General features: G+C 38.0%; 1 protein-coding gene across 1 annotated transcript; it reads right to left on the bottom strand.

Annotated features, from left to right (window-relative positions):
* Positions 1-19,738: 19,738 nt before the first annotated feature.
* On the bottom strand, positions 19,739-41,900 carry PI15 (peptidase inhibitor 15; the record flags this gene model as incomplete). Its single annotated transcript, XM_082045278.1, has 5 exons — positions 19,739-19,874; positions 22,885-23,000; positions 23,144-23,276; positions 23,548-23,666; positions 41,628-41,900. The coding sequence occupies 5 exons, from the start codon at positions 41,898-41,900 to the stop codon at positions 19,739-19,741; spliced, it is 777 nt and encodes a 258-aa protein (XP_081901404.1).
* Positions 41,901-72,089: the final 30,189 nt, after the last annotated feature.

Consider the following 72,089-nt stretch of genomic DNA (forward strand, 5'->3'; position numbering starts at 1 on the left):
GGTGAAATTTGAAGATTGCACAACTAAAGTGACATAATTGGAAGAAACTCAGTCATTAACACTTCAGCAGCAGCATAAAATAAGATGCATTGCATAATCTCAACACTTTGTACTGTTAGTCCAACACAAATATCGCACAATTAAGCAGCAATAAAAATATATATATCTTGGCTAATACAGCTTCTGAAAGGATAATTCCTATATTGTCTGACTTGATGTGATGACAGCTGTAACACTGTATCCCACGGATTTACACATAGTTGTCTAGAACAGTTTGTTTTAAGGAAAAAGAGTGGGTGATGAAATTACCTTTGTTTAGTCATGTTGATTTTCACATGATCTTCAAGATACACCACACCACACTAAGTAGACAGGAAGGAGAAGGCTCATTATGTGGTGAAATCTTAGTTTAGACACCCCAGGATTTTTTCTTCAGATTTGCAACTCATCTGAATGTGATACGGTCTCTCCACTAAAGGTGCAGCATTAAAGCTCCCGCAGATGGACTCACATTAGTAATAGAGCATGAGACCACAGCCAAAACACATAAAATCACCTTGAATAACCTTTCAAATGTAAGCCATTAAATAAATAAGTCTTTTGTTTAGAAGCCGCATATATATGAAAAAATAAGATGTCACAAGCCACACAGGCTTTAATGACACTTGTTTCAAATGTCTCTGTATCCTCTTATCCAACATTATGACTCTCTTTCTTTCTATATTTCCCCACAATATGTGAATCTGTTTTTTTTACTAACTCATTGAATTTAGATTACAGTGGTCCGTAGAGACTAATTCTCCTCTTTCTAAATATAATTCCTTCTGTCTATACAAAATGCATCATATCACTTTCTTTATTCTATACACGAATGCAGACAGTAGAGGGAAGGTTATAAGTGGCAAACCATGGCTGGATGCCACTGTAATATTGATGACAAAGCTGTCATCCTCTTCCCTCTGCTTAAAACAAAGCAAAAGAACATCACATGGTGAAACCGAAGGATTATGACTGTTTTATTCCCTGAAAAGTCTTCCATGGTAGGCTAAATATCTGAAAGTTCAAGTTTGACCAATATTTTGTTTTCCAAAATAAGGATTGCGTGAATGAGTGGCTGAGTGAATGAATCATCTCTTCAATGAAACATCTTTAGCAGCTAATTGCTATAACTCCTGTACAGTATGGAATACAAGCTAGAACTTGTTCCTGTTTGTCATTCTCAGTTTTTGTGGGCTGGCTATAAGAGGTCTCTTTCTTCTACCAAGGCCAGTGACAAAGTCCCCTCCAATCTGGTTGCCAGCCCTTGAGGCTTGACTAAGATACCAAATATCCTCAGCTACCAGAAACAGATGCTGGCTCTGAATTCTGCAGCAGGACAGCAAGAAAATGAGTAAGCAGAGGAGCAGACAAAATATCTAGATCCTCTGGTTTTCCTCTTCTATAGGTATGAAAACCAGGGGCCTCTGTGCTGAAAGGAATTGCATGAAGCTCAGTGATATAAAACTGATATAATATGGTGAAAACCTGAAACGAGAATGCTAAAATTCTTCTACATTCCTTTTAACAGTAGCTGGTTTTAGGGGAAGGAAGCAAACCAACTGCCCAGGAAAGAGGTGAGATGTCTTAAAGATGAAATTAGACAGTAATGCATGTTGTCCAACATACATACTGGAGGAAGGAGGAGCCATGCCTTACCCTTTGCCACTCTGGGGGATGCATTTCAGTCTAATGTTGACTTCATTTTTACCCTTGGTCTTTTCCTTTACTTGCTTACAGACAGAAGAGCTGTCATACAGTAGAAGTTAGAACTGGAAAAGACTCATGAGATCATTAAACTGTCTCCCAGCCAAGACAGGACCGATCTGAACAATATATCACTTTTTTCTTTTGTTCAGTACTGTCTTGTGCTTCACGTGACTAACTTATCTTGTACCTTCACTGCATTTGGAAAAAGTGGTGTGTATTGGAACTACACTGCTGCACTTTTCTTCTGTAAACTTTGGCTTCTAAGACCATTTTCTTTTTATTAAAAAAAAAAAAGGGATAAAATTAATCTTCTGTCCCTGACTGGCTATTAGAGGGCTGAATGTTTTTCAAAATGAAAAGCTAAAATAACAGTCCTAATGATAGAGTGATATAGAATGTGGGAGAAAGTTTATTTTGGTATGTAAAAGAGGGCCATAGAATTACAAGTTACAGGGACTAAAAAATGATTTCACCAAAAAATGATTTATCTTTGCCAGCAGATAATCTAAGCTAAAGGTTTCTTTCTACTGTCACTTCAGTTAAATCTAATGGGTATGTTCCTAGCATCTTTATGTTTATTCCGCCTTCTACCTTCTATGCAATTCCTCTTTCTCTCACTTTCTCTGATTTCTGCCTTCTCTTTCCTTCCAGGCTAAATATCTGCTTCATTTCCATTCTCCTTTGTTGACCAAATCCTCCAGTTGTATCTTTACTTTTCACTCATCCTTACTTGTAGTGATCTACCAGATTCATTTTTATATAAAATCTATCAGCAAGATTATCTATGTGAAAATTGTTCCCAATCTATATTTTTTTATTTCTTTCTCAAGTTCTAACCCCTCTATCCAGCCAGATTTATCTTTTCCTTTGTCTTTAAAATCACTGGCTGGTTCAGGGAATGAGTGAGACAAATCACAGGAAAAATCAGTAGGATATTACTTTCCCGTTTTTAGAATATATAGATTCTAGGTGCACAGTTCACACATACGCAGATCTTAAACTTCTGAAAGGGGAATAAGGGAAAGCTGTTTGCTGAAGGAAGTGACAGGTGGCGTTTCTTTTAACACATCTGAGCCTGCACATGTGAAGTCTCAGAACCAATTAAAGAAAATATGGAAGATAAGCTTCCCTCTAACAACTGAACTTGTTTCTCTCCTCAAAAAAAAACCCTGTATGTCTCTAAAAAGACATTTCTGTCTTGCTGAAGGAGGAGGAAACTCTTCAGGGAAAAAGAGGACCCGGAGGCTATTTGGTATAGGTTTGTCTATTTGATCTTCAGTGGACCATGTCAAAAATGAGACTGGCCAGATGTAGTCCCCTTTATCTACGTAAGCTATTTATCCAGCTGTATTTAAGCAAGTTTTCTTCTGGTGCTTTCTTGTTGAATATGTATCTTTTCTAAGTATTTCAGCTGCTAATATTGCCATTATGTTGTTTTCTATACTCACATGACAGCGAAATCACTGCTACAGACTTGATTTTTAAGTGGAACAAATTTACCATCCTATGGCTCTGTCTATAAGGAGCAGTGAAAGCACAAGACAGAGAACTTAATTTGTATCACATCTCTTCTAGCATTTCTCTGTCTCCCAAGATTTGGAGAGCAACCGCTTTGGTCTTCTCTACCCCCTTAATACAATTGTTTCCTCAGGGTATAGATCTGACTTTTTGCAGCTACCACTTCCCTCATTGCAGCTGAATTATAGGTACAATAGAGCCAAGTATCAGGACCAAAAGAGTACTGGGATCTTGCTAGTGGACTTCAAACCTGAAGAAGTGCAAGTCTTGAGGTCTTGCCTTGTGAGGTCCTTATTCCACTACATTTTCTACAAAAGAGGAGGGGAAGAGAGTCAGGGGGAAAAGCTACTTTGTGATTACAAACGAGAAGCATCGCTGTAGTCTTGCACTGGACCTCCTCAGGCATCACAAGTGTTTTGCTAATGAAGTTGGGGCGTTCTCCAGCTCTGTGCCTCCTTCTGAACAGCTCTGACAGACCACAGCCAGTAGGACAGGACAGTGTCAGTTTTGTTCCCGCAATACACACACAGCTGCGCAGAGATGAACCAGCTTTCACTGGAGTCACTGGCAAACTTTTCTGTCTGGGCTAGTGCCAGATCAGATCAATGAAGTCGTGCCTAATTGAAAGCATTTTAATTTGAGGGATGGGGTAGAACAAGAATGAACACCTCTGGTTACTTAAGCATCTGCACAAACAGGAGAAAGCTTGGCTGGTATTATAAATCAAGTGGCAAATAATGAAAATTAGTCTTTTAACTAGTCTGTTGCAATAGTTGCTTTTACAACAACACTGACAGCACTTGCACTTAGATTTTCTGATGGCAAGTTCTTTTCACTCTAAATTCTCTTGATGGACCTGCAGCTTTCATAAACCTAGGTGCCAAGAGTAGCAGTGGAATAAGCATCAGTGCTTTCATTGCACAGCTTATGGGTACATTAGAGACAGACAGAAGTGTTTTCTTTGGTTTTATCAGGTCATGAATTCATTTGTCATCATTTATAGAAATGGTGCTCAAAGTGTAGCTTGTAGAGTACTTACTGGTGGTCCATGAAAAATTAGCTCTATCACATAGTGTATATTTTGTTGCCTTTCTCCTCTTTTCTAAAGACAGCTAAAACTGCACTGAGCACTGCTTTCCTAGTGCTTCTTTTCAAGGTAAGCAAATGCTGTACTACTTACAGGAATGTTATAGGTTTCTGAACACATTGGCTGAAAAAAATCTATCAGTACTTCCACTGGCATCTCCTGAAAGCTAACAGCTGGCCCTCCTTAACTATCTGGCAAGCACCTGGTGCACAGCAATAATAAATTATAATACTTGTATTCTTTTTTTAAAACATGACAAGGAGTCAATACAAAAACAAATCACAGTAATGCATGATTATTCCAACCTTGGTTTGTGCACAGTCAGCATGCTGAGATATTCCAAGCCAAGAGGATTTTTTTCCTTGCTTTTAAAGAAAGATTTATTCATAAGGGTGAAGAGGGCAAATTCCCAACATTTCAGCCCTCAGCTGGCTTTTGTCAAGGGTTTCTAAGGCACACACATGGTGAGGCTTGGCTAAGGTGTAGGGGAAAAAAGTTAAGAAGAAAATTCTATGGATTGATACATATTCTTTGTAGTAATATTAAGACTTGCCAAACTCCTCACAGATGAAGAATGTGATAGCTTAGTAGTATAAGCAGATCTGCATATAGTTTTACGCACACAGTCATTGTTTTGCCACCATGACTTTGCTATTGTATTCTCTTTGTCATTAATTCCATTAAATACAGTCAATAACTCTTTCAACTACATGGCTGTAGTAAAAGTAGCAAAATCTGGCCTTCAGTGACCAACACTAGAGACCTCCCTTCCTTCTTTCCCCCACCTTATATGTAGGGTGACAATCACACTTACCTGATGAGGCATTCCCTCACCTTAGAATTTAAAAATACCCAAAAAACATTATAATGTCATTATAATGCCTACAAGCATTTGGGTTTATTTCTACTTCCTTTTTAATTTTTTCTGTAGAAATGAATAAGGTGAACATATGTTTCAAGCTATCTTCTACCTGACTCTTTTGGGGGGCTCATCCAACCTATGTAATGTTAGAGAGAAAGTTATATCCCTCCTCTCAGGTGAGGCACGTATTGTTCTGTAGTGAGTGGTGGGTTATAATCTGTGTTCTGAGAATGTTGGATTTTACATTTTCACTGCTCAAAGCAGCCACAGTCCTAAGAGGAGGTGCGGGGATTTGTGACTCTTCTAGTTAGGTGTCCAAACCACCACATTCATTTTCCCTTGGGCCTCTTGCATGACTCATGCACACTTGGCTGCACAGCAGTGGCTTCTCACCATTTGCCTATCTGCCTTTTAACAAAACTCTTCTGCACATGTGAACTCTTTTATCTGGGAGTCTACTGAAAGTGTGAGAGAGGGGTTGAATCCCCTCAGGGTGAGGAAGAAACTAACTCCAAGACCGCTGTTTCCCATATATGCTATTTAACAAATAGACAGTATGGAAAAGAACTAAACATTTATAGAAGCAGCAATTGCTGCCACCATTTTAGCCTGTTTTCTTCTTCCTGGCCAGCAAACTCCATTGTCTATAGCTTTTCTGAGCTCTCTGTTTCTTGCTGGGAAGAAGGCTCCAGCTCTTCATGCTTGGGATGTCAAAATTCACTTTTGTTTTCAATACTGAAAAGAGGTGAACAGGATCTGCTTCTACACTAGCATATGCAGATACTGTTGGCAGGAAGAAAGAATTATTTATCACTTTCTTGGATTTAGGAACTTATATTCTGTCTAAGTAGCTCTTCAAATAAACAAGTGACTTTTTGCGATCTTGCCTTTTTTTTTCAGGAGCTCTACCACATGATGTCTGGACTATTATGTTCATAACTCTCACTTTTGGTGAGGAGTAAGATTTTTCATTAACATAATGGTGAGAAATTTTGAAAATACATATTGTATAAATAATATTTAGAACTACCAGTTAAAACTAATTTAATTTGTATTGGTTTGAATAGACATAATTTATTTGACAATAAATGGTAAAACTTGTGTTGTAGTTTTAAGAACCAGGATTTTCTGATTGGAAAAGACTCTAAAAGACTGTTTTAACATTGACAAGCATACCATGGACAAATATATACCATAACACTAATTGAAGTGGAATAAAAAAATTAAAAGTGATAAAAGTTTAAATGTGCTTGGAGAAAATATGGTGAAAAAATAAAATATGTTTGTAGAAATGTAGAGTATAAACCAATTTTTTTGTATGACCAGTCAGAAGGAAAAGAGTTTTAATACACGAACAGCATTGCTTATCTTTATTATAGAAAATAAAGACCCTTAATGCAGTTCATTTTTACCCAAATCAGATGTTTTACTTATTTTATCCTTTTCAATTTAAATACTTGTATTGGCTCTTTTTCTCTGGTAAATGCAGCTGTCAAAAATAGAAGTCTTTAGAGTTAATGTGAACTCCACATGATGATGTCTTTTTAGCACAAAAACTTGAATAAACAGCATGTGCTAAAGTAGGCATTTCCAAAGACTCAAAGTTAAAATTATATTTTCCATTTGCTTAGTATCATTCAGCTGGCACTTAGCTCCTTCTGATGTATTTTCTCCTGTTTGTAACCTCTCTCTCTCTCTATTACATTCTTATACACCTGTTGAAGAAGTGGATAGAGCTTGCAGATATCTCTTAAAGTTCCTTCTCTATTTAGCTGAGGTAAAGTAATACTACTTAAAACTGTCTGGGAAAGCAGAAGTCACAGCTTAGCAGAGGAGAAATTCTAGCTCTAATGGAATGAACAAAACTTCCATTTATTTCAAAGAGTTGCTGTTTAACTCCATAGCTGTATGTCTATACAGCAGTACGCACACCTAAATGTGAGTATTTCATGGGAGAGTTTCCTAGAAGGTACCACCATGCGGGGCTCTGTGATGCTGTTGCTAGCATCCACAGAAAAAAAGATCTCTTGCAAGCAGCAGGAACAAAGTTATCAAATATTAAGATGATCCAATAACATCAGCATCCACAAAGCATGACAGACAGGCTGTAAAGATGACACAAAAGAGAGAGAATGTCTGAGGCCAAGTAGATAATGTGGTTGGAAGAGAGGGGAATTATCTGCATCAAAACTGCATTGGACTGTAGTTCCCCCAATCCTTCTTCCAGCCCTTCTTGTAGATGGTTGTCACGTTTGCCAGCTTCCAGTCAACTGGGACCTACCTGGCTAGCCAGGACTGATGATACATGATGGAAAGTGGCTTAGTGAGCACCTCCACCAGCTCCCTCAGAACTCTTGGGTGGATCCCATCTGGCCCAATAGACCTACATCTAAGCAGTCACTAACCATTTCATTTTGGATTGTGGGGGTTTCATTCTGCTCCCCATCCCTGTCTTCCAGCTCAGTGGGCTGGGTACAAGGAGCACAACTGGTCTTACGATTAAAGACCGAGGTAAAGACGACATTAAGTACCTCAGCCTTTCCTCATCCTTTGTCACTATGTTCCACACCCCCGCATCCTAAGGAGATTCTCCTTAGCCCTCCTTTTGTTGTGAATGTATTTATAGAAACATTTTTTTATGATGTTTTATGACAGTAGCCAGATTCAGCTCTAGTTGGGCTTTGGCTTTTCTAATTTTTTCCCTGCATAACCTCACAGCATCCTTGTAGTCCTCCTGAGTTGACCAACCCTTCTTCCAAAGGTCAGAAACTCTCTTTTTCTTTTCCTGAGTTCCAGGCCAGTCATATTCCCTGTCAGCTTGTTTTTTGGCACACTGGGGCAGGCTGCTCCTGCACCTTTAAAATTTCCTTCTTGAAGAATGTCCAGCCTTCCTGGACTTTGCCCTTCAAAGCTGTCTCCCAAGGGACTCTGACAACCAATCTCCTAAACAGGCTGGAGTCTGTCCTCCAGAAGTCTGAGGTAGCAGTTCTGGTGACCCCCCTCCTGATTTCTGCAGGAATCAAAAAACTCCATAATTTCATGGCTGCTATGTCCAAGATGGCCTCCCACCATCACATCACCCACAAGTCATTCTCTGTTTGCAAACAACAGGTCCAGTGGGTGCCTACCCTACTTGGCTCACTGACCAGCTGTGTCAGGAAGTTGGCTTCCACATACTACAGGAACCTCCTAGACTGTTTTGTATCTGGTGTATTGTATTTCCAGCAGACATTTGGTAAGCTGAACTTCCCCATGAGAACAAGGACTTACGATCATGAGATTTCTTGCCGTTGCTTATAGAGTATTTAACCTGTCTCTTCATCCTGCTCTGTAACAGACTTCCACCATGATATCTGCCTTTTTGGCCTTCCCCTGATTCTTACCCATAGGGTTTACTCAACCCTATAATCACCATCATCAAGCTCTAGACAATCAAAACACTCCCTAACATACATGGCTAACCCACCTCCTCTTCTTCCTCACCTATCCCTTCTGAAGTGTTTATAGCCATCCAATGCAGCACTTCAGTTGTGTGAGTCATCCCACAATGTCTCCATGATGGCAGTGATATCATAGTTTTCCTGCTGCACAATGTCTTCCAGATTCCCTTGTTTGTTGCCCATGCTGCGTGCATTGGTGCAGATGTACTTCAGCTGGGCTATTGATCCCATCACCTTTTTGCAGGGGGAGAAGCCATAATTCCTACGTGACCATTCTCAAGTGTTTCCATGGTTTCCAACACATCAATAACCCTTGTGTTTTTCCTGCTGCATGGCTCTCCATCTCCTGCTTCCACTGAGACGGTAGACCAAAGGACCTTGCTAGCAAGCTGTCCCTCAAACTGTTCCTGCTGCCCCCAGGCTTATCTCCAGCTAGCCTGAGTTTATCCCTTTCCCCCTTCAAATCTAGTGTAAAGCTCTTTCAATGATCCCTGCTAACTCCTGCGCAAAGATCCTTTTCCTCCTTTGAGACAGGCATATCTCATCTGTCACCAGCAGGCCTGGTGTCGTGTAAACCAATCCATGATCAAAAAAACCCCAAATACTGCTGGTGACACCAGGCTTGGAGCCAGGCTTTCTTCCTGCAGGGCCCATGTAGCTTTGTTCATCGGGAAAATAAAAGTATTCTGGGACTGCCAAAGACATCTTCCGTCTTTGAGCCACTATTGAAGCATTCCTTGACCCCAGCTCACTGAGCTATACTGTTCCTAGACATTACATTTTGTTGTACAGCTTCAGGTGACTACACTGGGTTTAGAAGAATGGATAAAAGAGATGTGCTCACTGAAAAACAGTGTGCTTATTTTTACTTATGGACATACCCAAAGTAATCAAACATATGTAAAAGAGGAATATTTTCCACTACCTGCCGGGGGAAAAATCCTTCAGGAGATGGCTAATGCCAAATATTTTTCCATGTCTGCTATATCAGCAGGATTCTGGCATTGCCCATAGGAAAAAAGACCACATGTCTGTGCACATTCAACACACCCATAGGGAGACACTGTTTTTCTGCAAACTGCCATCTCAGTTAAGCTTGGCACATATGTTTTTCACTGGAAAATAGAAAATGTTGGTGGTATACAGTATAATAAACAGAAAGTACACTTTCCACTGGAGAGGAGTGAAAAAGATGACTAGAAGCTCATGCAACTATGTAAAGGGCTGGAGATTTTGAGAAAAGATAAAAAAGTAAAAACACCGATTCTGTGTAATGAAAATAGCAAAGATGAGGACAAGTTAATAGGGCAAGATCTGCAGGTAAGTACAAAGAATTTATCAACACATCTGTCCTAGCAAACAAGGAGGAAAAACAAAGACTCTTTGAAGAATGGTGCAGATAAATGGTGCCAAAATCAAATCCAACTTAAAGCAGCAAAACAAGGGTCCTACAGTCCCTAAACAGACAGAGTGATGCTAAAAGTTTAGAGGAGACAAAATGGTACTTAAATAACACAAATTATTTATTCAACTCCTACATGGATATTAGCACATCCCTCTCCATGCTCTGTTTTACATTCTAGTACAATAGTATGGTCAAGCATAGACTCCTTGGCCATGACTGCTAATAAAGGTGAATTTCAATACATTCAGTTACAGAGAAGACTTTGGATGTGATCTCCCATTGTATGCAAGATCCTTGTTGGTTGAAACTAACATCACCTTGCTGTTGCTAATGTCGGCAATAGACTACAAAACAGCACTCTACAGCTGTTGCTGTAGATGTATGGACTGCAAATTGAGTAAGACCTAAGAAAGTTTTAAGCTTACAGACATACTTTCAAACTTTTTCACAAAAAATGCAGTGGAGCAGGTCCAGTGTTAGATTTCTCAGACAAAATCAAATAAACCTGTCTTGTCTCAGATGAAAAGGAGATTCAAAACCATGGAGCTGGAGCTCAGGATGAAATCACACAGAAAGTGAAAAAAGCTATAAGCACTGTCAAGTTGAGAAAATATATTCTCAATCTGCATTATCTATTAAGGAGAACTCTTTAAGTTCTCTTCCATTACACATTTTTACGAGGTTGCTGTAAAGGCCTGTCATGTGTAAGGAATGCAACCTTTACAATGGTCTCCCAGTCAAACATAAGGGGCTATGTTAAAGACACAGGAAAAATTTGCCTGAATGATGGAGTAATATTCAGGTTATTGTGTTACTACCATGAAAGAAGAGAAACAGATTTATTTTTTTTTAAGTAAAAGAATATAAAATTAATATCTCTGATGTCAGATCAGAGATTTGATTATGAAGAATTAGAGATTAAGACAAACACAAAACTTGGTATAACTGGGCTTTCAGGTACTGTGTGATTTCATCAGAAGGTAGCTGTCTGCCTCCTACATTGCAAACAGCTGGAATGCCACATTGACTGTGGATATATGGGGTTGTCACTCTGTTGACATATACATTGGTGGTATGTTAGACATTTTCTTAACAAAAATAAAGAATACTGAATCTCCTAGTTTACATGAGAGGTTCTCGGACTGACAATAACCTCTGTGCAATAGCATAAAGGTACACCAAACCACGGTACTACTAAAAAACGTGGACTTGCTCTGTCCTGACAACAGTGATGCCATTCCTTCTATTGAAGTCACATTTAGAGCACCTTGTGCATAACAAGCCTGAACAGTGGGCTCTGATTTCAAATTCCCACACCTGAGATCACACACCCCAAGTACATCCACATCAGTGGGAATCTTCTGTGCTAAGTTCCACTTCAGTACCAGATCCAGATAAAAGGGCAACAGAGAGGAAATGAAAAAGAATGTAGTGGATTGATGTGCTTTAGCATTATCTTTCCAAAATCTACAGACCAATTCATCGGTCAAGAGAAAGACAGGAGAAAAACAAGATACAAGTGAGAAAAAGAAATTCGATCAAATTCATCCAGAACAAAGAAATTGGGCAAAACCACTGGTCTTTTTGTTGTAGTCCAAACAGTACTGGAGTGCCACAGGGGTCAGTACTGGGGCCTGTATTATTCAATATATTCATCAACAATTTGGACAAGGGAACAGAGTGTACTATCAGCAAGTTTGCTGATGACACCAAGCTGACAGGAGTGGCTGACACGCCAGAAGGCTGTGCTGCCATCCAGCGAGACCTGGACAGGCTGGAGAGTTGGGCGGGGAAAAATTTAATTAAATATAACAAGGGCAAGTGTAGAGTTTAGCATCTGGGTAGGAACAACCCCAGGTTCCAGTATAAGTTGGGGAATGACCTATTAGAGAGCAGCATAGGGGAAAGGGACCTGGGGGTCCTGGTGGACAGCAGGATGACCATGAGCCAGCACTGTGCCCTTGTGGCCAGGAAGGCCAATGGCATCCTGGGGTGTATTAGAAGGGGGGTGGTTAGTAGGTCCAGAGAGGTTCTCCTTCCCCTCTACTCTATCCTGGTGAGACCACATCTGGAATATTGTGTCCAGTTCTGGTCCCCTCAGTTGAAGAAGGACAGGGAACTGCTGGAGAGAGTCCAGCACAGGGCAACAAAGATGATTAAGGGAGTGGAGCACCTCCCTTATGAAGAAAGGCTGAGGGAGCTGGGTCTCTTTAGTTTGGAGAAGAGGAGACTGATGGGTGACCTTATTAATGCTTATAAATATATAAAGGGTGAAGGTCACGAGGATGGAGCCAGGCTCTTCTTGGTGACAACCAGTGGTAGGACAAGGGGTAATGGGTTCAAATTGGAACACAAGAGGTTCCACTTAAATTTGAGAAGAAAATTCTTCTCAGTAAGGGTAACAGAACACTGGAATAGGCTGCCCAAGGGAGTTGTGGAGTCTCTATTCTGGAGACATTCAAAACCTACCTTGACGCCTTCCTGTGTAACCCCATCTAGGTGTTCCTGCTCCGGCAGGGGGATTGGACTAGATGATCTTTTGAGGTCCCTTCCAATCCCTAACAATCTGTGATTCTGTGTTTCTGTGATTCTGTGAGCCAGGGAGAGATGAGCAACAACACTGAATATTGTTGGCCAGCTACTGGCATTTCACATAATCCTATTACAATTGCCCAGAGAGTGTCAACGGTTTGGGCTGTATTTATTCATAATTAAATATAATATTAATCCCAAATCTAATAAAATTTTCACATCACAAACAGGTGTGATGAATAGCATAAAAATGTCATTAAACAAGAAAGAGAAAATTCCTCATGACATTCTGAAAGAATATGCTCTTCCTTCTATTCTTTTCCACTTTCTGTGAGTTTGTGTCCTCCCAGATGAATCTCTAAATTAATGATGTATTAAATTATTTTGTGTCATGTTGAATTACAAAAAAAAAAGTGGTTTCTGTTGTGTCCAGTCTGTGAAGGAGGAACCAAAGAGAACCAAGGATTTTCACACTGAGTTTGAACAGTTTTTGTGACGCCAACTCCTTATATTTTAAAAATGCCTGCTCTTCCTACGTCTGCTCTCCTTCATTCTCATAATATAGCTTCTTTTATCTATGCTTCTGGGTTTTTGTTTTCAAATGTAGCTTTTACAGCTTTGGTACCTCCTTGGGAGGAAGAAGAATTACTCAGGTACTGAAGAATTACTTTTTTTTCTGACTGCAGCATGGTTCCTTCCATGGAAGAGAACTTGGCCAAACTGACATTGGTACCTCCCTGCTTTTCTGTGGATATATCCTTTGGTCACAGTTCAGATTTTTCTTCTTAACCAGAGGCACACAAGGAAACATTCCCTGATCACTAATTCTGATGAAGAGTTCAGGCTCTCAATACCAAAAATAGGCTACTATCCACATACGTGGATACATAAAGACAGATTTTAAGTACATAATGGAGCTCAGGTGTTAAGCATATGAATTTATATAAATATATTTAAACTGAATATCAATTCAGTTTAGATATGTCCTTTACCATATCCCTGAAAACTTGTCTTCTTCGGGGAACAAATCAACAAAACAAACAATAAAAGATGCCTCAAAAGCATATAATGTGTAAATACGGATAATTTTACTTATTTATTTAAATGCATAGATGTTACAAAATAGATCAAAATGATGTACATTTCTTTATAGTTTTGTAGCATTAGAAATTGGAATAGGGATACAAATTTATATCTCAGGTATAACATGTAAATAGCATCATATGACAGTATGAAAGAAATGTTATATTGATAAGTTCACTGCAAGACATGTTACATAACAAGCTTTCTTTTCTGAAAAACCAGATACAACCCCAAACACACAATTATAAAAAAAAAAAAATCTAAACAAGAAATGATGGACATATATAATGAGATGGGAGAAAGGACATTTCACTGTATAAACACTAAACATTTTTTTGGCTTGGGTTCAGACACAAAACGTAGAAATATCATCATTTTCCAATCCTCAACATCTTAAATCCTCAGAAAAATCTTTCCTTATTGCATATGGAAAAAAATCAACTGTAGATGGTTTGCTTCTTAAATGAACCCTGCCGTGAAGCACCGTTTTAATTATGTAAGAGCACCCTACATGAAACAAAGATATTTAACTCCTCAGAGCTATTACATTCCAATATTACCATTCACTCTCAAGGAACAAGTTTATTACCTTAAATATTGCCTCTAAGATACTTCCTGATTTACATCATGATCTACTGAAGCCGTAGCAACTTTGCAGCCCAGTGATTTGAATAACAATTGCTGTTGTGAGCTAAACACGTGACCTGAGGGATATTCGTTCTCTTCTACTACTGGCCAAAAAAAACACAAGCATAATTTATATGGATTGTCAGTACAAGGGATTTTTAAAAACCAAAAAACTTACAACTTAATTACCAAATGATAAGGTGCTAGAATCTTTTTTTCCACTCTGAATTTTGTCTTTTGTCAGAAGACAAGGAGAGAGAACTGAATAGCAACCATTTCAGTCTGGTTTTCTCACACTTCACACTCAGCAGAATGGGGGATAACTGTCAAAAGTTTGTTCCACTGACTTGTGTGAATTTAAAAGTGCATTTCCTTGTAATAGGAGCAAAAAATTCTTCTCTAAGAGAGAATAACTATATCCTGAGGGAAGCTCAATAAATGAAGGCTAAGGAGCAATAAAGACTTGAAATTACCAGCAGTAATGACTTTTTTTCTTTTCTTTTCTTTTCTTGAATTAACGAGGTGGGTTGTTGCTCATATGTTGAATTGACCAGATGGTTCACTGCTATTTTTTTCTTGAATTTCAATAGATTTTCTATTGAAAGAAAATGGGTTGAAAAGGCTGTGGTTATTTCACATCACTACTTACAGAAGTTTAATCTTCTCCTTATGAATCCAAACTGGAAGGTTTGTGCAATTTGAGACCATCAGACCAACTATGATCTGACAACCAGAGCATACTAATCTTCTATTTTGCACAGTTTCAAAATGCACCATAAAAATGCTGTATGATTGGATTCTATGAGATCTTTTCATTCTAGAAGAGGAAAGTAACAGTTTTGTCTTGAAAACTTAGCAATAATGGGCAAGTTCCAGTTGTAATTTGGGACTTTAAAACTTATTTTATTAGGGATCATTAGAATTAAATATCTGAGTAATGAGGCTTCCACATCCTGTTTTTTAAGAACTATGTCTGATTTAACACCTCTAAAAATTCTTCTGGCATCTGAATACCTTTGTTTAATCTGATATTTAGAAAATTTTATATGATAGGTAACCAACAGCAAATACAACTGTGGTTGTAAAACTAAGAAATGGTGGAGTTATACAATGGACCTCATTTCTCAAAGAAAACAAACAGAGTAATTCATGTGTCTTTAAAATCAAGGCCAAAATTTTTAAAGGAAACAAACTAAGTCTGCATTTGTTTGTTTTTAAAAAGTCTTAAAATCTTTTGGGTTCCTATAAAATCAAACCAATATCTTGGCATTCTCAACCACAAGAGGGCATCCATGCTTGCAACCTGATCCTTGAAGGTTGTATATAAACAGATATATCTACCTATCTATCCATTTGTCTATAGACATAGATATGGATAGAGATACAGATATATTTCTTTCCATTAGGTCCCAGCTGTGGTATAGAACACATTTGCTCTAAGAGGCTTCCTCTTTCAGAGTTCCATGGTATTTCGCAGTGTTGGTAGGGAATAGCATATGAAGTCTAATTTTGCTGTCCATGAAGCTCTCATAGTGCCCAACTTTCTCACTCCTGCAAAAGTTACGTTAAACCTCCCATGATTTTCACTAATCCAACTCATCTCGAATTCAGAAGCAAACAAACTGATCTCAGAGAAGAGGAACACACAGCTTGCCAAGGAGAAGTATGCAAGGTCAAGCCTGGGTTTTCTGAAGTCATTTATTACCCCAAAGAGAGAACTTGGGATCACTAAAACCTGCTCAGCATCAATCTGAAGTCATGACTGTCAGAGATCTTACTCTCTCCATAATTTGTTCCACAGGCACTTCACTGCTGTGATGAGGGGAGGGTGCTGCTTGTTTTGGTTTTGAACAGGAATACATTTTCCTTTCTGATGCACATAAAACTCTCATTAGATCCTGAAACAACCATAAAAAGGAACTTTGAAAGCAAATCTGGCCTAGTGATAGAAAATTATATGCTTAGCTAAAAAAGATCTCACAAACACTGGAGTGTATATGGTAATATTGGAAGTAAACTTCATCTTCCACAAAAATAATGTATAACTTCAGCACCAGAACATATAGGTTAGCACCAAAAGGTATCAATTGCTACTCATCACCTTAGATGTTTAAATGAGGCAAATATTATAAACAGCTGCACTCAGTTACTTCATTTTTACTCTTATGCCTCTCACAGTATTTTGATAAAATATATTTTTAGCCTTTAGTGTGTGTATACTTTCATAATTTTATATTTAGAACAGAAGTCTGAGCTAATTTCTCTGTCTTTAAAGGCACACCATGCTGCTCAGAAGGAATTGGTAGAAATCTTCAAGGCTTGCAGAACAGCAGCTGGGTATAGTTTCCCCCAGCATAACCTTGAACTCATCAAGAAATTACTTCAGCAAGTATCAGAGTGGATATACTGCTGAAGACATCTGAAGTCTTTTGCACACTTCAGTACTTTTGTTCTATCAGCACTTGGTGTCAGTTAATCAGTCAGGCAGTAACTGACACTGGCAATCAAAGCAGAGCTTTATTGACATTGTCATAACCCAACCCAAGAGAAAAAAAAGAATATAGAAATTGGGGTAATTCAAATAGGTAATACAGAGAGGCCTTCAATAAACCACTTATTAAATAAAGTGGAAGAGCAAATTTTGTGTGGCAATCAATTATCTGATTAGTTGTAATCCTCTCTGTTCAATGAAAAACATTCAGCTAATGCTTAAGTGCTTGTGGCTGGTTTTATCAGGAGCTGCTTGTATGAAATAGTTTATGCTCAGATAATTTTTTGCTGCTGTCAGTTACAGTGTGATTACAATAGTTAATCCCTAGCACCATTGTTGGAAATTGTGAAAAAACCTGCATATCTGGATGTTAAAAACAAAGTTTTCTATATCCACAGAAAACAAAATATTCCACAAAATCAAGATATTTGTAGCAACTTAAAAAGTAACAGATACGATAACAAATATACCCGTTCAAATATTTTCAGCTGAATTACAGAATTATAAATTAATTTACAATGTCTAGTCCTGTTTGGAGAGTGTACCATACAACATACAAGTTGCAAGTTCCAAAGTGCATAGTCATTTGTTGTTAGATTACTGTTGTAAGCTCCACAGCTTAACCTGAACTTTTGCTTATGCTCTGCTTCCTGTCTTGTAATTAAAACAAAAGAAAACAAAACAAAACAATAAAAAATCCACCAACACACTAGATGTACTGTTTTAACTGTGCTCTCTTCGCCTCTAGAGAAGATTTCTTAAGCAGAACAAAAAAGTATTTGTCCCATGCATCTTTGTGAAAAATTGGGCTGGCTGAGGGCTAGTGACCCACTGAGTAGTTTTGTCTCACTGAATTCTTTCAATGTGTGCACAGATGATACAAAGAGGTCGCGTTTCACTCCCAAAATGGGACTGGATTTTACTCAGCCAAAGTGCTTGACTGATTGAGCACCGTCCAAGTTCAAGCTCCTTTGAAACCAAACAGAAAACCATTTACATTATAACTGTTAGGATAAAAATTAGTAGAATATTACAAGTGTTGTTCTTTTAAAACATGGACACATTTTAAGACATTAGTCATTGTCCTGTCAGATACAGAAGTGTCGCTAAACCAGAAATGTCTGAAGAGCCATAGATCAGTTGCTGACATTCTCTGAGGCATCAGATTATGGTTAGATGGAGAGAGGCTGTTATGTTTCACATGCTGTAGAGCCCATTCCCCCACACAGCTATCTTGCTGGAGAAAAAGAAAAACTGATGTAAAGAATTCAAACTCTGATCTTTCTTTTTATATCATCAATATAATACTTGTTATTCTGGTGGCAGACTGTCTCAAACATCCTCATATGGACTGAATTTGTGAATAAAAGACATATACATATGTAACACTAGTGAAATTATCTGCTTGCTCTACTCAGTATTGCTTTTCAAAGTTCATAAATTTCTAAATGTAGTAGTGCAAGCAGGCTAAACACATATATTTAAAGTGGAGTACATTCTGCCCTGCAATATAAAGTCAAACTCAAGGCTATCTGAATGACATAGTAGTTATGGCAGACATTCAATTTCCTCCTTATTATAATCTGTTTTTCAAGAAAACTACCTGTATAATATTCAAGCTTAAAGTGTAGGTCCTCTTCATAAACATTCTAGTGAACACCCATGAGGTGTTCAGTTTTTGGTAGAAAAGGTATGAATAAACTAATTTAGTTTTTATTAATTCATACAGATATTTTAAGGAAACAGTGCAATATATTTTAAAGGACACTGCCAATTGCTTTAGAAATTTGGAATTTTTGTCACATATCTGTATGAGGTTTTAAAGTTGTCTGATGTCTTTAATTCAGAAATCTTATCTACTTTTAAGTCTGATCTCTCCTTGAAAGTTTTACCTGGCTGAGTTTCAGTTAGGTAAGCAAACTTATAGTGTAAACGACAGTACAAATGTCATGTATCAATATATCATGATTTGTAGCAATATAATTTTTTTAATTTCCTGTACAAGAATAAATATACTGTTGCAAAGTACCATTATACCACTATGACTGTGCTCAGAAACACAGGAAGGTAGAGTTAGGCTGTGTTATTATACCAGTATAATGATGTAGTTTTCTATCTAGTTAAGACTTTAGGTGTTTGAGTTAATAGCCACTGCATCTTGGCCAGTGTGGCTCCTCATTCGCTCTACTTTTCCTGTCTACACACAGGCATCGTTGATGATAGCAGCAGCCATGTGCTGAACTCCTGGAATGCCATAAAGCAGGGGTGTCAAACTCATTTTCACTGGGGCCACATCAGCCTCGCAGTTAGCTTCAAAGGGCTGAATGTCATTTTAGGACTGTAACTACTCCTACATTTATGCAGTCCTGTATAAATCAGCCCTTTGAAGGCAACTGCAAGGGCTGATGTGGCCTCCGGTGAAAATGAGTTTGACACCCATGTTGTGCATGAGGTAGGTAATATCCTGCAGTTGCTCTTGCACGTGTTTTCCTCTGCTGAGTCCCATTGACATTGCAGTTGAAAGCATGAGTGTAAATGGGAGAAACCACTGGGAGCATGAGTTGCTTTGCACGTCACACTCCATTTTTAAAGCACAGTATTAAACAATGACACTTCTCTTTCTGGAGCTACTGTTTTTAAAAGGAAGTAACATTCTATCTTTTAATGTGCTTTTAACAGAACCTAATCTTCAGGAATCTACACTTGCTAAGGTGAAAATTAGTTTGCTCTCCATTAATAAAATGTAAGAGGGTTAATGCTAGTCTTAAATCCCAAAGTGTTAAAACCAAATTATACTCTACTTTGAAAGCTAATTATACAAAAGCATACAAAAAGAAAACATCAGAGTATTATTACAATATCTCTCTATATATAATATGTGCAAAATTCAACATACAAGCTTCTTGTTACTCATTCATTTTCTTTCAAAAATAATGTAAAACTTAACTTATTTAAACCAGTATAAGTAGTTTGATGTTACTCCTGGGAAACAAAGATTGTTGGTACAAGAACCTCCATAGCTTGGAGGACAAGCAGAACATGGGACTCCTACTTTATATGGTGCTTCTCCAATCCAATTCCCCCTGAAAAGAAAAAAGGGAAAAGAATGCTCAGTGATTTCAGAGAGGAAGAAAAAAAAATAATTAAATCATACTTGTTTTGAGCTATTAAACTTAATATCTTCAGTGATAAATGCCCTGTTAGTGAAAACACACGTGGATAGATTTCTGCAGGTTACTGACAAACATTGATCTACCAGTTCCCCAAAACAGCAGAATCACCATATCACCCCAGGCCAGTGGTCCACTCCATATCCTTTAGCATTTGCAGTGATGTCCTAGTCCTCTTTCTTTTGCTACAGTCAAGTGAGTTTTGACTTTCCGAGCCTGAGACAGAGTATTTTTTACCCAAGGGCTATATTTATGAGAAATGAGCAACAGATGCATTGGTACAAGGTTTTCTTGAGCACTATTTTTGTCTGGCTGTTATCTTAAAAGCTTGGTTTTGGAAAGTGGAAAAATGAACTGAGCAAAATCTTATTCTCAGGTTGCACTACCCTGGGTCCACATTGTGAATCTCTGAGGCTGAATTCATGGTTAGAGAAAAGGGAAAATGAAAAATATTTGCACCAGTAATGTATTAAAAAGAACTGTATTGGGGCATTTGTAGTGGTCTCACAGGTGTTAACAGATGAGAAGGAGGGCTCCCATCTGGTGAATACAGCTGTGTAATAGAGCCTGGGGGGAAAGGTGTACAAGTCTGGAGAGCGACAGTGTGAAAAGAAGTAACTCTGAAAGATCTAGAAACATCTGAAAAATACATCCAGACTTTAAGGTGCTTATATAAACACCAGGCTTTTAGAGATTCATTTAACACTCGTGATGTAGGCAGGAAGTTAAAATTAGATTTTTATTTAAATGTTATGTCTCACTGAGTAGAGAACTTTCCTCTAGTTTGCATATGACGTGGTATAGCAGTGAGTAATGCAATTATTTATGAAACATTTTCTCATCCCCCACTTCTCAGCCAATATCATTGGATCAAAAGCCCTGGTCTGGGTTATGCCTTGGAAGAACATAGGAATCTCTCAAATAATTTGCTCATTCCTATTTCTCTTCCAAATGGGTACAGCAGACTAAGTGCTCATGGAATATATTTAGTTTGATAACAGATATGGAAGTCCAGAAAGAGTTTGCTAAAAGCTGCTTTCTGCTTCATTTGCTATGCAACACATGGCTGATTTGTGTGAGTCCATTAGATAACCAGATACAGGGCCTTTCTAAACTTTGCAACTATCCTACTTACTCTTTTTTTTCTTGATTTCAGAAACATAGATACTTTTTAGCATTACAGCATGGTATCAGTGAAAATTATTTGAGTTCTAAATCCTGAATCTTTGCCAAATTCCAATCTTAATAACTCAGGTTGGGTCTACAATATTCACCACCTTCATCTTTAGAGGAGTTTCTGATGTGCTGGCTACTCAGAAGGACACACCCCTTATATGGCAAAGAGTCTTCTGCATGTGTGCCCAAGGACTCTAAATCTAATGTCCTTAACTCAATTAATTATTAGGAATATAAACTTAAGCCAGGCAAGACCACTCAATATCCTTTTTGTGGCTGTGCAAGAAGTAGATGTGAAAATCCCAGTTCCACTACCTATGAAACAAAGATCTACTCAAAATCTCATCCAAAGAAGAAGCTTATAACTCCAGGCTTTGGCTTGCTGTTTGAGAAACAGTGGGATTTTTAGACTGAGAAAACATAAGTTTTCATTAAAACATTGTAAACTGATACACAAACTATGCATCAGTTTTCAATAATGCTTAATATATAAACCCATTATTTTCCTACATATGAGCATGAAAGATGTACACTAGGACGTCTGCAATTTTTAGTAATTTTTTTTTTAAATGGACATATGCAAAATATAGAATTTGGGTTTCTCTTATAAACTTTGATTTCACCTTGTCCATGTAAAAATAAAATACAGATTTTGCTGCCTGATACCCCTTAGATTCATTTTTTACCAACTTTTTCTAATAGATTTTTAAGACAAAAGGACAGAGAAATCTCTTTGATTTCCAAAGGGTTGGTTTGATTGTTTGTTTTTTTCCAAGTCACTTCTCTTACTAAATCCTATCTTCTTTTTTTAAGTTGAAAAATCTTTAAAAATTCTTTTACTCTTGTAACAGCTAGAATAATGATATATTCCTGCATATTCTTTGCCACAAATGGAGCTGTGCCACTGAGAGTTTATGGAAAATATGTTCAATTAATTATACTTAGATTCCTATACAGAACTATGGCTTTGTCTAATATTATACATTCAGAGAAACAAGCCATTTACACTGTCCATGCTGCTTTTGAAGTGCTCATCCAAACAAGACCTGAAATCAAAGCTCTCACAGAGCCACACTTTAATGATGCATTCTGAAACTGACTGTAAGTTTGGGATGATATCTAGGAAACACTGGGAGAAAATTCACTTCTTCATTTCAACCTAACATAGATCTCTGCACAGCTGCCTAATATAGGGCCACCTATACTTGGCCTGTACTTTGAAAGACCCTACTATGGGCAAGATGAGATTTGTAGACACTGAGCTTAGGTCGATGGACTTCGTAGGAAACCTGTGCTATGGATGCCATTATGCACCATGGTCATAAACAAAAGTATCTGGTGGGCAACAACATGTTTAGAGTAAATCAAGGGCCTGATCTATAGTGCAGTTGCTTACCTCAGGAAGTCTAGCTCATCAGGACTCTATATAAAACAGGCAGAAGAAAGAAGGAATTGAAAGTAAAGTGGAATCAGCATAAAGGAGGAAGACAAAAAGAATTATAATAACAACGACAATAGAAAACAAGCTTTTGGGTTTTTTTCCATACACATCAAATTGCTTCTTTTTCTTCCTTGTATACCAAAGTCATGCATTTTCTGTATATTCAGATGTAAAGTTAAAATTAATAAGCAGCTTGCAGAAAAAGCACAAATAGAGGTCAAGCTGTAGAAAAAGCAGTAAACAGTCCTATGAGAGGACCAAAACATGCATAAAGAATAAAATTAATATTAAAAGAAAATAACTCACTTTGGGGCATAGTTGCATACCAAGTAAACAGCTCGTCGCCAAACAGATCCCCAGACATTCATATTGTGGCATGTGTGGATTGCGCAGCCTATGCGATTGGAAGTGGCCCAAACCATCTGAATAAATATTTATTATTGGTGAAGTCCATATTGAAAAGAAATATATATATATACATTTATTTGAGAGAGCTATAAATACATCACAGAAAAGTCCAGCTTTGGACGGTAGATTTTGAATAGAAGAATGTAATTTATATAACCTGTGTGTAATGGGTGCACATGGGTCCATAACATCGCATGGGGCACCTGGGGTTGCAATCCTGAGGATAAGGGAAAGCATAATCCTTCACCTCATCATACCATGGCTTTACCAACTGGAGAATAGATCGATACCTGGGTTTGTTCGAAAAACAGGAGGAAAAACATGTCATTTTAGTTTTAGGTATCTTGGAACTTTCAGCTGCTAATCCCTCTTATGCAAGTCACCTAAATGCACATTTATCCATGCCTCACTAGGGGCATAATATTAAGCAATAACATTCTTAAGCCAAATGAACATAGATTAATATTAATTATTGCTAGAATACTGGATGACACTTGCATCTGTCTAAGACCTGGTTCTCAAAGGCTGACAAAATAATTGTTTTATACAGTATCTGCCTACCTTCCAGTTCGTACAGACAGGTTCTGACCCAAGAATCTCAGTAAGTAGGACGGTCCATGGTCCCAAATGCATGTAGCAGCCCAAGCCTCTGCAGATTTGGCAAGAGTTTCATCCCAAACCTGAAAAAATAAAATATTCATAACAATAGAACAGAAAAAACCAAATAGCAATCAGAGTGCAAGAACACAAGAAGTAGGTATCTTAAGTCACAAATACGCTATCGTAACACATCCGGTGTGTAATGTAGGCTCAGAGTTCTTGATTTCAGAAAACTGAAGGGCAGTATGTACAGGTTCTAGTAGGGTTTGCCCTAATGCTGGACAGAATACCTGCCCACATCATCAGGGGAAACCAAGTATTCAGATCGCTCCCTTTTTTTCTGAGAAAAAGAACCTTCCCTGAACAGGCATTCTACTACCATTTTCCCTTCTGTGTTGATGAGATCCATGTGTGGAGAGAAATGAAACACAGACAGTACTCAGATGGAAATTAAAGAGGTGAGGTACACAGGGAAGAACAAGTCAGCACAGGTATTACAAAGCCCACAAAACCCCAACACATTTGAAATAGGACCTCAGGGAGTATCTACAGTGAGAGAGAGGGTGTGTGGCAGCTTTTCATATTTGAGGCCACAAGGTCAAGAAAAGGGATTCCACAAATGTAAATACTATGGATAGTTTCCAGGTGTGGTACGAGTTTCATCATTTTGTTCTGCGTGGGAGCTGACATTGCTCCCTGCCTGGAATAAAAATATAAGACCTCTGTAAGAAGAGACAATTTGACCTCTTAAGTTCTCTTCCAATGGTAGGAATATGACAAGTGAACTTAAACACTGTCTCATTTAAATGCTTTTCCTGCTCACTTACATGTTTGATTTGTAACTCCACTGTTTTCCCCACAACAAATAGGCTGTCTCATTAATAATGGAGATATCAGCAACAGAAACTACTGTGTTGCTGGAGCTGTAGATAAAGAATATCTCACTGCTATATTACAGCTACACAGAAATCCTAGTACATATTAGTGATGAGGGATACTCAAGTAGGCTCTAGATCCTGGAATTAGATGTGCTATTCACATACCTCGAGTGGAGTGTTTTGGTGCAGGACAGTTTTAGTGAATTGCAAGTATTAATAGAAAGGCAGGAACAGAATGTGGTAAAATTGCCTACCCAGCCCATTACAACTTTTTAAAGAAAAATGCAAACTCATAAATCTTGAGTGGCTACAAAACAGAGAGTATACTCTTTGAGGTACGAAATAACAGACAAATTCAGAAAAAAACTTATCAAAGGACAAGGCAGCCCACATCACAAATATTTTCCGTTCTATCAGCTAATAATGATTTCTAACACTGAATTCAAAGGTTTAATTTCACAAACTTGCAGAGTGAAAGACAGACTGCAGATCATGGACTAGGACAGTAATTCATGGCCTGACTTCTGTCTGGTAGTTTGTGAAATTTCTCTAAGTGAAAATGACAAAATTTAGTAAATTGCATGAAATTGCTTTCTCATTGATCCAAGCTTTTGCTGATATGGAGTGGGTGAGGTGCCTCCTAGATTAAAGCTGAAGTTCAACAGAATTAATACAAACCCTTAACACAAATGATCTTCCATTCAAGAGGACCTACCTTATGGAAAGTAAGATGGATGGTGCTTAAAGCAAAGCAGATTTACTTTACACCTGTATGTAAATGTCACAGAACAAAGTCAAAGCAAATTGCCAGTAAAAGGACAAAAAGGAGAAGTGCTAGGAAGAAGCATGCTAAGAAGAAATGGTCTTCAAGCCAGGAAATACTTTGACTTCTGAAAATCTGAGTTTCTTGGAGGAGTTAGAGATAAGTCTATAGCTTGGGAAGAGGAAGACTAAGCAGGAGCACTAGGGTAAAGGTGAGGGAACGTGGAGCTGCTACAGAACCATCCAAAATCCAGGACATGCTCCAAGGCCCAAGGGGAAGAAAACTGTGTACAGACATTTGTTCAGCTTTGTACCTCTGATATTAAGTCAATTAGCTGCATGTGGCCAGTGTAAAAAAAGCTCTTTATAATCTCTGTGGTATATCAGTGATCCCATAAAAAGTGCTTAAAGGCAGGGACAACAATAGGTACGAGTATAAAAATGTGCCTAGGAAGAGTGCGTGAGAGCAGGGCCACAGTCAGTGTTTGGAGCCCACCCAGACCCCGGCAAACGGAGGAGCACAAGGATCCAGCGCATGGGTCCAAACACAGCTGCCTGGTGTGCATCCATACAGGGCAGCTCCGCCAGGACTGTGACACCCCATAAACACCCTCCTCTGCTGGGATTAATCATGCTTCTGGCACGAGTGCTCCCTGCCAGGAGGCTGAACATGAGGTTTGCGTGCTTGCTCCCAAGTGACCTGGCTGCAGTCCCACAATAATCTAAATGTGTACTGTATTTGCACAAATAGCACCGAGCTCCTGATTTCTACACAGCATATTTTCATGTACTAAATTGCCTTGCAAATTAGCATGTTAAGTGTTTGATAGAAATGTGAAGACTGGATTAGTTTCCTTATTAATGCCCCTTCTAAATGAGGCATGGCTCCCACCTTAGACAGTGAGCACTGATAGTCCACTTCAGTTTCTCCTTAGCTTCATTTGCTGGTTCTCAAGAATCATCTGCAGCATTTGATAGGTAAAGTTTCAGAGAGTTGCTTGAAATAGGTAAAAGTTGTGGGTTTGACTAGTAAACTTTACAGTGATATATTGTGTGCTCTGCTTTCCGTTATCTATTCACACTTGACCACTCTCTGGACATATGAAATTTTTGACAAACGTAGAAGAAAGATGAAGAAAGAAAATAACAACTGATCAAGAAATAAGTGGGAGGGGAGCATGTGCAGCAGTTTTTAATTTCCTCCATTCTTTTATTAGCAGGCTGGTGAACAGCCCTTGTAGAGTCCCCTCTGGTTGTGTAAATCATTTGTATTTCATGGGAGAAGATGAAGTGCTGGACCTTTCTTATTTTACTTTTATTTTCCCAGAAAAAATTGTGGTCTCAGTCCCTCTAAGACTAGACCTAGACCATCTCCAAAAGAAAAGGCAAATAATTAATATGGGCTGAAGCAGAAAAATTATTATCTCATAATGACTTAAAATCTTCTAAGTGTAACTACTCCTACATCTATACAGTCCTAAAATTACACTCGGCCCTTTAAAGGGAACCATGAGGCTGATGTGGCCCCTGGGGAAAATGAGTTTGACACCCCTGTTCTAAACTGTCAAAGACTGTACCATTAGTTCACCCATTTCAAAAGAAATCTGATCCTGAGTCTACATTTGTATTAATTTGTATCACTGTTCAGTCCCCTGTTATGGGTGTGTAAGATAAAAATGCAAGGACATATAGATTTTTTAATCCATGAGGCTTCATTGTAGTACACTGATAAATGGCACATAAAGAAACAGAAAAATATCTTAAAAAGAGAAGCCAAAGTAACCTGAAAGCCAGAGGGGCAATTTCTGTATGAGGATAAATAAAAGAGCTCAAGATAATTAGCAAAGAATTTTAAAAAACAGCATGATAAATAAAATCATAAACTCTGAAACAATGGTCAGTTCAATGTTACTATTGAACATGCTGCATGACATGAACATAAAACTGCAAATGGCAAAAAGGAAAAAGATTTGCATACACAGTGGATAAAGGACTGAGGAGATGACTCATCTTCAAATGTTAATCATGCGAACTGCCAGTGCCAAACTGCTCATTCTCGCCCTGGGGATAGCAAATCTTCATTTGCTAGATCATTAGCAGCTGGGGAAGCAGTCACCTTCTTTCCAGTATAAAAATCCTCTCAGACTCTCCAGACCACTGATTTGGTCCAGCCTGGAAACCCTCCCCACCCCTCAACTGGGTCAAACTGAGATGCGATAAGAGTTAAGTGTATCATCACATTTCTACTGGCAACTTCAAGTGAACATCCTTTGGCCAATTTATTTTTCTTTCCTCAGCCAAAGATTACTTTCCTAGAAAGCTGTCTGACTGTGCCCTCCCCTACACTGCTGCCTGCAAAACAACACTGCAAAACTACACTTCACTTGAAAATTGCCAAGCAGACTGAATACAGGGAACAGGCCAGTGCTTCTACACAGGGAGTCTCAACACCAGAGATCAGTTTATGAGGTTTTATGAGGCAGCTCTGGAGTGTTCTCTACATTCACGCAGCACATGCTGGTTGAGAGTCAGTAATAAATTCTTACCATTAATAAAACCAGCAGGAATTTTGCCAGTGAGTCCAGAATTTCACCCAAGATGGTTGGGTTTTTTGTTGTTGTTGTTTTTCAGGGGTTTGTTGTTTTGTTTTGTTTTGTTTTCCTTCATTCTGTAGACAAATACTAAAATAAATTCTGTTATTCCCCTAATGTATAATAAGCAATGGACTGTAAAATAAAATTTCTTTGATGTTGAACGACATTTTTTGAAGTCCAAAAAAGTGAACTTCCTTCCCCAAGAAAAGCATTTTAATGTTGTGGATCACAGTCCCCTTGCACCCCCCTCCACTTCCTGCAGCTCTTTCTGTAGCTGTCTCTCAGTTGTTCTGGTAATTTATATGTGCAAGGGATGGAGCTACTCTTTTGTTCTTTGTTGGAACAGCTTTGTTGGAACAGGAGGTCCTGGTCACAACTATCTTCTTAGGTATTAAAACAACGGTGAAGCTGAATAAACATTATGATGAAGAAAGAGAAGAGAATTAACTGCAATGTTACAAAGATCTATCTGCAACATTTGTTGAACAATATTTGGCTGTTCCCTTCCTACATGAATAGCTATTCTTTAATTTGAGGAATGGTGTGCATAACCATTTTTAACTATAATTTGAACTTAGAAGCAAAGTTCTGCTCATTCTCATTACAGTCAGAATTGTACCCCTAATACCAATCATTTAAATGGAGTAGCTTTCTCTTGATACCCTGCTCAACACATCTGAGGGGGCAAACCCTGTTGCAGAACAGGAGATAAAGCTGAAAGCAACAAGGTACTTCAGATCGCAACCTCACTACTTTAAGTAGAAAACATTGAACAAGTGTATGCAAGACAAATTAAATAGAGGTCTCCTAATCCAAATCACTTGTTCTTGCTGCAAACTTTCTAAAGGACTGCAGTATTAGTGAAAGCACATTGCTAGTGTGGAGACATTTACTTTGTGGTAATTTTACCTGAAAAGTAAAAAGTTTCATATTCCTAGCTTTAAATTCACTACTGCAACAGCTGTTAGCACAGCCTGAACATGCAAACTTTCCTGAGAACATCTGTGAATGATGGTTAAATTACTCTAAAAGAAAGCAGGGATTCAAAGCAACTTTCTCAGGGTCTGGAGTCCATCATTGGTGCTAACAAAATATCAGGCCTCAGGATTTTGATGGTATCAGGGAACCATGTCATTTGGGACATGTAGCTTTATTAAAGGGGGATGTATATTCACTATAGGCCTTCAGTATGACTAGATGAAATATTTCATGTCAGACCCTCCATAAGGACCTTCTCTTTTCATGAAGCACCTCTCAGTTTTGCTGCACACAGGCTGGAGTCCTAGTCTGGCTTCATAATATACGTACTGTGTAATTACATAAAGGTTAGGAAACCAAATGTTTTTCTTGTGTAAGGTCTGATTCGGGACCTCTGGATATCAATGAAGCTCATGACATAACTGTGTTTTTTCCTTAAACTAACCTGTCTCAGTAAGACAGTCCAAACACAGTCACCACAATATTACTGGCTGTAACCAGTACTAAAACACTGGGTTTCAAGCTAACTTTGTAAGATCTCAGTGTGCATTCCACAGCACGCCAGAAAGCAGTAAGCATGTCTCTGAGCTCAGCTTGGCCATCCAAAGTATGACACATCTGCACAAAGGGCTACGTCTGGTCATTTTCTGAGAGATTTTTCCATAGCTGGAAGATCTAGAAATATAACACATAGTACAGGTGCATTTAATGAATATTAATTTCATAATTTTTTGAAATAAGAGGAAAAGTTCAATCACGACAGTGGCCCTGTATGACTATTACTTTAGTGCCTTCTTAATATGTCACAAGGTTTCTCATTGTTTTAATGAGAACTTTAAAAACATTTCATAAAAAGAGAGGAGAGAGAAGGCTTCCTTACTCTGTTAAGGCTTTCTCTCATACTTTGCGTGATGCAAATGAGTTCTGAGATGTTATACATCATCCCAAGTATCACTAGCTAAGTCAAGAAAGGAAAGAATGAATGTCTCAGAACTTCACATAGACCCTTGATGGATGCTTTTCTTAAAAAACAGACAATCTCTACCCCTGCAAGTGTAAAAATGTTATATCCCTAAATGGCTTTTATGTAGACCAGAAAATGTTAATGACTTGTTTCCTATTCTGAAAGAGGATACCTCCTCACTATTTGAAAAATAAGCAGAATTTCAACGTTTCATAATTTTAAAATGGAAAAAAATCTGTCTGCTCTATAAATATCAAAATGGGCATGCATTTCTGTTACATCCCTTCAACACACTGTCAAAGAAAAAAAGAAAGACAATTCATAATTTTCTCTTTCCATTTTGATGATACCTGTCCTCAGATTTATAATCTGATTCATAAATTCTGCAAAACATGCTTTGATTTTTTTTCGCTTCCCACAGAAAGGAATTACTGGCTTCTTCCAAAGTCATACATAAAATGTCAGCACTTTGCTGCATTTACTTTCTTTAAGAGTGATGTTACATTGTCTTTTTCTCATGACTCACTACATCAAAAGTAAAAATTAAGTACATGCGGCTAAAATGTTTATTTCAGCTTTCTTACAGGTAGACAAAAAGTATTAATTCAAGCAGTAAAATACCTTCCAAGCAAAACAGATACTTAAACCAGTAATACTTTTAGAGCTGAAAAAGTAAATTGAAATCTAACATTTTATTTGCCCTCACTAGAGACGCCACACCTGAGAAAGAATGACCGATACTGTCACGTGGAATTGCATCCCTTTGCAAGTTGTCCTTAAAGTTCAGAATTTGGAAGAGGAGAAAGTTAAGATCCATTATTCTTGGCAAATATGGAGAGTGAGAAAAAAAAAAAAATAATACATCAACCTAACCTTTGGTAGTCTGCTTCTTCATTATGCAATGTGTGGAAAAAGAAGAAGTATTATTCAGATGGGGATGACCATTTAGTCAAGGATAACTTTCCATGAGAAAGCTGAAGAATTTTTAATTTTTGTTTTTTCTGATTTCCTGATTTTCAGAGACAAAAATTAGCCTGTTTTCAGATTAATCAGATACCTTCCCTGTAGTTCAGAAAGCAAACTTCCAGTGACAAAAGAAAATATCTCACATAGTATTGTAATGTCTTTATGCATGCCTTGTTGTATGAGAGAGATACACCATTACCAAAGCAAATGGCAATGACCTTTACTCTTCCCTGCTAGTACCCTGACATGGTTATTAATGGTAACAGGTAGCAACAATTTGTGAGCAGAATACACAGTGATACACCGTTTTAATGCTTTTCTCATTCTGTATGGATATTTGTGTTTAAACTGGATGTTTTTAGAAGCATTTAACTTTGCAGCCCTCGTGGCCACCAAAAAAAATGTGGAAAAAAAAAAAGGGGACAAGTAGGAGCACTCATTCACTGAGGCTGTCAGCCAACAGGCTGCATAGCCAGGAGAGATGAGCTAACTGGGGAATCCATAGATATGTCTTTAACTTGAGACCCTATGGCATCTGCTAATGATCATTTTAAAGCATTCAAGCACTACAGAACTGTGCTTCCATATTTCTTTTGCCATCATAATCCTTAATCTTTCCTGGCTCAATTGTGTTGCCAGTAGCAAGGAAGCTCCCCTCACTTGCACAAGAGTACAAGAGAATCTCAGCAGAGCATCACTCTGAATATCAAATACCAGCAGCAGCCCTCAGTACTTTGGATTTGGGATGGGTTTGTTGTTGTTTGTTTGTTTTTGTTTGTTTTGGGTTTTTTATTGTTTCATTTTGTTTTTTTTATTTTGGTTTGGTTTGGTTTGTGGGGTTTATTTTGTTTTTTGTTTTTCTTTTAATATGATGTATCAACTAAGATAACACTCTGCATATTTCTCAGTGGCAAAGCAAGTAGTTTAAGAAAAACACACACATTCTGGTCACTCGCTACCCTTCTGGGAATTCCCTGTGCGCATTGGGCTGGGGCTGCTGTCTGTAATGCAAGACAGCTGCTGTGTGACCAGCCTCTCAGCTGGCTGCCACTGATGGTGCAGCTGGAGTGACAAGCACCACGTACAGGTTTGAATGCAAACCCAGAGCAAACAGGTGGAGTACACTGTTTTAATAATCCTCTTCTTCAACAGGTCCTTCACACAACTGCAGTAACATAACAAGATTGCAAATGAAGTGTTGGATATGCAATTTTAATACAGTTGCATGGCAACACTGTCACATTTTGCAGTAACAGAAAGTGGCTATTTGTCAGTTTTGGCATCTTATTCATCATTAGTTTATTTTTCCTGTGTCTTCAGATTGTTATTTGGCACAAACGCATCCACAACAGATCCCATGTCCCTTAGAAAGATGGCTAGTAGGACCTTATTTTAGCAGTGATCAGTCAAAAAACTAATTTTGTTCTCCTTTAGCCCTGTGCTTCTGCTTGTTTGCCCAGGTGAAGATTAAAAGCTTGCTTCCAAAACAGCAGCAAGTGAGAAAGAAGAAAACCTCACTTCAAGTGATTTCTTCCTGTGAGAAAAACATTAGGAAGCTAAGGGATGAAATCCGACATGTCCAGCACATCTGTGCAGCCGTGCTCCACAGCTGTTAGCGCAAGCCCCAGAGAGGATTCACAGATGTAGGCTGCTACCCTCCAAGACGCAGGTCTTGTCCTCATGGGTCATTCAGCCGTGCAGCCTTGCACCGGCCATACCGCTTGCACACACGATGGCCGTTTCTCAGAAACCCCACAGCAGTGTGCAGGGCACACAAAGGTCCCTTGCACAACTGCTTCCTTTCTCTTTTGCATAGCCAAGCCTGTAGCATTTTCAGTTCAGAGGCTTTCTGTAGGACCCCACACCATGTTCACTACCCCAAATCTGGCACAAAGCTTAATAAAATAGCCCACCAGCCTTTCTGCCTACATGTTTTTTCAGCAGAGTGACTGAAAAAACCTCACTTTTTTTCAGTGTATACTGTGTGATGAATACATATGAGCTCATTGGAATTTATAGAGAGATTTGGCAAACTGTATATATTTATTTGGGCTCTGAGATCATTTGGGCTTCGTGCTCTCTCTCTCTCTCTAAGAATATGAATACTTTTTTCTCTCAACTGCCACCTGTTAGAAATTTTACTGTGCATACTGTAATTGGTGTCTACTACATGTGCAAGTTCTTTCCTAAATACATTAGGTACCAATTAGAAAGTTTACACAGAAAATTGCCAAAGTCTACCCTCTAGAGAAAAAAAATATTGATGGGAATTGAAGTTCTACACTTCGTTCTTTGGCAAATAAATAGGGGGTTAATACATCAAGCTGCTTGTCCATTACTCTACTGCAACCCAAAGTAAAATTGTCCAGTGTTCCATAGTCAATTTACTCTGATATAACCAAACCTCCAAACATCTGATTCACAGCTCTGAAGGACTCAGAATTAGAAGGTCTGTCTTATAGTAGTCTGGGCATCACCAGACAGATGTCCAAGAAACTTCTTTGCCAGCATTTCTTTTCTTATGAAAATTCAAGTCTGTATTTTATACAGAAGTTCATATTCCTGGGTGTCTATCTGGTCCAAATTCAAACTCCTATCATTTGAAGCTTGACCACTGCTAATAGTCAATTTGTTTCTTCCAAAGGTTGTCTGCATTTCTTTTCATGTTTGGCACCAGCCTTTTAAACAAGAAGAAACAAAGAAAATTGCTAGGCTGTCAGATTTAATAACAATAAGCTTCCCTGATATGTTATTATTTGTTTAGCTTTTGGAAAAGTTAAATATTAGAGCTACATATCTTAAAATACTCAGTGCTTTCATAACCTACTGCAAGGAGTATTTTAGTTGGCAAGAGCTTATCTCAGAAGTGGTAATAAAAAGGACCAAACTTTGTCTAGATTCATGTCACCCTGACAATTGGTCATAAGTCTGAAAAGGAAGGTGTCTGACCTCTAGAATTTCAAATATGATCAGAGAAAACTGCCTTTTCTCAAAACCATAAAATGTGAATGAAAAATGCATTTCTTTTGTTGTGCCTTGTTTCTCTTCTATATGAAAAAAAAATCCACATATTTTTGTCACTAACCGCTGAAGTTTTTCATTAAAACAGAAATGTTCTTAATTTCTTTAAAAGCTTTCAAAGAAAACACTTATTATTATCTAAGTAGCTCTAACTGAAAGTTATGGCAGCATGACACAAAAGAAAACACATAGCAGCTTCTTTCTTCTTTCTGCAGGATGAAGAATGAGAACAATAGTTTTTTGTTCTCAGAAGAAGAAAACCCAAATTGAGATTCTTTCTCTTGATAAAGATTAACAGATATCACTGTACAGATAGAGGTACATTCTCAATTGAGTTAAAATAGACCTCAAACCCCATCCCAGGGCACGTGCAGATGCATTTATACATGGTGCTGAAGACAGTATTCTGTGTGCAAAATGCAAACAAGCGGTTATCCTGGGGTTTCCATCCTTTGCTGTCTTTAGGATACACTTTTCCACAGATCTGGATAGATTATTCTTCTTTTCAGTTTTTCTTTTCAGGTACGGAAAGAGGATAAAAATGTTGAGAGGTGTAAGGTTACTACCATCTCCATTCATGTATCAAACAAAGCACTGTGTACTTTGGATCAAGATTCTTGTGAAAAATGCCCTGTCTCTGTTTTTAGCCAAGAAGTTCAAGAGGTGCTACATTTAATAATAAAGGAATGTCTAATCTGAGGGCTCTGGGCAGGCTGCTTTTCTATCTGAGACTTTACTAGGTTGTTTTTTGTTTGCTTAAACTCCTAGAAGGCTTTCTGCTAATACTAAATTTAAATAATGTAAATATTCTCTTCTAAAACACCATCAAGAAGGATGTTTTAAAAATCTTATGCATAAATCACTGGAAAAGGAGCTTTAATACCAAAGTAAGTTTAACACAGTCATTCTTTATCACAATATTTATCAGCAATAGCATTTTTGGGGAAGTACTTCAGATTTTGCAAGGAGTCCTTTCCAGGAAAGAACCTTTCTGTTCAACCAATAGGTCTTCTGTCATTCATTCTGACCATAACCAATGGATTTTGTACTTCTTATAGCTAGCATCAACTTTAATTTGACCCTAGATCAATACCAGTTTAGTTACTGAGACCAAATGGGGCTTCCTAACCTTTTCTAGATAAAACTCTGCTAGAAAAAAGAGCAGCATCTTGTGTCTCACTGACAGTCAATGAGTTGTACAGCGTTGTATTATTGACAGTGGTGCAGTAGAAAATAGATAAGTGTATATACTCACCTGTGAAGCAAAAGAAAGCTAAGTAACTATACTATTCCAAAATTAGCAGAAAGTAAGTTCCATCTACTCTTGCTTTCTTTCAGCTTACCATCAGCTTACCATGTTTTACTTCCACTCCAGAAAAAGGCTGAGTATGCTGGAAAATGATGGCTTCCTTTCGAAGCTGTCAAGCAGACAGAAGCCCAACTGTAACTGTTGTAAACCACATCAGTTCTTTCTGTTTTCTTCTAATTTTCTGGGAGAATTTATATTCCAGAATCCATTAGCCCATGATCTTGAGACACTCCTGGTGCTGGGTTTTGGCACCAGGAAGAAGGGACATAATCAGTTGGCTAAACAGAAACACAAGTGGTAGGAGGGAGAAACTGGAGCCAGTGAACACATTTCACCATTACACCCCTTCTCATTTGGTCTCACCTCGCTTGTGACTTCCCAGCATACAGCGAGCTAAAAGCCATGGCAAATTGGGATAGGTGGACTACACTGAGGAAGCTCTGAGCTCCCAGAAGACTGGGGATACTTAGATTTAGTTTGTGCTCTGGCATGATAAAAAGCAGATTAAGATCTGTGTACCCTGATTCATCATCTGATTACTTTATTTCACCCTTCACCATATACATAGGATTTATGGGAACAGGGCTATTCAATGGAAAAAGTAGGCTGCCAGTAAATTCTAGAGTAAATTCTCCATTGCATTATGGCACTTGTGTTAAAATGATGGGCATAATCTGCTTTGACATTTAAGGGTTCTGTTCACTGATTTAACAAAAGAGCTGTAAATGGAATGCAACTGTAATTTGCTCCAATATGCAGAAGTATTTTAAGACATGCACATGGAAATTAAGGAAACATTATATGTATGCATGCATCTTAATTAATGCCAAGAAAACTGTCAGTAAATACGTAAAGGGTAATGTTTGAAATGAAAAAGGAGAGAAATTCTATTGAGCAGTTTAAAAGTGCATATAAAGATTAATTATCTGAGTTTTGGAGGGAAATATTTAGGTTAGACATTTGGAAATCTTTTTTATTCCTAAAGTAAAACATTTGCCAAGAGATGTGACTGAGACAGCATCACTATATGTGTTCAGGAGTAGACAAGATGAAAACCATATGTATTTAATGCAAAAGGAAGTCCTGTAACAAGGCAGGGATAAACTACATGAATTAAGAGATCATATCCAACTCATTAGACATAAATCTTGAAGGAACTAGCCCTGCAATGCTTACTTACAGACACGGATGATTTCAGTGGGACCATGTAGATGAGCCAGGGCAAACAATTCAAGAACAACTTGTCCTCTAAGATTTAGAATGGTTTGTAAGAAACCACACTGACAACAGCAAGAAGTACGCAAACAAATTGAGAAGCTTATTTATCAGAAATGCTTTTGAATTGAAGAGAAAGCCAAATTAACTCACTTTTTTCTATGTCCATATTAAAGGCTTCAGGTATTAAATAGCACTTTGGAAAACTTGAAGTGTTTGGGGTTTTTTTGCAGTGCTTTTTTTTTTTTTCATTTTGTCTTACCCATCACCTACTGCATATTCATAGAATTCTTAAGATCACCTTGACAGAAAGAAAATTTTAGCAAGACTTTCAAATTTATGAGTGAAATAACAATGCAGTTATTTACATTTGTGACCACTAAGTTGGCTATATTCTTGCTTCTCTGACCTGACTTTGTAAGTTGTCTGTAGATCTTCGTGGACAGGAAGCAAAGTCTCCAAATTCATCCCCTCAGCAAAGAAGGTCACTGCTGGGCCATAGAGAGCGAACAGATTTTCCCCATGACTCACATGGACTCCTTCATAGGACTACAGGAGTTTCTTTTGGAACACAATTACTTTTATTTTAGAACAGTTCATTTCCTTTGCTCATTTTATCACAGTCTTTCATGTGGATTTACTAAAAATGAATAGGCTCAGATTCTCCACTCCCAGCTCGTCTGCCACCAGCTCATGAGAAATTATCTTTATGCTGCCATGAAATAATTTGTAGTTACCCAAACTAACTCATTTTAGGCTAGTCTGGGAATCTTTTACTCTTTTGAGTCCTACAAAGTAACATGTTCAATGAGGGGTAGATTTCCCCAAATATATAAGTGCATTTATGCAATCACTGAACAAAAATGAATTGAAACTATATCAGAACATGTTCTATATATAAGCAGGCTCACGTTTATCGAGAGCATTTTTCTGCTCTTAAAATCTTCACACAGTATTCCACAAACATTCAGCTTCACGTTTTCGAGTGTGCAATCCTATTCCATCTATTATACTTCAGACACGCTACTGCCAGTCTACAAAGGACTATGTTGATCAGTACTGGGCCCAGGACCTATCCTTGCAGGGCCACCAGTGAACTACTCACAATATCCCATATGGCTCTTTAACAAGTTATTCATATCACCTTAGAGTACTCTTAACTAGAACAGATTTTCCCACTTTGCCTACAGGAATGCCATGAAGGACAGTGTTTAATGCTCATTAAGGCCCAGTTATATGAGTTACTCCTTCTGCTTGGTGAATGTGAAACTGTAAAGAGAATGCCTGTATGTAAGTAAGCACCTGCTCAGACAGGTTTTGCATGCACACAGGGATGTGGGCTGCAACAAAGAACATATGGACTTTTAAGAAACTGGCCTCAAGTGAGGATGCTTGTAGAGAGGGTAAAAATTATATTGGATTCTCAAAGGAACAGGTATTTCATTCCCAAATGTTTTGGAAGTCTAAATACAGCGCCAATGCATACTAAATGACATGCTTTATCAGACCCAAATTTCAGCTGGCAATATATTGCAGATCCATACTGGTCTCCCAAGTAGCCGAGATGTTCCAGAAAGGCAACACAGGCCTCTACAGTACAGAATCAGCATTCAGAGAAAGGGATTTGCTTGTTCACAGACCTCCTCTAGATTTGCAGATTTAAATACCTTCCACACTAGACAGCTACAGGAAATTCTACAACACACTTCTTCTGAATCATAAATTGCATGGAACCTTTCTGCTTTCTCCAGAAAAAGCATGCAAAGCCAAGTGCATGATATTCACCCTTTGCCAGGTCAAAAAGATGGTGTAATCTAATCTTTCTTTCTGCAGGTATGACGTCAGCTTTTATAGCACAACCAAAGACTGCAGAATGACAGTGTTGGGATGAAGAATAATTAAGGATATCATAAGAAGATATGAATTAAAATAAATAAATAAACAAATAAGTGGTCATTACTTCTACCTGAAAGTAGAAGAGGTTTGAAAGTTGTTCCCCTTCTCTTTCCTTCATATATGCACTAACTCTAGACTTGTATTTGCAGAAAAACTTCCAATTGAAGGCATCAGCAATGCCAACACCCGAATCAAAATGAGTACTACTTTAAAGACTGACTCATAAGGTTCTGATATCCCAAGAGAAAGATGACTCAAAGTGTCATTGGCATAAGACACACCTATTTATTTTGCTAAGTATTGATAATAGAACAATGCCTCCCATCATTGCTTTTGACTCCCCAGCTCTCCAGTTACATTGGGGACTGCATACAACAGCAGGTCGGAGCTGCACTAAGACTCACCTCTCCCAAAGAGAATTAAAACAATGCCCCAGCTCTGTTACTGCAGTGTTCATCAGAACCTCCCCTGCCTAATGCATGTGCATTCAAAGCCATTCTTCGGGACCTCTCTTCCCAAGTCCTATGGCACACAAAATTTCAAGACAATAGGGGCAGATTAAATAATGCCCAAGTAGTTCAAAGTATCTACAAATGCACCGAATGTGTGAGAAACAGACTGCATCAGGGGAAGGAATAGAATGTGTCAAGGAGAAAAGGCCCCAAAAAGATTGAGTATGGAGAACTGGAATCATGAGTACCAACCCATACAGCTAAACCCTGAGCTCTTACCAGTGGAGAAGAAAATGCAAATGGAACTGTACAGAAGTGAGAATGTGTTACAGCAATTCATAAGAAGAACAGAGTTCTTAACAAGATTAGGAAAAAAAAAAAAAAAGTAAACACAATTTAATAAGACTGTGGGCAGAGAGAAGATGAGAAAACATCTTTTTCTTGTGCTTCCAAACTGCTTAGTCCTTCTCTACTTCAACACACAAGAGATTTCCCCAAACTATTGCATTTGTAATTCCAGCTTTCTAACATGTGACATCCTTTTAGTCATTGTTAGGGGAAATGGGAAAGACCATTTTCATCACTGCCACTGCACTTTTCCATAGTATTCAGGACAGGAGCACACACTCTGTGAGGTTCTTTTAAGCACAGTGCACATTGTCTGCCAGTAATGACAAAGTGTTTGTTGTCTTATTTATGCAAATGAGTATTGAGTGACACATTTATATATATATCAGCAGTAACCTTACATTCCCATAAGACACAACAGACACCATGCCATCCACTGAAACCAAAGAAAACACAAAGAAAATTCAAATCGCCATTATTGATACAGGGGTCCCTAGTCTTGGTGTGGCATACAGCAGTATGTCATCTTCAAGACCTTCTTACCAAAATGTTACTGTAGCCATGGAGTTAAGAAGTTAAATAAATGCTACCATGGGTAGAGCAAGCTATGTGGGATGTTGCTTACTGTTGTTTGTTTGTTTGTTTGTTTGTTTGTTTGTTTTTCTGTAAAGTTACATGGGACACACATGCAGACTGACTAAATTCTGGAAGAGAATTGGTGGCAAAGGGGATGGCTGTCACTTGAGGATCCACGTTCAACTTGTGCTCTGGATCATTACCTACGTGGCTGAAGTGCTGCTCTGAATTCTGCAACATGAAGTCACAAGATACTTTCAGATTGGAAAACCACACATGAGAGAAAGCCTTAGACCTTGCCCTTGAGACTACTAATGGGGCTGATGCTGACAGGAACACAAGTACATCGTATGGCTGGTCGGTACTGGTGAAAGCTACAGTAAAATTGGCAAGGAAATGTATAACATGTAAGATGTAAAGAGCACGGCTTCAGTCTCGACTTCATATCAAACTTAGCATAGCATCATTGCTATGCTAAGTTTGCAGAGCAGAGCTGCAGCAGAATACCCAACCAATATAGGTAAAGTCTCTATAGTTTATGCATACAAGTGCATTAAAATAGATTTAATCAAGGAAGATTGCTTTCTCTTTTGAAGTTTGATTTTTGTTTGTTTGTTTTTTGGGGGTTGGTTGGTTTTTTGGTTGGTTTTGTTTTGTTTTGTTTTACTGAACAGGCTAAGAACATTGCACTTACAAAACTCTTGGGAATATGGCAGGGTGCTGGCTTCACTTAACCAGACTGCAGGAGCACATTTCTAAAACACACAAGCCAAGGAAGGGCATGGTAGGCTGCCATTCCCTCAGACATTACAACAAAGTTTATTTATGCAGAATCAAAGGAAATGTCAGTGGAGAGCACAGCAATGAAAATGATGACTGAGCTTGACTTCTAACCTCTCTGTTTTTTCTGTATCTGACCTTTCCACTTAAGCAAACTTCAAACTCAGCCTATGGTATGGCAACAGGTCTTCATACTGCAATGTTTTGAGTGCAGTCAGCATTTTGAGCTGCTGCTGGGATGTGCTAAGTGGGTTATATGATCAAATCCAGATTTAGGTAACGTCTGTGATAGAAAGATGTCCAAATTGTTAGTCATTAGCAGCTAAAAAGGAGGAGTTGTTATTACTGTTATCCTCTTTTTATGTCAAGCTGATGGTGTCTTGTTTCTCAAACATGTTAACCATCTGTTGTCACATGAGAAACTCTCTGACTTTAAGCAGATATTAAGGTGCTGACACAACCTGTCTGTGCTTTCCAAACAGTTTGAATACCTTATTTAGAAGGTAAAAAAAATTCTGCTCGGCCAACCTATGTTTAACATTACAGCTCCACAGTATGCATGCATTCAAAGTTGGAACACAAAGTAGCAAACATGCTGCTTTAGCTACTAGTGCCAAGTATGAAATCACAGTGAATGAATAACTTCTATCATACCTGCGGGAACAGATCATTCACGTAATGAGTATTTACCAATGAGGGGAAAAGGTGTCTGCCACAAGCATAACATTTTGAGCATATTTAAAACCTTCACATTAGAGAAACATTTAAAAGATGCATTGTATTCGATGGAAAAATAAAAGTATTCAGTGAACACAAAAATATGCAGTAAGTAAAACACATGAGCATGAGACAAACAGTGCATCAGATTAATTCCTTTGCAAATATATTTTTACCATATTATCTCTGAAAGTATTATGTGTGAAAGAAATTTGAAATGGTCATTGGTTACCTTTTTGCAGACATCAGGGCAATGACTGTGTACTCCACAAAAGCAATGGGGCTACTAATGATTAACACCTTAAGCACATGCAATCACATGTTGTGATTACATATTATTCCTCAGACCAACAAGCAGTTAACTCACAACTCTATTTACTTCTATCCCAGAAGCTTGATTGGGACTATTTATCGAAATGAAAATTCAACAGGGCAAGTGAGATGTTCAGAGTTCAGTATTTAGCAAGCAATAATAGTTAAAAATCATTTGTCAACTTAACTAAACCTTCATAATTTTTTTTTTTTTTTTAATGAAATCACTGACTTACAGTTTGCTTTACTTTGAAATAAACAAAGTTCACTTACCATATATTCCATGTTGGAAGCAGGTGGGAAAACTTTGCCTCTGACTTGATTATGATAATCAAGAATGGCAATCATGTCATTCTGTGAAATGTAGCGCTTCCGCCTGGCTTTGGGAATTTTTGCAGAGTCCAGATGAGCTGCCAAAGCTGTCTCAATGTCAGTGAAATTACTATCTGACAGGAGTAGGTCAGTGGAGTTGGGTAACACTAATGCACTTGTTTCACAGAGAATGGAAAATAAGAAAGCACAACTGATTGCAGTGATTATTGTCATTTTGGGGCCAAAGGAGGAAGATAGGCCACAGAGGTACTCTGCTTTAAGTCAGGGCAGTAGAAAACAGATCTGTAGAAGAGAAGATGTCAAATATGTGATTCTGTACACCTAAGTAGCAATAAAAACTGAACTGGCAGGCTGTGATCAGAAAAATTATTCTGTCTGTCAGCTCAATCATAAAAACAATCTAGTCAGAACATGTGTTACTGAACAATTTTTAATAAGCATATTAAGTGAAAATATGTCCTTACTACAAACACACAAAATGAAGTATCATGGTACCATGGATTACATGAACAGAGCTAGTAGTATCCCTGAAATAGTGACAGTGCTATCACACAAGATCAGTCCATAAATCACACTATAAATCTTAAATGGGGAGACTCCAAGAAACCTCACAGAATGTTTTCCACTGAAAATGAAAAATACATGCTAGTCTATGCCTACCCCATATGCATGGATTGTTTTGACACAATGTGGCACAGATAAACTAGTAGGCAAAAGACAACATATAAAGCATGAAAGCAGGACATCTTATAAACAGCATTCAAATCTTAACTTCAGCAAAATGTGATGAGCATTGATAAAACTGCATGCAAAGCAAACTTACTGAGCTGAATGGCTTACCTCTGGATATTACCAAGAAAAAAAAAAAAAGAATACAGTCTATTGTTCTCCCAGTATATATAGCACTCTCCTATATGATGATATGAACCTTTGTGAAGGGTGTCTCTTATTACAAACCCCCAAAGAACAGAATTCTGCTGGTTTTGAAGCTTCTGGCCACAGGAGCTGCTAACAGCTTTTATATGTTACAGCCTGTATGAGCCAGAACAGGCAGTTTCTCTGAAGGTCTCTGCTAAGGCAAAACGAGAGGGGAGGAGCTCTACAAAGCACACAGGCAGGGATTGGGTGGCATCCCTGGAGTGTAGGTGGTTTGGACATTCAGTCACACCCCCAGTTTCTATAGTACAAAGAGGCAACAAGCTAGACTCTTTTTGTGGTACTTGCTACCTTTTTTTCTCCGTATTTGGTTTTTTCCTCATTTCACCAACACCACGCTGGCTTGGCAAACGTTATTTTACGCAGCTCCTCCCGCACCCAAGGAGCAGCATGGAGCGAAGAGAGTTTGCAAACCGCTGTTGGCCCAGTCACAAGAAACAGAACGTGTGCAACGCCGTCCCCCGAGTCCCGTCCCGTCCCGCGGGGCAGCCGGTCCCGGCCAGGGAGGGGGTGTCCCCGAGGCGGGCCCGGCAGCGGGCAGGCAGCGGAGAGCGTGGGTGAGCAGACGCCTCTCCATTCATCGCCGAGCACAGCGGGTGCCCGGGGTGCTGCTCCCGCCTCCTCCCCGCTCTGCTTCGTCCTCCTCCCTTCCTCCTCCTCCCTCGCCTGCTCACCCTCAAAGGCACAGACGCAGGACACAAACTCGGGGCAGGTTGTGGGCAGGCAATAGCGGTTACCTGAATGTCTGCCAGGAGAAACTACGGGAGCAGCAGGACCGAAAGCTTTCGCCGGTGCCTGGGAAACATCTGTTTCACATTAACTAGTATATAGCTGGAATTATTTAGGCACAGAATGGTCCAGCCACTCACACAGCAGAGCTAAGGGGATAACACTGAGGCCATGACGAAAGCTAGCAGAGTGAAGCAGCAGCCAGCAATTGTATACCGGGAACAGGGGATGGGAGCAACACAATGTCAGGCTGACCCCCCACCAGGGCGAGGCAACATGGGGCAACCCGTAAAATGAGACCCTTACAAATGTAATGACAATATTTTGTGATGTCATAAAGGAGCGAGGAGAGAGAAATGCAACCGGTTTGATATTACACCAAAACTTATCGAGTGCTCAAAAGTTTCAGTAGCTCCATCAGAGAAGCAATATGGGAATTAAGTACTAAGGAAGTAAAGTCCAGTAGTTAGAGCACGGGGCTGGAAGCCAACACTCACGCTCTCCTTTTGGCTCTGCTACTCACTCATTGTGTGGCCTAATCCAAGCCATTTAATCTCTGTGTGCAATCTCCACAATGGCATAATAGTCTTTTACAGACATGTTGTAAGGTTCAAATAGCTAATGTTTGGTAATGTACTTTGTGATCAAAGTTGTTAAGTAAGAATAAAGTATCATCACTAGTTATATTAGTATATGTATACCCATCCTGTCCAAATCTGCTCCTTGCAATGCAGCTGCAGGTATTCCTTTACATGATTATACAAGAAACATTAACACATCGTTTGTCTTTGCAGGACTGGATGTTGGATGGTTCGTTTCATCCAATTTTCTTTCTTCTGAAATAGAGCACATATTTATCTTGATGTTGAGAGTTATCCTCCCATTGTTTGAATACATCAGGAAGCATTCTCAGCTCCTTTGAATTGCCGCAGGTCCTTTGATTTCATCTGAGCTGTAAGAAGTTATCAAAGGGAAGATACCAGTTTAACATCTCGGGATGTTCAGAGGGTAGATTTTACTAGTTAGTCATATTTTAGGTTGTTATAACTATTTCCTCATACTCGCCCTGTGGCTGCACTTGGAGGCTGGTATGACATAGGGCTTTACACAGGACAGCTAGGATATAAAAGCAAATGTAAAATATGCACAGCATTAACCACTGTAAATTTGAGCTGTACTTCCCTAAGAACAGACCAGCTTATGCAATTTCTTTTATTTCCATTGCTCGTGGTTATTGCCTAATTATTTGTTGCTATGTCTAACAGGCGGTCACTGTAACTACACACCTAAATGTAGAAGAAAAGGTTATAAGCAATACTAACAAGCACAATAGCAAAAAGTATATTGTGAACGTGAAATGCCTTAGAGTGTGAGAGTGCCTTGACCCAAGCCTGTTGTGCTGATAAGTTCTCAAATAAGAAGTGGCAGATAGTGAAAGAGCAATAGTAACTCTCAAGCTCTCAAGGCAATCACATGCATGTGTGAATTCAGTTTTCTTCTGAAAGAAAGGAATCAATGTCCTGACATGCAGTGGAAGTTAGCAAGCAAGAGCAATGCTGCCGCATTGCCCATCATGTCCTCATGAAGGTCCATGCCAAGGAGGGATATGAATAAAATGAGAAAGAATGAAGAAAGATGCATCAAAGATGTCTGCAATCTCATAAGGACAAAAATGAAAAGTGGATGGAACCATCTGCAATATACAAAAAAATAACTATTTCGTGCCTCTTCAGCCCAGTCAGAAAAGCCAAAGAGAGAACAATCAGACCAGTGACAAAAGATGATTACAGGCCAGAGAGAGACATTAGTGAGACCATGGAATGAGTCAAAATATCTGCAAACCTAATTAAGAACAGAAAGTGCCAGGCGAGGTGGCCACAACACAGTTACTAAGCAGCCCGGGGAAAAAAGAAAAAAAGAAAAAAAAAAAAGAAAAAAAAAGAAAAAAAAAAAAGGCAATAATTCTTGTACTTAGTGTCAGCAAATGTTACCAATGTTACCAGTCATAGAGGCGAGAATAAGAAACAATGTAGAAGAAACTAAGAAAGAAAAATAACACAGTTTATCTCCTGAAAGGCTCTCTCATTTCTAGGAAATGGACTAGATTTTAAGGTTTGACTAGAAAATATCTACTTTTTGACAGAAACAGTGTTCACACATAGGAAAAAAAAAAAAAAAAACCAAAAAAACCACACACACCAGAAATGGCAATACAATATATTAGCATAAGATCCAGATTTTATCTGTGAGATAGGCTGCGCAGAGGCATGGGTCAAAGAGAACAGAATTTAAGTTTATGAAATACACCATCTTTACCTTCATTGCACAATAAAAGTTATGACTCACAACACTCATGGTTATTCTGCAGTGTATTCCTTGGATTAAGAATATAAATTCTGATCTTCTAATCTTTCATTACTCAACAAAGTTTCATGAATTTTGCCATTTAGACTCACATTTATTTTAGTAAATGCATTATGACCGCATAGAAGTTGAATTGTCATCAGATATGAATAGTGTATTTACACCAAATTAATTTGATGCTGGTTGCTATCATTAGACAATTAAGTTTGAAACATTTAGTATACTTTATGTTACTTCTGACTACCTTAGAAATACCTGCCTGGGATTCCAGATACTTTTGATAACTTTAATGCCAGAAAATTCATTCATAAAATTAAAACCCAAAGTGTGTATTTTTTCCTGTTCTGTATCTCCAGACATAGTAAACATAAAAAATACTTCATCACACTGATAGCCATCATACAGAGACAATGAAGCACTTAGAAGCTAAATAGCATACCTGTAGTTACTCAAGAATCATACAGACAGCAGTACATTGATGTGAACTCTGCCAGGTCGTAGACTACAGATCTACTTCTGCCTCCAGATCATCCTGGGAAAGAAGTTTCTTACTGCATCTGAAGGACAAAAATTAAAAAAAAAAAAATAAAATTAAAAATTTAAAAAAGAGATGGCCCTTTTAGCACAGAGCGATGTGAGAATAGGAAACAAATTCTTTATTCAAGAATGCTTTGGCGATATCATACCTCTTTCTGGCAGTATAGTGACAGAAATGTCATTAACTACAGCAGTATCATAAATGAAGTCTGAAATCACAAGCCAATCAGGCCTATAGTGGTGCTTTTCAGTTTAAGATTACAACAACTAACTATAAGTTTTCAAAGAGCTATTCAAGCTTCTGAAAAGAATAACGGAAGCTGAGGAAAAATGAAGCTTGGAAACAATTTCAGATTATCGAGGTAGATTTTCCTCTGTCCAGACACAGACTTCTAGTTTCATTTAAGGTGTCCAGACATTTGAGATGTCTGTGTTACAAATAAGATATGGAACTTAAGAAGATCTGTACCTTTCTGAAGTATAGCAGGTGACCAGATGAGAACATCTCAAGTTGCATCAGACACCTATCCTGGTAGGTTGCTTGAATAACAGCATCATTGGCAGTATTGACCATATCTTTGTTGACTACACTGGTGGCTTAAGCACTCAGCTCATGTATAAACACTACTTTTCATGTCTTCGTCTTGAACTGAATTATATCCAATATATCAACCTGTACTACATCCAAATTCCACCTAGAAATCAAAGCTTTAAACAGTGAAGATAGAACAAGTGCAATATGGGCAACAATATTATTAGTATTAAACATTTTTCCTGAATTTCCAAACAAGTTTAAAATATAAATTCCATCAGGTACAAGCATTGGTATTCTTAATATAGTGATGAGAACATGTGGGGCACATGATTGGGTGACAACAGTAACAAAATTGGCACATGTAAGGCTCATGAAACAATTTGCTCCGGTTTGTCTGTTGTTACTGGAAATGCATCAACAGCCTAGAAAAGAATTAGTAGAAAATAAGGAACAATTATTTTTAATGGGAGGAAATGCTAATTATATGTAGCAAGAACTTTGCTTTGCCAAGAAATTACTGCTGAGTAGATGCTAAAGAGATGAGCCAAGCATAATATTTCTTAGAAATGAGGTAATTAGTACACTTCGAGGCACTGATAAAATCACTATTCTTCTCACTAGTGCATCAGCAGAAACCACTGGCCACAGAGAAGAGAAGCAGAAGAGTTAAGAATTTACTAGGCTAAGTGTACTTGTCATGTTAAGCATACATTTTCCAGAATTTCTTTTGGTTATTGTGTCACATTTCACTACTCTGGGCATTACTATGGTGTTCTTTTAGGAATCTTATCATAAACAGCATAATGAAAACAGATTAACGTATAAATGCCCAGCTTCTTTGGACAGATAAATTATAAACCCAAATCTCCATAACCATCAGTATAATGTTTGCAGTGCTTGTCTTGTGGGCTCATCATGACCAAAACTAAGCATTTTTTTGTGTTCTCTCATAGCTTCTTGATAATGTAGTCCCTTTATATGGTGCATATAAAAAAGGCAATGTTTCTCATTCCAAGGGCAGAAGTTCATGTTTCATTTCTGCTGGACTTAAGCATCCTTTTTAGAACTTTGAAGAATACTGAAGTAAAAAAAAAAAAAAATTTGGGTGGATGTTCTATATCTGTCAACTGCAAGTCAAGTTCTGAGTCTACCATTGTGTCATTTTCAACACTTTTTTTTTTTTTTTTTTTTTAATGGAAAGATACATAGCAACTAGGTACCAGTTTTGAAAAATGGGTGTGTATATTCAGCAGTATTTTTCCTGACCTTTGGAGAATTCATCTTCCTTCATATGGAACTTCTGTGAGCAAAAATATCTCCTAAATATGTCCAAATAAACTTTGCTTAAGGAAATTAAATTTAAACTTTAAAAAAGTTTCTAAATATTTACTTGAAGGCAATATGGTTTAGTGACCAGTTCACTGTAGTGGAAGCAGAAAATGTAACATCGATTTCTGTATGAGCTGCTGACCTTCTTTGTGACTCTGGACAATATAGTTTACTGCTTAGAACTTCAGGCAAGTGTCTAAATCTTTGTATCTAAACTCCTTCCTGTCTTTCTTCTATCTCGTCTACTTGTACTAAACAGGTAAACTTTTAAGGCCTGGGGTAAGATATAGTATTGTGTGAGTATTGTGATTTTTAATCATTCTTTTTTCTTGTGATAAAGGTCTGCTTAGATCTCTTTCTTTGTCAACTTCACAACCTTTTTATTTTTATGTTGTTAACTTGGTTAGCATTATAAAGAAGACGTTGTGACAAAAGTTTCCCACAGACCACCATCTAAAGAAATGGAGGAAGAAACATTTTCTCAAAACTTGAAAGATGAAATAGTGAGTTATTAAATGCCTAATAGCTAATAAAACACATTTCAATGCAGCAAAAATTCCTGAGATATGCAGTAGAAAACTTATGCATGGATTTTATCTCTTCATAAGGATGAATAAATCAACTTAAAAATAAAAAGGTAAGCAGAAAGTTGCTACATATATATATATATATATATATACACTGTTGGTCCAGAGGTATGAGGACCACTTATTATTCCAGAAAAGTGAAATGGCATAAGGCATATCAGACTGTATTACAAATGTTTTGGGAAAGCAGAACTACTAAAGAACCTTTTGAAATATATCAGTTTCCTGTGAAAACTCAAAGAAAGGATGAAACTGTTCAAACATTTACAACATATTTGAGGCTGTTGAGTTAAACATGTAATTTTGAGGTTTTATGGAATCCCTAATTCAAGACTAAATTGTAATAAGAATCAGAGACCCAAAATGGAGAATGAGATTTCTAGGAGAATGTGACTTTAACATAAATGATAGCTGCTAAAATGTGCCAAACTAAAGCTAATGGCTACAGTAGTTTGCAGCGGACTTTCCAGGCTCTTCTGGATCTTCTGCCGCCTTCTTCTAATGTTTTTGTGGACTTCTGGAATTCTTCTAGGAATGTTGGAATGAGTGATCTTGCTGGGAAATGGTAACTACTCGACACTTTTTCTTCTAACAAATCTAACAGTTTTAAATACTTCTGTCAGCTACTTATGGCCTAAAGATGCATACACCTTTTATCTTCACCTGCCTCCTGATTTGGAAGTGTCAAGCAGCCAACTAGTGCTAGGAAGAGACCTGTATAACTGTCAGGCCCTAACTGCAGCTCCCAGAAGAGAAACTTGTGCAGCTGGGTGAGTGAAGGAGTCTGGTAACTGAAGACAGTGTGACACTGGTAGCAACCATAGAGCACTGTCTCCAGCCCTGTCTGGAATAGCTGCCTCTGGCACAGCTGTGGCCTTGAACCAGGCAGAGCTCTAGAGGGAGGATGTGGCCATCCACAACCTGGCCTACAAGCTGATATGACGGGAGACTGTGTCTGCACTTGCAGGAGCTATGCGATGGTTGAGAAGTCAGGTCACCCCATTAAGGACATGTGGGACAAAGAGCAGATTACACAGCATCTGGGAAGATGACATACACCCAGCTGAGAGGTTAAACCCTAGTGGCATAGAGGGAGGGGAAGTCCTACTACATTTGACTGATTGGAAGTAGAGAAGGTGGAGAAGGTTGGAAAAATGTTAGATAGGCTTGAGGAATGGGCCAACAGGAACTCAGCAAGGACAAATGCCAAATACTTCAGCTGGGAAGAAACCCTTCATACAAGCTGGGTCTACTGGGTTACCAGCAGGGAGCGACTCTGTGGGAAACGACTGAGGTTTTGGTAGACAAAATGAATGTAAGCCAGCAGTGTGTCCTTGCATCAAAGGCTGAGAGCTTCCTGGGATGTATTAACAGAAGCAATTATTCACTTTTACTTGTCAGTTTTTAGACAACATCCAGAATTCTGTAGTGCATCCAGTTTCCCTACACACACCCCATCCAATACAAGAAAGACACAAACAAGCTGAAGTGATTTCAGCAGTGGGCCACCAGGATGATCAGGGGCTGTAGCATTTGCCCTAAGAGGCAAAGAGTAGGCCTTGTTCAGCCTGGAGGAGAGATGGCTTTGGAAGATACGTGCTAGCAGTCTAGTAGAACCTATAAGGAGGTAACTGAGCAGATAGTGCCAGTATCTTCACAGTGGTGCACAGCAGAATAACAAGAAAAAACAGATATAAATTGAAAAAAGAGGTTTAGTCAGAATATATTAAGAAGCTTTTCCCTCACGTGGGCAGTCCAGCAATAGGGAGTTTGGACAATCCCCATTCTTGGGGACTTTTAAGACCCAAGTAGGCAAAGCCCTAGGTAACCTGGTGTGAGCTCAGAGCTGGCCCTGCTTTGAGACTCCTTTCAACCTGAGTTATTCTATGATTGCAGAGCAAAGCCAGGTCAGTTTCTTGGAAGAAAAGCAAGACAATAGTATTCTAGACTGGACTTGTAAAGCCTAACCCCACAGGAATATGCAACATCAAGTCAAAAGTGACAGCTTCAAAGACATTGTAAGACAGAAACAAAGCGAAGCAGGAAACAACTCTTCTTTTCAAGAAACAAAAATACTGCATATAAAATGGAAGCAAGTATAGCCCTAATCTGTGTCCTGCTTTTGGACAGAGGTTTTATTTTGGAAAAGTCTAGACTGCAGCTGTAAAGAAATAAGATTAGAAATGCTCAAAACAAGAAGGTGGCATTTGCAATACTGAACACAGCAGCAACCAATGTCATTTCTTCTGCAACAGTCAAGAATTATTTCAGAGATAGTTACTTAATGAGACTGGAACACTGCTTTGATGAAGCCTTTTATTCATTATAATTGAGACGCGCAGGCACACTACCTGTGCCACACTACCATATATAAAATTTAAAAATTAAAAAAAAAAAAAAAAAAAAGGAAAGAAATAGGTACCAAATCCTCGAACACAGGTAAAATTTAGTCATTTGTGAGGAAGATGATTCCTACTTGTTAAATGTAAAAGTAAATAAAAATCCTAGAAAGATAAGGCTTAGAATTGTTTCAGAAGATCTACCTGACTGGTTTATAATTAAACATCAGGAAGACAGGGAGAAAAAGTGTGATTAAGAGCAAGTAAAACTGATTAAAGGTAGCAAGCGAAAAGCCAAAAGGAGAGATGCCAAAGTAGAAATTCTACAACGTTTCAATGTTAAACTTTTGTACAGACTCAAAAAGAGCTTCACCATGAAGAAGTATTTGTTTAAGCACAAGATAAAAGAGTGAGAATCAGTGTGGACTGATAGCTTTTTGGAAGATTCTCCTACATTAGGATATATGGTCATAAGGCAAGAACTTGGCTTATGTGTTCAGTAAGTACAAAATTCTTGTAATCTAAATCCCTCCTTCTTCACCTTCTGTGTCCATGGAGCTGCTTTCACCACAGTTATACATTGGCATCCTCCAATTTCTGATCTGACTTAAAGTTCAGTCTTCCAGAAGTGGAAAAAACTCACTCTCAGAAAGAAAGAGAGGGCAGAGTCCCTGACTCTAGTGTACTCTTTTAGAAAAACACTAATTGTTAGAGCTGTTACTGACACTCACCATTAGTGTTTGTTTTGCTAAGAGAAGGTCAAAGATATTGACTTTGTCTGACTTTGAACTTCATCTCAACCCTATGATATATGACACTAGAACCCAGAGGAAAGAACCCTCTATCTACAAAAGGCTTCTTCCCATTTTAGGAAGAGCTTGTTAACTCTTTTTTTTCTTGGGTCAAGTTACTCTGATTTCTAACATGATTTCATGTTTTAGTTCCCTAAACTTTTGAAGAGCCTGCTATGCTATTCTTTCAGTGCTATGCTTTAAATTGAGTAAAATTATTTTTTCACAATATGGTATAGTTTAGCTTTGTCCATAGGCAAAATAGTCAAATGACATTAAATACCATTCATGTGAACCACTCTGAATTTAAAACCCCACTCCTATTTACAAGTTGTCAGTAAGAAAACATAGACTACTTACCAGCTACAATAATATTCTGGGAAGTTGCCTCTAAAAGGCAACTCTGCAGGTTTTGTTTGAGTCCTGTGACAATAATTTATCCTGATGTGCACACAACAAAGATGAACACATATTTTACAGAATGCCCTATACCCTGTCATAAAGTGATTTCTTCACTCCGAGAAAAATTGGGTGACTTTTCTTCACTCTTCCTCCTTTCAAGGAAGGATCAGTAATCAAAAAGTTTTCAGTTTTTTGTTTATTTTTGAGATGATATTGTCCCTGTTGCAGTCATTCTTGAATAAGGATAATATAAGCAATCACAGGCCTTTTGAATGAGGAATCCCACTTCATAGATGTGTGAAGGATAGAACCTTCCTGCTTTCATTTTATCTGCTCCCTGATGGTTCATAGTCACTGTAAAGTGAAAAATATAATAATATTCAGCAAGGTATAGGATTTGCTTGAAAAGAAACATGAGTCTCATATTCTCCTTTTCCTGCTTATAGTTTTATGTTGTCTTCTCTTAAGAAATACTGTTAAAAGCATTTTAAGTAAGACCAACCCTAATGACATGGAGAAAAAGAGAAAGCCATTAGCATCAGACATATGTTTGATGTTGATAACTGTGGAATTTTTGCCTTACATGAATTTGTTCTGGAGTGTTGACATTTTTTGTGCAGAAACCCCAAACACTTTGAATCTTGGGTAAATCAACTTTTTCATTTGTTTTATATTTTCTATACAAATGAAACACACAGCCCATGGACCAAATGTGGTTAACAAAATGTTTTCTTAAACAATATATAAAAAAGCTTACTTTCAACAAAGAGGTGGAAAGTACACCATGTAAAAAGCAAGCAACATGTAACACTGCATTTGAACTAAAAGTCATTTCATATTAAAGAACTTTGGCATCTGTTTCTATGTTTCTTATTAAAACTAATAGAAGAAATGAAGCACAGTCCTGTGATCTACTTGGAAAACTGCAATTAGGCAGGCCATGTGGGACTCACTGGCTTTTCGAAAGTGTGGAGCATCTTGATGTGAACATCCATTAGGGAAGAGGGATAAATGGTACTATGTAGTCATCAATGAGCCACTGACTGGAAGGACTCTGGGGAAACAGTACCTTAGAAGGCAGATAGGATGGGTAAAAGGCTCTTCCTACCACTGAGCAGAAATGGCTGCATCAGTTTTATCAAACTTGATCCTGAATTTAAGTTTTGGACTGGGGCAAGGAGGTCTTTTTTATCGTTGATTTGTTACAACTAATTTTGTAGCACTTACTGCTTGGGGCTAAAAGATTTGAAGAGATATGCATTTCAATTATTTATATCACCTGAATGAAAAATATTGTCACTGGAAGGGTAACTCTCCTTCTGTTTCATTTTGAGATCACTCCTGTCATTGGTAGTTTTCCCCTAAACACATCTGCATTCAATTTAGAAAAAAAAAAAAAAAACAACTGGCAAAGACTTAAGGAGACACCTTCAACTCATGTCAATCTTCTATGTCCTGTTAGATTATTTACACTTTTATGAATACAGGGAATACAATGGCCTCTTTGACCTCAAGCAAAGATTTCTGACAAAGATCTCTGGTAATACAACTAGACAAAATATTTTAAAAAAGGGGAATGCTGGTGTTGAGTTTGTTTTTACAGCAGGTTTGCCAAGTGATGCAAATGCAAATTGGAATTCCACATTCTGTATTAACAAAAGACAGAACACAGTATTATTCTTTGATGCCTTTCTGAATGTTTTTTTCCAGCTGTATACAACAATGCTGATCTTTTGGTAAGAGAAGTTCAAGTTCGTAAAATATAATAGATTCTGACATTAAAATCCTTTATTATAGTAAAATAAAGCCGTAGTTTTATCAGACATTTTGATATAGTGCTAATCAGAATGATTTCACAAAATTATTTTAAGCGCTCACATAAATGACTAAGTTCAAGTAAAGTGGAGATAGGAAAATCCCATATGAAACCAATTAAGTTCCACTGATTATACCAGGGTTTCATTTGGTCTCTATGCATGGTTACTGTGTGTGTTCTTTTTATTAATTTGCTGATAACTATTTTATACTGCATAATGACCCTAATCTAAGAAGATTATGAAGTCTTTTACAAGCTATATACAGGAATAGTTTCTCTCAGAACTGAAAAGCTGTTATTCTTATTTCAGTCATCCTCATGTTGGGATTTTTGGCCCCTGAAGTCAGGCACTTCTACTGACTGCAAAACGCTGGGCTTTTAGTAGCCAACACTGCACGTGTTAAAGAACATGGTGACATAAAGAAACATGGAAGAGCACATCTAGGCAACCTGAGCCAAATGGGAAAATTTGTTGGTATATTAAATAACTGAAGTAGTTTAATCCATATATAACAACAGCTTCCATTTGTACTTGGGGCTACACTTTGAATTTCCTTGATTACAACAGTCACAATGCTTTAATGAGCTACTGTTATACATTTGTTATGTCTTACAGAGCACCTTTTTTCTTCTGAAAGAAAAATTAAAGCAACTATTTTCTGAATGCTAGAAAAAAAAACAACAGATAATTGCTGATGCAGAATTTAAAGAATCAGTGATGTTGTGATCTGCTGAGAGATACCACTTGCTTGTCATGTACTCGTGAAGAAAGCTAAAGCCAGAGGCACCATTCATAATCTCAAGAATGTTCTAACACAGCTCCAAAGCTAGCTGCCATTTTAGCTTAATTCGTACCGAAATAAAACAAATGTTATTGGCTTCTCATCTACTTTCACCCTCAAGATGTGTTTAAGACGGGGAAGGAACACTGAATTTAGCATGATATGATCCACCCAAAAGTATGTTAAGAATGGCAATCTGTATTTCAACAGAAATCTATGGAAAGGAGACCACCATATCAGAAAATTTCACCTTAAAAGTGTTTTGCAGCTGACTTTACCAGTTCTTCAAAATGTATAATAGTGATGGATCACAGTCAGTGTCAATACACTGAAGACAGAGGTTTTATTCAAGCAAATTTCAGACTCCTCATCAAATGAGAGGAAATTTCATTAATAACAACATACCACAAACTGAATTGTATTGCCTTGTATTGCCTTGTATTGCTGTGACCCCGTGGGAAGCCCATGCTGAAGTGAACTCCCGCCAGGACCTGTGGCCCTGTGGACAGAGAAGCCCACACTGGAGCAGGTTTGCTGTCAGGACTTGTGACTTTGTGAGGGACCCACACTGGAGCAGTCTGTTCTTGAAGGACTGCACCACATGGAAGAGACCCAAGCTGGAGCAAGGGAAGAGTGCGGGGAGTCCTGCCTCTGAGGAGAAAGGAACAATATATGATGAACTGACCACAACCCCCATTCCCTGTCCCCCTGTGTCACAGGTGCAGAGGAGGCAGAGAATTCAGGAGTGAAGTCCAGGAAGAAGGGAGGGGAGGTGGTGAAGGTCTTTTAAGATTTGGCTTTATTTCTCATTATCCTATACTGATTTGATTGGCAATAAATTAAACTAATGTCCCCAAGTGGAGTCTATTTTGCCCATGAGAGATCTCCTCCTGTTCTTATGCTGACCCATAAGCCTTTTGTTATATTTTCTCTCCTGTGACCAGCTGAGGAGAGGAGTGACAAAGCAACTTTGGTGGGCACGTGGTGTCCATCCAGGGTCAACCCACCACAGACTGCTAAACTCAAATACAAACCTGACAGTCCACCACCATAATATTGAACTGATTTTTCATCTCTTTGTGCCAAAGCCAGCTGTGCCTGTCAGCACAAAATATTTTCAGCAGAGCACAGCAGAAATAAACAAACAAAAAAAAATCCAAAAACAAACAAAAAAAACCCCAATACATTAAAAACTAGAGTATTTTCTGTCAGTCAGTTGGGGAAATACACGAAGCCTGAATACAAGTGTCAAAGTTAGACTACAACTAAAACACCCAGGAAAATACCCTATGCTTAGTCAAGTACTCAGTTTCAAATTTTTCAGGAAAATCTGATCCTCCAAAATGATGCTGGGTCAGTGATTCATTATGGATTTGCAAGAACAAATGTGACTGCCTAAATCTGCATTTTATGAGTTGCTTAATCTTACTGTGAACCTTTCTTCTTGCCTGTACACTTTCTCTAACAGTCAAAAATCATTATAGCAGAAGTTATAAGCTGACCATACAGGTTCCTTTGGTTATTTTAAACTCTAGAGTTAGAAGTTTCTTATCAGGCTGTTTTAGAGTCAAGGGCCTTATTTCTTAAGGAATAAGCACAACATTGGCAGATTGTGCTGTGTCAGCTCAAAGATGATGCATTTAAGGATGTCTGAGGATGAGTGAAATCACTGCTGATGGGAACGATTAAGCTCTGACTGCTGTGTTTATAATCACTGTACTGTGCTGTCAGTGAATTGTGATCGCGTAAATATAGTGACAGAGAAAATGAGATTTGGGTATTTCTCTTATGATCTCTTTCCATTCCAAAGCATTATTTGAAATAATGTTCATATTCAAAACAGCATTTCTAGATTTTCAGCATGATTCTGTAAAGCCATCAAAACAAAAATGCTGTGGCATAGTTACAGAGCACGATGGACTGGCAACTAGGGAAACCTGTAATAAGAATGCAAAAAAAAGTTTTTGCATTTTCTTTCTTTGCTATTTTAGTGTTCTCCATTAAGAAAATAACCTGCAGAACCAAACAGACTACTTCAACATATGCTACAACATTTTAACTTCCAACATGTGAAAAGAGGTCAAATATTAACAGAATAGTCTTCAGTCAACCAAGAGATAAAAAAGGCAGAGTGAAAATGTGATACTCCAACACAGATATAAATAGTATCTTCTTGGTACAAGTCTCAGTGTTTATCAGTCAGGAACTGATGTTGCATCCACCTGCACCCTGTAGAGCAGATCATTAGCTAGGGTAAATTAACATTTCCAAAAGATTTTCCACAAAAAATACTACTGTCCCCCAGCCATACTCACAAGACATTAACCCAAAACTGATTACTGTCTCAATGTAATCAATGATAGTTGAATTTTGCTCTAAGAACAGAGAAGACCACGTGTTAGTGATGTTGTTTGGTATGCATTGAATTGAAAGAATGTCTGTTGTTAAATGTGACCATACTTTAATTCCAGATCTTCACAGTAAGTCTAGATATGGTATAGGGCAAAGAAGGTGGAGGTCATTCATACCTGTTTTGATTCCCAATTAGCTTAATTTCTCCTCAAAAATTTAAATGAATTTATAAGCCCCAACAAAACAGAAGCCACAATCACTGCCAAGTCTTAGATCTCTGCAACAAAAGATGCATTAGTTAAATCTCTCAGAAAGCCACTCTATTACAGAACTGTTAAACGCAATGCAGTGAGTGTCAGTACACAAAATGTTGTACTTGTTAATAAAGTAAATGCACACAACTGTCCAGAAATCCTTGCCAGCTTTATATATTGCCAAGAGAGATGCACTTCAACAGATCATCATTTATATTAGCATCTGGACAAATGAAAGTGGTATGACGCATGAACTGGCTTAAGGAGAAGCACCAACATTTTACTAAGATTAACTTGAAATACTCCTTGTCATTTCATCCTAAAATGTTTCTAAATAGGTAATTCAAAATAATAAAAGTGTATTAACAGCCTGAAAAAGAGATAAACAACATTTACATCACACCAAATTTTTTGCTGAAAATTATTTCTTCTGTTCTTTCATGTTTTCATCTCTCTGAACTGGATGAAAACTGAGTCTTTCGCCAGCCTCATCAGTTTACCTTATTGGAGTTCCACACTGTTCCTCTTACACCTGGGTCAGCATCAGTAAGAAATGGGTCTTTTTGCTCTTCTTTTGACACTTAGTTGCAACTTTGCTGCTTCAAAAGCTGAAAAACACTTGAGAAGACAGTTAAACACACTCTGTAATGAGCTTAGTGTATGCATTTACTGAAATCTGAAAAAAATAATTATCCCAGACAAATAACAGCACTTAGGACCTTATTCAGGTGTAAATTACATCATCACTAAATAGAGTAAATAATTTGAAAATGATGGTACTACACTAACATTGCCAAGGGACAATTGGAAGGAAGTTTGATATGTTCAAAATCCATCCACAAGAAGATACTGAGTGGCAAAAGTAGTCTGAAATGAAGATTTACAAGGCTGTGTATCACTGTGATGCAAATTACATTTGATTTTCTGCTGAATTATATTTTAAATGGCTGCTAAAGTTCCTTATTTGATATTACCTACTAAAACCCAGGGAGCTATTATGGAACAAGCATTTCCCATCAACATCTGGCTATTTTTAACTGGTCCATCTTTTGGGTTGTTTATTTACTGTAGTGAGCTCATAAGAAAATTGCTACATGCTACTAAGGTAATCTAAGCTTTGTACAAAAAGAAAAACTACCGGATGCCACTGTACTTTCAAAGTTCACATCTCAAGTAAATTTTGTTGGTAGTATACAACTTAGAGTTTACAGATAGAAGGCAATAACCAGAGCTGTGAAAAGCCATCATTAACTTGTGGGAAATGCTCCCTTAAACTGAGATTGTATTTATCAAACAGTTAATTAATCTTCTTAGTGATCTTGAGACTTATTTCTAAGGACTCTTTCTTCAATTCATGTTTTTGTTTCAAGTACGCTTTCATCAAAAGTTTGTTCTTTACAGTGATTTTCAGTGAAGCTGTTCTGATACTGTTGCTTTCTGAAATTGTAAAGAAAATGTAGAAAGTTTTTAAATGACTAAGAGAAGGTTCACAAAATCCAGGGACTTATGCTGCTAGCGTTAATTTCTCACTATTTCTCTTTAGAGGAAAATCTGTTTACATGGGACCTAAAGAGAATGACGTCTGTGTAGCAGAAATGTTTACTTTATACAGCCTAGCAGGAACTACTATGGTCAAAATGATACCATCCCCAGTTTTTAAGTATGAGAGTCCATGCTTATTAAATATCTATTACTTCTGAAGCAAGCATTCTGTTTTCCTAAGTAAAAATACTGTCTCTAACTGGCACTCTCGATAATCCCTAGAAACAGGCCCTTCAGCTTATGGTGGTTTTCTTGCAGCATCATCATTGGTAACAAAACTTTTTACTTGAAATTAAGTGATCAAGGCACTTTTGTACAGCTTCAGTTTTGCTGTAGGAAAGCAAGGATTAAATCTTAGGTTTTCTTTAAAAAATGCCCAAACTGCTGCTTATTATAACGACACAAAATAGAATCCTCAAGTTCTTAAATTTGGGAAGGAAAAGAACTGAATGTGCAGCTCTATCTTTCATATTTTTCTGGCTCTGGAGAAAATAAAATGTAGCAAAATGTTATTTTTGTCAATAAACCAAGTAGAAATGATTCAAAATGCAAACACAAGAATCAGACCTATGACTAAGGCACCATTTTTAAACTCAAAGAAAGATAGTATTTTAACTGAAACTTTATTACTTTATTGTTATTTATCATCTGCACCAGATGCAATGTTTTCCTGGGGACAGGTCCAAAACATTGGAGTGAAACCCTCATAAGAACTAACCTTATCATAACCATCTTTTACACACCTCACTGTCGGGAGAAAAGATATAGCTCTTTGACCTTGAAAACACAGGACTCTAAATATTATTTTACCATAAGGGAAGGATGAATAAGAAAGAATATTATATATCATATCAACATGGGATAGTTATATCACCTAATTTCAGTGTTTACTTTATGTCTCAATACTAGGACCTTACAAGGAGATACACATAAGGTAACCTAGTGTGGTGAAGCTCTTTGCCCTGCCTTCCCTTGCTAGTCAATGGAGAAACAATAGCTTTTCGGAAATGGAATCTGGTTTATCACCAGTGATTTGAGAGGGAACATTTGTGGAATTCCCCCACCTCCACAGTCTCCTGAATCTCCCAGTATATTCAGTAGAAAAAGATTTTTGAAGCTACAACTTATGGGCCTTTCATCAGCAGTCATGTTCTCTCATTCTGCTGATCTCAGGTAAGGGTGAGACTCAGAAGCCCACTAGCTCTCCCTGACCTTATCCTTTGCTTCTCTGTTTCCACAAAACCACTGAGCAAGTGGCCTGGAAGCAACTTGCAAGACATTGTGCCCAGGTGCCCACTGGGGATGACTCTAGAGCTCAGATCCCAGCATGGAACATGGCATATACTTACATTTTTTCTAGTCACAATGCTAAATGAAGATGATCTGAGAATATTAATAGAGCTGAATCTTGCTAACACCTCTTTGCATTGGCAAATTTCTTCCTAGTCTCCTATTCTGCTTTTTTACATATTTGTTATAATAGATTAATCCCAAAGAGCCTTTTTCAAGAACAGTTCTTACTGGGCTCTCACTGGATGGCTTATTTTAGCCAATACTAATGGATGAGGTATTTGCATACACAGATAAGATTTAGATTCAAATACTGTTTCTTTTGTATTTCATAACTGTACCTAAAGGACCCCACAGTTTTTGTAGGAGAGCATAGGCAAAAGTATTTTTGTATATCACTTTACATAAAGGATTGATGTTATTTAGTATCTCTTTGGCACATAACATGTTAGATAACATAAAAAGTAATTGATTTGAGATGACATACAACACTTGTGTTACCAAGGTAAGGCCAGAGAAAGAATTGTGAATGAGTATAAGAATTTGGTAGCATTTTTTGTGATCAGAATATTGTTGTGGAAAGATTATGTCCATGTGAAAGACATATGATTAACATTTTTGTCCTCACTGTTCTTAGGTGGGATGATTATTTAATTCCTTAGTGCTAGGAGTATGAAAAACCTGTACCATACCCTAGGTTATGAGAAAGTCTATGATACAGAGGTCAGATGGAAGATTCTATCTTCTCTCTCATTCTTGAGAGCGCTTTGGAGAACTGTGTCCAGAGACCATTTGCATGTTTTGGCCATCTGGTTCCACCTTATGGAATTATAAGTTAAGGAGAAGAAAGCAGGAGGCAAAATGGGCCCAAGGGTTTTGCCATTTGCATCACCAACATTCCTGAAAAATCCCTATTTTAAAAAGAAAAACAAAACAACAAAAAAAACCCCAGTTCTGTTGCAAACTGTAGACTAGTGCTGTCTGGAAAGATAATTTCATCCAAGGTTGGAATCTCCTGCCAAACAAAAAAGGCAACTGAAAATATTTGGAATATATTTCTGGGTCTTCAAAGGTAGAGTTGGGGTTTTGATCTGTATTTGTATGAACTAGCCTTGAGGATAAAGACGAGAAAAGAATCAGATCTCTAGTCCAAGATTTTCTCAAGGGCTGAGTGATTTCCAGACATCTAGCTAAGGGATCATGCAACATTTTCTCTCCACTTATAGTTTTCTCCTCTCTCTTTTAAGAAGTTCATTCAATTTTTTAAAAAAGTAAGGAAAGAGCAAGTTGTAATATTTTGAGTTTTATTTGGAAGTTTGGTAATAAGATCAACTCTAGGGTGTCCCAGGTTTATGTATGTTTGGTTTGGCTCCATACTGGAAGGGACACAGCCATTTTCATCATGCACTGCATTAGCCACTCCAGAAACTTTATTAAAATATTTCCTTAGAGGCCAGGGTAGCCATCACTGTATGATGTGACCCACTGAGGGACTTGGCAGCAGCTAGAGAATTAACCTAGGACCTGCCACCAGACCTGATCTCTAAGTCAACCTGTACAAGAGCTCCTGGTAGAGCTCTAAGAAATGTCTGACTTCATAAAATAAAACTAAGAAATTTTCTCCTTTTCTTTGATGAAGGCCTTTTCTTTCTGTTTTCATTCTAGGCCCTTGTACTACCACACACCATATCAAACTTTGAACTCATTTACAGACAGAGCACATATACCACTTGGCAGCATCTTCCAAAATGAAATAAAAGCTGTAGATACTTGCATGGTTATACGTTCATTTATTTATGTGTACTTTAATGACCATGTGTAAGATGAGATATTATAGATTGCCCCTTACTGAAACTCTCTCTTTGAGGGAATTTTGCTGCTCTCTACTATTCCTCTGCACTATGGGCCAGTCTGAATAATTCTGCCAGATCATGTATCACATTTATTCCATAGCCTATGTCAAATCTGAGCATCATGTTTGCTGCCTGGCATAAGGTTTTCTGCAGGCTGACTGGAGGCCCCACAGCATCACAGATTGGATCCAGTGGGGAACTGGTATGTCCCTTCATTTAGCATGGCCCTAGCCAGGGCGCATTTCTTCCTCCAGTTTTACAGAAGACCCACAGGAACAACTATCTTACCTTCCCTCTGAGATCCCATAAATGTCCTGCACTCACTTCCACTTCTGTCCTCTGTGAGACAAACTTTTCTCATGATCACCATGTCCCCCATCACTGACTTGCCACTGCACAGGATGTCCCCCATGCTGATTTTACATCTGGCAGATTCTCATTCTTCTCTTTGAGCACTCAAAGTGCTTTTAGTAGTGAAGGTGATCTCTCTTTGGAGAGCAGCATTAGCAGTTAGTACAGTATGAGAGACATTTAGAAGCTGTCACAGAATTTGGTCTAGCAATGTGCTCAGTGCTTTTAGCTCCCAGGGGCTCTGCTAGATCATGAGATCATGTTCTTTGAATGGTAGTTCAGGAGTCAAACTCAAAACGTATTTAATATTTAGCTCTCTTAGCTTTGAAAGTCATAGTCTTAAAGCCAGAGCAGTTACTAAAAATATATGTATTTTTCAAAAACTTTGAGAGTAGCTGTTTGTACAAGCTATAGTCCACAAGCCCATTAAAACTCACTGAACTGCATCTTAAAGGTAAATCTGTAAGGTGTCGTTCACCCTTCATGCTTTTCTCTCTATAAATCTTTTGTGTTTCTGCAAAATGGGAACACGCATTGGATATTTTCTCTGTAACATTTGGCTGTCTGTCAGAGTGAAACTAACATTAGGTGTAAATCACAAGGGCACTTGTTCCAATTTAAATATTATTTTTGTGCTGGGTCTTAGACTATTCCCTCATATATCAGCTGTTCCCATGCAAACCAGCACGAGAACATCTGTTTAAAAACAATCTGTTTATTTTATTACATCTCCCAAAGTTGTGCTTGTGAAAGCATACAACAATACTGGGAAAGAGAGAAGCGGCCTTATTCCTTTGAGTTCACATATATGACTTCTTAGTTTGATGAAACAAGGCCTGCCTAATCAGCTCACACTGCTAGTTTGTTGGCGTGTTGTTTCAAAGCCAGGCAAACGAAAGAGAATCTAAGGACAAGAAGGTGCCATTTCTCAATATTTAGAGACCCAGAAAAAAAGTGTGCAGCTAACTAAATACTCTATTTAATGAACTAATTTTGTACTTTGCAATTATTTTAATATTATGAAGTTGGTTGTATATCCTTGGTTTTTTTTTGTTTTTTGTAAGTAGCAACATTTTGATTTTATTTGAATTTCTAAATAAAATTCTACTTAGCATGTATGTTAAAAATATTGGCTACAGTGTTCAATTTATTGCTGATTCATTCACAGTTAAATAACTGATAAACTGTAGGAGTAGTCAGTACTGGCACATTACCGATAAAATTCTGTAACTATTGCTGCTCTGAAAAAGTATTTTATATGTTCATGAATCATCTTATGTGACATTTTGAAGACACTTTATTTATTAAGTTGTGCAATAGTCTCCTGAAAATAGGTCAAGTTTGTCTTTTTTCAGCTTGTAGGAGGGACAACTAAGCTATAGGTAAGTTAGTGCCTACATACAAGTGCCTCCACATGTAAGACTCTTCACGTCTCAGTTACACAAAAAACAACCTGACATGTTGTTCAGCAACTGAGACCCAAACAGCAGCAGGTCATGTTGTTTTCTGTGACCATAATTTAGATGTCTGTTTTCTTGGTCAAAAGAAACATTGCATCAAATCAAATTCTGCACCCCTCGTGGGAAACCTGCATGCTCGATTACTTCTCTGAAGTGTCTGTACACCAATGCAGGTAGCATAGGGAATGAACAGGAAGAATTAGAGATCACTTGATGGCCCATGAACTGGCTGGATGGCAGTTGTGGGTTGTGATCAATGGTGCAGAGTCTGGTTGGAAGCTTGTTATTAATGAGGTTTCCCAGGGGTCAGTACAACATCCAGTCTTGTTCAACCTGTTAATCCTTGTTCAACCTGGGTGAAGAAACTGTGTGCATTCTCAGCAAGTTTGAGGATGATACCAAACTGTGAGGAAGGGCTGACACACCAGAAGGCTGTGTTGCCATTCAGTGAGACCTGGACAGACTAGAGGACAGGGCAGAGAAGAAACTGATGAAATTAAACAAGGTTAAGTGTAGGGTCCTGCACTTGGGGAGGAATCACCCCAGGCACCAGTACAGGTTAGGGACTGACCTGCTGAAAAGCAGCATTGTAGAGAGGGACCTGGGAGTTCTGGCTGACAACAGGTTGACCATGAGTCAACAAAGTACCCTTCTGGCCAAGAAGGCCAATGGTATCCTGAAAAGCAGTACGAAAAGTGTGACCAGCAGGTCAAGGGAGGTTAACCTCCCCTTCTTCTCTGCCCCGGTGAGGCCACATCTGGAATATTGTGTCCAGTTCTGGACCCCCCAGTTTAAGAAGGACAAGGAATTACTGGAGGGAGTCCAGCAGTGGGCTACGAAGACGTTTAGGGGTCTGGAGCATCTTTCTTATGAGGAAAGACTGAGAGAGCTGGGTCTGTTCAGTGTGGAGAAGAGAAGACTGAGAGATGATCTCATCAGTGTTTATAAATATCTCAAGGGTGGGTGTCAAGAGGATGGGACCAGACTCTTTTCAGTGGTGCCCAACAATAGGATGCAGGGCAATGGTCACAGACTGAAGCAACAGAGGTTCCTTCTGAATATGAGGAAAAACTTCTTTACCTTGAGGATGACAGAGCATTGGAACAGGCTGCCCAGAGAAGTTGCGGAGTCTCGTTTTCTGAAGGCATTTGAGACCCTCCTGGACATATTCCTGTGTGATCTGCTCAAGGTGTACCTGCTTTAGCAGGGGGTTGGACTAGATGATCTCCAGAGGTCACTTCCAACCCCAGCCATTCTGTGACTCTGTGATTCTGTGAAGTATCATGTATGAGTCTATAAAGTGTTTCCAAAACACTCAGTCTGAGTCAATAGAGCATGGAATGTTAGATAGTTTTGTTGTTTCTACAGTGATAAAAATAGATTAGAAAAATATGCCAGCTGTGGCAGATCCTAATTTTATTTTCAGGAAACACTTTGGAAGGAAATAAATTCCCTTACAATGTAAGAGCAAACATCTTGTTTTCTGTACGCATTTGTTTGCTATTCCAATCACATTCTTACTTCCTCACAGTGCGATTGGTGTTACTGTGTCCAGAGCACTCAGTGTGGCTGAGCTTTCAGACCAGAAGTTCTCAAGCTGTGGTACACTTGCCATGAAAGAAACCCACATTTCAAAGCCATAGTCATGTGCTGCAGCAGCAGAACATGTCTTTATTTCTGTGTAAGGTCTCGAGTGTGCTACATTGCTTATACTTGCTGCTGTATGTCCTAGCAACTCTACTTGCTCTCTGTGGCCTGCAGGAAGATGGCCATTGCCAGACTTCCACTTTTGGAAGTCTTAGTATGACTCTTAGCATGAGAGAAGAGGACCAGTCGAGGGTAAGCAAGGGAACAAGAGGCAAGGGGGTTAGTGGACTGGCTATCAGGGTGTCCTGGTTTGGAAAGGAGAAAGAGATCAGTGTTGTGAGTGGGAATATGGGTATGGAGCTGAACTCTTCTCACATTAAGTTCACTTAAATGCCTTTTTTAATGGTCTGGTCTTAATATGTTCTCTGCAATACAAAAAAAAAAAAAATAACAACAGATGGATGCTCAAGGACTCAGAAATACTAGACCACTTCGTTAATATGCTAAAAGACATGGATTCTGTCTCAGTCCAAAACAAGATATTTTTATTGAAACTGTCTTTTCAGAACACATCTTTTGGTTAAATCATATAAAAATACTCATCACCCCCCTTTGTGGAAGAAATAATTTTCAAGAAGGAATCCTCCCTAAACAAACAAGAATTATTGCAGACAGTTCCTGCAACTCAGTGCATAAGTAACATGCCAATTTTGGGGACAGGGAGTTAAATGGGTTCTTTCGGAAGACACCTGCAAAGTTAGCCCAAAGCCACAAAACATGACTTGAGAGTTTTGTCTGGTACTGCACAGATGGTGGCGAGGCCACTACATGTGTTTTTTAATCCTTGTTTAGACAAAGCTGTACAGTGTCTATAAATGTCATATATCCGTATATCTACACTCTACCTACCTCATTATTTTTCCTTGTATTTTTTTGGTAAAACATTGCAGTAAGGTAGCATAGGGTCCAAGTATTTCTGGCCAGTGTACATCTGCTGATGGATCATGACTACCCAAGTGGTGTGAATGTGTTTACTGAATCAAAAGAAGCATCTTGTGAGACCCCACCAAGAGTACTGTGTCCAGCTCTGGGGCTCCCACCATAAGAAAGATAGGGACCAGCTTGAGTGGGTGCAGGGGAGGGCCACAATGATCATCAGGGGGCTGGAGCAGTTTCCCGATGAAGACAGTCTGAGACACTTGGTTGTTAAGCCTTGAGAAGGCTCCAGGTAGACCTTCCAGTAGTTAAAGGAGGCCTACAGGAAGATGGAGAGGGACTCTTTGTCAGGGAGTGTAGTGATAGGATGAGAGTTAATGTGTTTAAACTGATTTAGGTTAGATATTAGGAATTTTATTTTTTTTTTCTTTACTGTGAGTGTGGTGACACACTGCTACAGGTTGCCCAGAGAAATTGTGGATGTCCCACCCCTGGAAGTGTTCAAGGTCAGGTTGGAAGGGGCTTTAAGCAACCTAACCAAGTGGAAGGTGTCCTTGCCCGTGACAGGGGCTTGGAACTAGTTGATCTTTAAAGTCTCTTCTAACCTAAACCATTCTGTGATTCTATGACTGTTCAGTCATTGCCTTGGAAGGACAAAGTCATGAGGATAAAGCTGCTCACCCTGCCTTTTAGCTCTGGAAATATAGTCTATATTTGGCCTGTCAATTTTATATTACATCTGCCTACTTGAACACCTTGGAGAAAGTTGAAAGCCCAGATCTATAATACTAATGCCAGGACCTACAACAAAGACATTGGCATGAGAAAAGTCAGAAATACTGCCAAAAGACAGAAGCTACCACACTTAGACCAAAGAACAAGAGTTTTGTTCAAAGAGACAGTAAAGAGAATTTGGAAGTTGAGAATTTGGGAGTTTTAGGTAGCTGAACTCAGAACAGGTCTACATATGTTTGAGAAAAAGACTCAGGGATTTCGAGAAATGGACTACAGGGTAAGAAATATGGGTCAGAAAACCAGTAAGCAGGGATACAGTAGACAGTAGAGGTGGATAGATTAAGGGAATGAAGGGAAGAGAAATGAAAGCTGGAGGAAGGAAAAGGACAATTGCATGGCTATATGAGTAGAGCCTTTTTTGAATTGAAGTTGTGACAACCAGATCTTTATGATGAGAGGAGATGTACTGAGAAATTTATGAAACCTATACATTAAATTTTATTAAAAAGAGAAAATAAAATTTGTTTTAAAACATACATCAAAGGAGAAAGGAACTTCACTGCTTCTAGGATAGGCTATCCAAAGAAAGGAAATATTAACACTAAGAGTAGTTGAAATTATCTAATTTGTAAAGAAATGACTGTGTGTTGTCTATGTAGGAAACTTTATCTGATCAGTAGTAAGGAGGAACAAAAATAAACATTTTACGTATAAATTCAAGCAATTTGGGAAACAAAAAGAAGGGAGCAGAATTATGCAATGGGATTGGAAAAGGACTAACAGAAACACAACAGTCATATATGGAGTGTAGCTAAGCATCCAGAAAATATAAGAATAAAGACAAAAGAGGTGAAGCATTACTGGGATTTACTAATTGCAAAAGAAGAAGAAAAAAAAAAAAAAAAAGCTGTTCTCAAACTCTTAGAAATTTTGAAGCTAACATGGTGTGGATCTGGAGAAGAATCATTTCAGTATTATTACAGAGCAATAGTTCTATAAGCTGTAATAGTATAGGAGACTTTACTGCCTCAAATACAGATTGGAAAACAAATGCCATTACTCATTATGAGACCTTAAACACTGATAGCTTACACATAATTACTGAAACAAGTAAGAATCATTTTACAGACATAGTCTGAAGACATTCCGAAATAGTGAAATGAGAAAATCTTACAGAGTATGTTCATTGACAGATTCAGTTAAAAATTAATTAAAACAAACAAACAACAACAACAACAACAAAACACTACCTCTATTCCAATGGCACAAACTTGAATTCAAAATTTGGAAATTCTGGTTAATTAAGTCATCTGGATGGAACTCAAGACTTGCATATAGAGGAAGGCTTTAGGCAAAGGTTCATAAATCATCTAGAACATGCTTCCCTTTGAAAAACAAAACAAAAAAACAAACAAATTAAATACCCAAGAAAACAAACAAACAAGAACAAAAGCAACCACAACAAAACAAGCAAGAGCTTCAGACCTAGCTGTATGGATGAACAAAAAGGATATTAGGAGTAAGCAGAGAGCTACAAGGAATGGAAAAAAAGACTCATCACCAAGAAATTGTCTCTCAGAGGTCAAGAAGTCTGGGGATAAAATGAGAATAGCCAAAAGTCAAGCTGAGTTAGACCTTTAAAAGATATTAAAATAAATAGGAAAGAAAGGCACTTTGGGAATATGAATTAAAACAGAATAAGTTTTTTAAGAAAGAAGAAGGGCCAAGTTTGAGATTAAAGGTAATCTAGATATGGTCCCCATAATAAATGAACAGTTTGCTTTAACTTTCAATAAGAGTAATTATATCAATATGAGATATAAGATGTAAACTGAATAACAGAAATTAAGATACAAAAATTATCAGAATAGAAGTGGACTTAATGCTGTCAAAATTAGATAACTGAATAATCATCCATTTCAAAATCTTGAGGTAATTAGCAGGTGTGTTAAACCACAACAGCAGGTAGGGTAGGAATTTCAAAAAGAATGAGACTATGGGTGAAAGCATAAGATTGGGCAACAGAAAATGTTGTGCCTGTATGAAGGGTAGGAAAAAGGATGTTATCCAGGCAACTATACATAAGTCAAGCATTAATATTTTGTAAGAAATTAGACAATTAGAGGACACAAAAAGTACAATAAAATAACAAACTGAAGTCGAAGAGTAAAATTGAGCTTATGAAACTTGTGTTTTGATAAATCATCCTGTTATTTTTCTTTGCTGATGTAAATTCTGTTCTTAATGAAATAAATATTGTCACTCAAAGATAACTACACTTGCAGAAAGTATATGATATAATGTCCTTTGGGAAATTATGAGTTGAAATGAAGTTGCTGAACAACTAGAGAAGGTAAGGATTTTGGCTAATGGGAAGACCAACAATAGAAAATATTTACTGAAAAGAGGTAGTGAAAATATCTAGAAGTACTGAAAATACCTATATTAGACAGTGCAGAATGTGCATAGACTTACTTTCCCAAAGATTGCTGTTGGGACAAGACCAATTTGTTCATGCTCATGACAGAAAAAAGAAGTGTGTGCTAATGCAGTGTTGCTGCTGATGAAAAACTGGATGACTTTGAGGATGGGAGATAATGAAAAGAAAAAAAATCTGTAATCCAAAGCAAGTGCATTCAGGATTAATAACAGAACATCCACTTATAAGTTGCTGAAAATAATACCAAGGAGGAACCGCTTCCAGACATGGCCATGAAAAATATGTAGGAAGTAAAGTAGTCAACAGACAGCAGGGAAATAATGTTACACACAGTCCTGGAATGTTGCAAATAAATCCAGTCATCTATTAGGTTGGTGCAAAAGTAATTGCAGTTTTGGACAGTACATTTTAAATCATTATAAATAGGCTCAAATACATCTTTATAACAAAATACAAACCACTACAGTCAACAGAGTTTTGCCAATGAAAAATAAGCTTGTTTATTCCTGTAGCTTAAAAATCTGTGCTTTGGGATTTGATGAACTCTTGAAAAGCATTTTCTGCATCCTACTGGTTGTGAAAGCATTTTCCCTGCAAAAAGTTATTGAGATGCTTGAAGAAGAGGTAGTTGGTTGGCAAGAGGTCAGGTAAATATGGCAGATGAGGCAAAACTTCGTAGCCCTATTTGTTCAACTTTTGAAGCATTGGTTTTGCAATGTGCAGTTGGGCATTGTCCCAGAGAAGAATTGGGCCCTTTCTGTTGACCAGTGCTGGGTTCAGGCATTGTAGTTTTTGGTGCATCTCATCAATCTGGTGAGCATACTTTTCAGATGTAATGGTTTCACCAGGATTCAAAAAGCTGTAGTGGATCAGACCAGCAGCAGACCACCAGTGACCATGGCCTTTTTTCAGTGCAAGTTTGGCTTTGGGAAGTGCTTTGGAAGTTCTTCTTGGCCCAACCACTGAGTTGGTCATCACCAGTGGTCATATAAAATCCACTTTTCGTCACAAATCACGATCTGATCAAGAAATGGTTCATTCTTGTTGCATAGAATAGGACAAGATGACACAAAATGATGATTTTTTGGATTTTCAGTCAATTCATGAGGCACCCACTTATCAAGCTTTTTCACCCTTCCAATTTGCTTCAAATGCCGAATGATTTTAGAATGATTGATGCTGAGTTCTTCTGCAACTTCTTATATGGTTTTAAGAGGATCAGCTCCAATGATTGGTTGTTTTCCACATCCAATGACAGGCCACTACACTCCTCATCTTCAAGGCTCTTGTCTGCTTTGCAACACTTCTTGAACCATGGCTGCACTGTACATTCACTAGCAGTTCCTGGACCAAATGCATTGTTGACATTGTGAGTTATCTCCACTGCTTTACAACTTGAATAACTTGAATAACAACTTCAACTGATCTTTTTCATCTTTATAGTAACACAAATTCTAACTACCTGAAGAATCCCTACTAGATCAATTCAACATGCAATATACTTTATAACTCTCCCTTTTTACTCAGAGAAGCTTCTGGATTAGCCATTTGCTACAAACACAGTCTACAGGCTCAAAAATGCCATAGCTCTTTCTTGTTTACAAAACAAAACAATGCAATGCAATGCAATGCAATGCAATGCAATGCAATGCAATGCAATGCAATGCAATGCAATGCAATGCAATGCAATGCAATACAATACAATACAATACAATACAATACAATACAATACAATACAATACAATACAATAAATCAGTATTAAAACTATTTTCAGGGCACCATACACAAAATCTGCAAACTTCTGATGCCAAAGTGTTGAGCTGTTGAATGAGAATGAGTTAGACTAAACTAGATGTAGCTCCTCTTCTAGCCAAATAAAGAGGTAAAAACTTTTTCAGTACAGTCTGTAGCTTTTCTGAAGATTTCTAAGAAGAATTTTATAGCAATTTACACCTATGTCTTAGTAGTTCTTCCCACATGTGTGGAAAAAAAAAACAACATTAAAATAATTTAAAATGAAGTAACAGTCCTTGTAAATGATTGATAAACATCTGGAAGCAAAAGAAACTTTGTATAAATAAACACAATTTTAAAGATGTCTACAACCTGTCCTCCGGGTAGCAAGAAGTACACAAACCATATAATCATAAGCCAGAAATAAGGGAGAAAATGCAGATGAGAGGATGAGAATTTCCATAGCTACTCCCTTCCAATCTGTCTTTTCTGACACAAACTATCCAGACTTTTGTTGATTTTTCTGATAATTATTCCAGCGAGAAGGCAGTAAAAATAGGGAAAGTCATCAGGCCAGATCTAAATATTCCTATAATACATTTAGCTGCCCCTAAAAGGGTCAAACGGTAAACCTATATTCCGTGTGGTCTTAAACCTGAGAGACAAATTCTGCCACTTCTTAATGACTACTTTATACAAAGTTCTGAAAAAGTATAGTGA

This window comes from Streptopelia decaocto (genome assembly GCF_964273445.1).
Source record: "Streptopelia decaocto genome assembly, chromosome: 2".
NCBI classification, from domain to species: Eukaryota; Metazoa; Chordata; class Aves; order Columbiformes; family Columbidae; genus Streptopelia; species Streptopelia decaocto.